At 35.1% G+C, this 72,089-nt stretch overlaps 3 protein-coding genes across 3 annotated transcripts; 1 reads left to right on the forward strand and 2 right to left on the reverse strand.

Annotated features, from left to right (window-relative positions):
• The first annotated feature begins 5,411 nt into the window (after window positions 1–5,411).
• Window positions 5,412–20,456, forward strand: LOC143262084 (uncharacterized). The gene is made up of 3 exons (XM_076528044.1): window positions 5,412–5,507; window positions 6,615–7,307; window positions 20,393–20,456. The coding sequence occupies exons 1-3, from the start codon at window positions 5,500–5,502 to the stop codon at window positions 20,454–20,456; spliced, it is 765 nt and encodes a 254-aa protein (XP_076384159.1). The 5' UTR covers window positions 5,412–5,499.
• Window positions 20,457–20,574: 118 nt separating this feature from the next.
• On the reverse strand, window positions 20,575–39,946 carry LOC143262085 (uncharacterized). The gene is made up of 3 exons (XM_076528045.1): window positions 39,851–39,946; window positions 38,051–38,743; window positions 20,575–20,710 (listed from the first exon to the last, which is right to left on the reverse strand). The coding sequence occupies exons 1-3, from the start codon at window positions 39,856–39,858 to the stop codon at window positions 20,575–20,577; spliced, it is 837 nt and encodes a 278-aa protein (XP_076384160.1). The 5' UTR covers window positions 39,859–39,946.
• Window positions 39,947–44,107: 4,161 nt separating this feature from the next.
• On the reverse strand, window positions 44,108–50,070 carry LOC143262086 (uncharacterized; the record flags this gene model as incomplete). The annotated part of the gene is made up of 2 exons (XM_076528046.1): window positions 44,108–44,118; window positions 49,544–50,070. Coding segments are annotated over 2 exons (538 nt in total), but the record flags the coding sequence as incomplete, so codon positions are not given.
• Between the last annotated feature and the right edge of the window lie 22,019 nt (window positions 50,071–72,089).

The raw sequence follows: 72,089 nt of genomic DNA on the forward strand, positions 1-72,089 counted from the left end.
GAGCACGCGTCGCGACGGATAATTTACGATTTTTCGATGATTTTTAGCGCTGGTTGACAAGAATCGCCGGTACGAATGTCGGACAATTTTATTTCATACTTTTAATTGCTCCTGAACAAAATTTTCATCTCCTTTTTATTTTCTGCACAGTGAAACTGCCACTTTAACAACGACATCCTGATGTTATTCTATTTTCTTGTATATTCATCAAATTTATCAGATATTGAAATAATGTGTATAATAAAACGTGAACTCTTTATCCACTTTTCCTATTTTCTTTTAGAGCGGAACAGCCCTTTTTTAATTGCGATATGTAGATGTTACCTTATTTTTTTATATGTTTAAAAAAAATGATATTAAATTATATGTTATTAAGGAATTTTCAATAAAAGCAAAATGTCGAAGAATTTTCAGAGTTGTTCAATACTGTTGATAATCAAATTTCATCAATTTATTTTGTCAATTGATTATACAAAAACTTGAAATATACAAGCGAATATTTACGCTAATTTTACGCACAAAATTCTCGACATATGTAAATAACAATCTCAATCGCCTCTCACTTCTCATTCATCATCCGATCATTGAATACATTGATCACGCATCATTCGTTTCCGCATTTATACTAATTATACAATTTTAATAAAAATAATCCCGAAAATATTAAATAAATAATTAAAAATTATTTCAATTATTTTTTTCATTCTTAACACACTCAATACATAGCTTTCTTATTATTAAATAAATGAATTTCCTTATATATCAGGTATGGAATTGTTATGTGTACAGTAAATTCTCCCTAATTGATGCTCAGCTTAGAAACAAAAATGGATAATTTGGGAAGAGAAGATACGATTAATCGAGCCTTGGAACTGGTTTTTATAGTTGCTGACAATCGGTATCTATAAAAAGGAGCTGCAAGGCTCGAATAACCGTATCTCCTATTTCCAAATTGCCCATTTTTCTTTAGAAGCCGAAAGAAAATTGGGAAGAATTTAATATACAATGTACTATGAATGTATATGGAAACGTGGAAATATCTAAAAAATATAGGTGATACGAACAATGTTTTAAAACGAATATTATAAGATATCGATGATCAGATTCGATGCTTTGTACATGCTATTCAACAAAACTATTTGTTTATACTATTCGTTATTTCTCGATATAATCATCGATTTTTCAAGTTCCATCGTATAGATATTAATCAGTGAGGTATGTAAACACTTTTACAATACAATTCGAAAAGTCGTCGACTAGAACAACCGTGCCTGGGTTAAAGATTCGTTCTCGATGATCGCAAAGGATCGCATCTTAATGTCGATATTTACATCGATTTTTAAGTGAAAAAGAAAGAACTTTTATCATTAAATATATATATAATAATATAATGCGTGCCATAAACTCGAGGACCGGTCGTAAAAGTATCAAAGTCGAGATCCTGGGTCTGGCCCCTTGAAAGTCCTTATAATTTTACAACCGGTCCTAAGAACCGACCGTTCATGTCACGTATTTGGGTATGCTAGAATTTCTGATTTTAATTTCTGCTTGCCCCCTCCCCCATCGGACAATGTTCTGCCCATCATCAGCACGGCATTCTAGTCTATTGATTACGGGTGAATAATGGTGGGGGAGATTAACCAAGAAATTCTTATTTGTATTCTCTTCGATCGTGAATGGCCGTAACGGTACCTTAAGGGGTGAACGTTTCCTCTGCCCAATCCGCTGGAAGGTCCGCGGACTGTACGCATTCTTGTAAATGAACAAGAAAACAATGTACGCAACAATCTACGTTTTCTTGGCTAATGACCGTGCCCGGCCGCTCGGTCTCCCGTGCAATTTACCGTACGGTGCAGTAAATCCACCCTAATTGACGCTCAGATTGTGCACGAATTCTGTTTACACAGCTATACATATATCGATTTACCAGTGAAATTCATGATGTTCGAAATAAAAATCGAGCCGTCGAAAAACTTTCGGTGTTGTTAATTATAATTGTTCAATATTGTTGATAATCATATTTTATCGATTTATAATAGTAAATACTATAAATTATAACAATAGTAAATTCTAGCCGGACTACATAGCTTATGTGTTAATTTTATAGTAATTAATACGAATGTTAATTTCAGCAATGCTAATGCGAAAATTGACAGCAATTTCAATTTCGATGATATTAAATAATATGTTATTAAGGAATTTTCAATAAAAACAAAATGTCGAAGAAATTTCAGAATTGTTGTATACTGTTGATAATCAAATTTCATAAATTTATATTGTCAATTGATTATACAAAAGATTAAAATATACACGCGAATATTTACGCTAATTTCACGCTCAAAATTCTATATATGTAAATAACAATTTCAATCGCCTCTCACTTCTCATTCATCATCCGATCATCGAATACATTGATTTTCACTGCTCACGCATCATTCGATTCCGCAGTTATACCAATTATACAATTTTAATAAAAATAACCCCGAAAATATTAAATAAATAATTAAAAATTATTTCAATTATTTTTTTCATTCTTGATACATTAAATACATATCTTTCTTATTATTAAATAAATGAATTTCCTTATATATCAAGTATGGAATTGTTATGTGTACAGTAAATTCTCCCTAATTGATGCTCAGCCTTAGAAACAAAAATGGACAATTTGGGAAGAGGAGATACAATTATTCGAGCTTTGCGGTTCGTTTTTATAGTTAACGATTGCCACCAACTATAAAAACGAGCCGCGAGGCAACGAAAGCATTCTTTTTGAAAGAAAATTGCTGCTATATTTTTAGACATAATCATTTCAAATTTATATTTATTTATATGTAAAATAAAATTTGTATTCTAAAGATTTCTATGGAATTTCCAATGAAATAATCATCAATTATTAATTAATAGATAATGAAACAAAAATTGAGACAATCTTCAACGAAAAATTTTAATTCTGACCAACGATGCCCTAAAATATTGGTAGCGAAATATATTTCTTGAAATGAGGGACTCGACGAAAACTCGCCTGCGACTCGACTTTTGGTGAACAGATGCGGACAATATATAGTACTGTAAAATACTAAAATGTATAAGGGAGAGTAACGTTTTCACGAAAATACTGCTTCGAACGGATAGATCGATATTGTCTACAATTCATCATCGGGAGGACAAGCGCAATACAAATTGAATCATTCGGAAATCTTAATCGTTTCTCATTGGTTTATTTTGAAAATGGTGTTTTTTTTATTTTAAAAAATTTAATTTATTATTTGTATAATATTAATAATTATAATTATACATTTATTATTTAGATAACGATAAGTTATGTACATTCTAAAAATTTCACTGAAATAGGTTGACCTTCGTACGAGCTGTAAATAATTAATGATCGCAAAAATCGCACGTTTTATCAAGAAGTGTGAGAAATTTGCAATTTTTACAATCTTTTAACGTTTGTAACTTACCATTGCGTTAAACGATTTCAATGAAATTTTCAGCATGCGTATAACTTACCGAGATCAACAAGACGCATTTTTTACATTTTCGTTAGATTTCATAATATAAACATCCTTTTTTATTTTTAAATAATTAACCTTCATATTTCAAAAGAAGTATTCGAAATTTATAGATTTTATCATTATTAATAAATATAATTAACTAATGATATATATTGAAATTATTTATAAATATTTTATTAAACATTCATTAGTTAAATATCTCGAAGTTCGAAAAATCGGCAAAATTAGCCCAAAAGTGATCAAAAATAGCTTCCTCAGATAAGAAAGTTAAACAACGAGAGTTTTTTACTTCGTTTTGTCATTCCAAGTATGTAATAGCAAAATTGTAACATTGTCTATTATACAGGTCCCTCTATGTTCTAAAAAAAAATTCAAATCGTCTACTCTAATTTTAAAAAAGTTAAAATTGCGCCTTGAGAAGTGTTCGAATGTCAGTGGGACTCACTGTATACATATAGCTGATGGCCGGTCTCGGCGACCAAGGGTTGTATTCGCGAGGCATTTTCACGCCCGGCATCTTTTTCGCCGGCATTGTTCGTCCTTGACGAATACGAGTTCTCTGTTCTTCAGCAAGGGCGAAATAAAGAGCCCTCCCAAGCATTGGCGGATTAATGCGTACTGGTGCCCGAGGCGCGATACAAAATTGAAATCCTTAATACGCTATGACACGCTATGACAAATAGAGCGATTATTAAAAAAAGTTTTATTTGAAAAAAAAACTTTATTTATGGCATTGAGAAATTAATTTCAATAACAGCTTTTCTGGACTTTTGCTAGTGCACAGTCGAATGCATGTGTAGATTTCAGCTAGCGACTTGCGTTCATTTGTCGCATATGCATTGCATTTATATCATTTTACTACATGAAATAATATCACGTTGTTCGTTTCAACAGACAGCTGTTATATTATGTATAAAAAAATAAAATACTACTAATTTATCAATATGTAATTTAACCAAAGTAATACATGTTTGCTGGCTTTAAATGGACTTACATCATTTTCATAATTAGTCAATTGTAATAATCATTTAATTTCAATTATGAAATTTTAAATATCATTCGAAATATATTTTCTATTAATCCATATAATTTTGTTTATTAATAATTACAATAAATAAAATAGGAGTCTCGTTTCTTATTTTGAACGTTAAATATATTTATATATTGTTAAACTTAAAATAAGATATTGTTATTATTTATTTACTCTCTTTATGTGGCGGTGTTTTGAAATAGTCATGATGCACAGGCGTTACATAATGTAATAACTGTTTCATATCCTTATATTTTTCGTATGTAACAGATCTCTCGGCATCGCTATACAAAGATGACATTTGAAAACATTAATTCCACTTGGATATCTCCCGCATCACTATACCTGCAGGAAAATTCTTCATACCATCGAATGCCCCCTTTCATGCTAAACAACTTTTGTAGGAACATGTTTTCGATAACTTCACCCTGTAAATATATCCAATAACAAAGGTACTGTAAATAACCAGGCCCTAATTAGTCCCCGTAGGTTCTGCTTTCCCTTGCAAATCATAATTTTCATCAAGGCTCGGTGCGAGCCTGTTTACAATGGTTCCTTCAATTGACTCATTTGCACTAGCTCGGCCTAATCCGCCGCTGTTCTTTTTCTTTTAATTTAACCGAACGAACCGATCCTTGTAAAATCCGTATGACACGACCGGTCATCGCAGGTACATGTGCTTACCTGATAGCCGGCCGCGGTGGCTAATGGTTTTCCACGGGAGACGTTTTCATACCTGGCGCATTTTTTTTCGGGTAGTATCCTTTTGTCATTGTTCGTCTTTGCTGATTAGGACGTTCTGTCCTTTAGCAAGGACAGTATAAATACCCTGCCGATGTCAACGGAAACACTCATTCTGTGATCAGTGCAGCAGTGATCAGTGCGAAGACCTCGGCGAATTTTCTCAGTTAATTTTCCCAGTGAAGTATAGTGAGAATTTCTTAGTGAACTAAAATGGAATGGTACGTACATTTTTGCTATATTCTTCCGCGAACATTCTTCAGTCACTTGTTTTGACTAATGTTTTCCGTGTGTCGGGTATAAGAAAGACAATTTATTTTTACGAATTTAAATATTTATAAATAAAATATATTTTTCATCGAGATATGAGTCAACCTCTATTTTGGCCGGATACGGAGAATTCTCCCTAATTGACGCTCGGATAGTGCACGAAGATGGACAAGTCGGGAAGAGGAGATACGATTATTCAAATTTGTAAATTGAAATCTTGAAAATTAGAAAATTTAAATACTAGATAATTTAAAAAATGTACATTTATATATATAGAAATCGGAGAACTTAAAAATCGTGAATTTGTAAATCAAAGAATTTAGAAATTAAAATGATAAGATTTAGAAAATTTGGGAAGCAGATGATTTAAAAATTTGTAAATTTAAGAGTCGGAAATCTTAAAAAGCGTAAATGCAGAAATCAAACAATTCAGAAATCGAAACGGTAAGAACTAGAACATTTAGAAACCAGTTGATAACAATTAAAATTTCAGAAAACTGAAAAATCGTGAATTTATAAATCAAAGAATTTAGAAATTGAAATCTTAAAAATTTGATCATATAGAAATCAGCTGACTTCGAAATTGTAAATTTATAAATCAGAGAATTTAAAAACCGTCAATTTGATTTGAATTGGAATTGGAATCTTAAAAATCAGAAACTACAGAAACCAGATAATTTCGAAATTATGAATTTAGAAGTATGCGCATTGAAACATCGTGCCATTCGAAACGGATGGATCGAGAAATTGCAAGTTTTTCGGAACGGAAAAATGTGTTTAATCCTGGCGTATAGATATTTCCAATCTATTCGCTTATAAAAACGAGTCGTCTACAAAGTTGTCGATTCACCGATAACTATAAAAACGAGCCGCGAGGCTCGAGTAATCGTGTCTCCTCTTCCCAGATTGTCCATTTCTGTGCGTAATCCGAGCGTCAGTTAGGGAGACATTACTGTATCTCCAAACGTTTCTGGAAACTTGATTCGATTAAAGCTTCCGTCGTTTAATATACCGTTTAATATTACGTGCATACTAATTAATTGTTTCTTTTCGTTCAGTTCCAGAACTAATACTGAATCCTGCATTGAGTGGGGCTCCATAGAAGGTGGAGAAATCGAGTTCGAGTCTCTGACGGAGGATACTTTGGAGGGAGCATTACAAGTAATAAGGAAAAGCTTTTTCCCCAACGAGAGCATCTGCAAAGCCGTAAATCTGATATCGGCGCCTTGTAGCGTCAGAGCGCTCGAGGAGCTCTGTGTGGAAATTGCTAAAGACGGTGTCAGCATTGTTGCAGTCGACGTCAAGACTGGGGAAGTTGTTGGTGTTGTTCTCAATAAAATTAAGATATTGAGAGATCATCCGATGCCGAGAGATCCTGTAACTAACCCGCGACGTCCGTGTGGGCGCCCACCGTTTCGTCGACATCGCCCGGTCCTCTGGCGACCTTGCCAAAAGAGTTGGCTTGAAAGATTCAAGGATAATTGCGTACATCACCGGGCCAGGGGCTACGTAGATTTTCTGATTGCTATACACAGCAAGATAAATTTATTCAAATATTATAATATTGATTGTATTATGGAGTTGATGTTCCTGGCTACGCTGCCGGAGATGCAGCAGCGAAAAATTGGCGAGGGCTTAGTGTCCGTGTCCGTGGAGGTTGCCAATGCGCTGAATAATGGACAGCAAGTGAAAGTACCGATATCTGACACTGGAATTAATAGCGTGATCCATAATTTTCTGAGCATACCGAAGTTAGTGACTGCAATCATGACTTCCAATTACGCGCAGATCATCGCGAGGAGGTGCCGCTTAAAGGTCTTGGAAAGGATTAATTACAGGGGCTTTCGTTATAGTGACGTATCGTTCCGCAAGAGAATAGGGAAGGAGCATCGTGACTTCACTGTTGTAGCCAAGAAAATAAAGAACTAATCGACGGTTCAGAAGATATCGCAATGTCAAGAAAATTATATTTTATTTAGTATTTGCTTGTATTTAACAGGATTTCTATAATTTCGACCGAAATTGTCAATTATTATCTTCGAAATTATCATCTTTGAAATTATTAATTCTGAAATTATCATTTTCGAAATTGTTATCTTCAAAATTGTTATCTTCGACATTGATATCTTCGAAATCATTATCTTCGAAATTACTATCTTCGAAATTATTACCTTCGAAATTATCCCAGAAATTATTCTAGAAATTATTATTTTTGAAATTGTTATCCTAGAAATTACTATCTTTGTAATTGTTATTCTAGAAAGTGTTGTCTCCGAAATTGTTGTCTTTGGAAATATAATTCTCGAAATTATTATCTTTGAAATTATTATCCTTGAAATTATTGTCATTAAAATTATCATCGAAATGATTGAAATAACACCAATTGGCTAAAATATATTCGCTATGCAATCTCGTCGATGTAACACTTATCAATGAAAAGTGTAGAAACAAAACAATGAAATTTATACTTTTCTGCCAGGTTTCTCGTCGTTTCAGCCACTTCATGAAGGAACGGAGATCAGGCACTCGCGATCGGGCACTAATACTAAATAATCCAAACGGCGCGAAAGCGAAGATTTCACCCTTTGAAATGTATCTAAGAACACCATTCTACAGTTTTTTTTGTTAACAAAGTTACGGTATTTTGAATTTCAGAATTTCATTCGGAAGAGAATCCAAGGTGCTATACGATGGCAAACAAAAATCATAGATCAATACTTTCGGGCTCATTCGAAAGGGGAGACTTCGTTCGTTAAAATAATTGTGATTGCGTTTGCCAAACAATTTTTTGAACCACTCAGATCTATGCGAATATGAGAAATCGACAGGACGGAACCATTTTTATTTACAGTGCAGGGTATTAACGAAATAAAATTTATAAAACAGGAGAATTAAGATGCTACGAAACTGGGAAATTGGACTTCTAAAATGAGTAGAAAAACACCACCCTACGATATTTTTTAACGAAGTTATGGTATTCTGAATTTCGAAAAATGTTCGCCTAGAATTCCACGACCTCAGAAATCACATTAATCTTGTATACTTTTTTTCAAAACTGCTATAAATTTGCAACAAAGTATCGCAGATCAACGTTCTTGGATTCGTTGGAAAGGGAATACTTCGTTCCACAGAATCACGGTGATTTCATACGCCGGAGAAACGTTTCGAACTTATCAGAAGCACGCGAATTTGAAAAATGACCAACAAAGTTTCATTTTCGCTTATCGCTCGAGTTCCATCGAACCATTTTTCGTTTCGTGCGATTTATGGTGTAGTGCCGGCCGTGCGTAGAGCCAAAAATATTCGCGCTGAGTCGGAAATGTGATTATCATGTTCGCGCGACCTTTACGAAGGCGGCTGGCCACCCCCGGCCGCCGAAATTCAATTGGTCCAGCAAGTTTCGGTTGATCCAGCGAATCAGAATTTGGTGAAATATCGTTGGCGCACTTGTAACAATGACACGGAGTCACTACAGCTTCAGATGATCGCGATTAGGGCAAATTTCGCAGGAGTTAAACGATTACGCTGATTCTGGCTCGTGAGCACGCGTCGCGACGGATAATTTACGATTTTTCGATGATTTTTATGTCGAAATTATGAATGTCGGACAATTTTATTTCATAATTTTAATTGCTCCTGAACAAAAAATTTTCATCCCCTTTTTATTTTCTGCACGGTGAAACTGCCCCTTTAACAACGACATCCTGATGTTATCCCATTTTCTTGTATATTTTGCAAATTTATCAGGTATTAAAATAATGCGTATAATAAAATTTGAACTTTTTATCCCCTTTACCTATTTTATTTTAGAGCGGAACAGCCCCTTTTTAATTGCGATATGTAGATGTTACCCTATTTTTGTATATGTTATCAAAATTCTCATGACATTAAAAAGCTGTTTATAACATAAATTAAATTTTTCATGCCTTCCTTACTTTCTTCAGGGTGAAACTACCGCCTTAATAACGATATCTAGATATTACCTATCTCCATGTTTATTTCTAAAATTTTACCGTATATTAATAAAATATTTGCAGTGAAAATTAAATGTTTCATCCCTTTTTATTTTTCGTAGTACGAAACTACCCCCTGAATGAATGTGGTATCTTGTAGATGTTTCCCTCTCTGCATAATTATTTCTACAATTTTATTGGATATTAAGAAATTACTTCCAGCGAAAATTAGATTTTGCACCCCTTTTTATTTTCTTTGAGATAGAACTTCCATATTTTTAAAATTGCACCAGATATTAAAAAAATTTAAGATAAAAACTTAAAGATATTAAAAAATTGAATTTCTTTCCTTCGTTTATATTTTTAAGGGTAAAACTATCCCCTCCTTGCTCGAATGATATATATTCGATATGTACTAAATATTCAAAAATATGTTACAATAAAAATTGAATATGTTGTCATTTAAAACAATGCAGTCATATAATGTAACAAATATAAATTTTCTGTCTCGTGTAGAATTTATTAACGACAGAGTATGCTAATCAACATGACAATGAAAGAAATCGTATTTCAAGGGGTTAATTACGTCGGAGAATCTGTAAAATTTTTTCTCCGAGGAATTTATAAATAGCCCGAGGCTATACGAATATTAAAAACTTTATAATGAAGGGATCGGAATAGTTGAATTTTGTGGAAGGGTAATTATTCCTCAGACGAAGTTTGGTTGTTGACAGGAACAGCGATTCTTCGAACGAAATTTAAAATAAAAATTGAAATATCATAAGAATTTTATATTGTTCAACATTGTTGATAATCATATTTTATCAATTTATAATGGTAAATAATATAAATTATAACAATAGTAAGTTCTAGCCAGACCACATAGCTTATGTTAATTTTATAGCAATTACAATTTGAACGACACCAGTTAATGTTAGATTAATACGAATTTTAATTTCAGCAATGCTAATGCGAAAATTTACAGCAATTTGAATTTCGATGATATTAAATGATATGTTATTAAGGAATTTCAATAAAAGCAAAATGTCGAAGAATTTTCAGAGTTGTTGTATACTGTTGATAATCAAATTTCATCAATTTATATTGTCAATTGATTGTACAAAAAATTAAAATATACACGCGAATATTTACGCTAATTTCACGCACTATATTCTCGACATATGTAAATAACAATCTCAATCGCCTCTCACTTCTCAATCATCAGCCGATCATTGAATACATTGATTTTCACTTCTCTCGCATCATTCGATTCCGCAGTTATATCAATTATACAATTTTAATAAAAATAATCCCGAAAATATTATATAACTAATTAAAAATTGTTTCAATTATTGTTTTCATTCGTGATACACTAAATACGTAGCTTTCTCGTTATTAAATAAATGAATTTCCTTGTATATCAATTATGGAATTTATATACATCCATATTTCGGTTTCGTGAAATACTAAATAGAATTGATTCTCATATTATACAATAATTGAATTTTCGAACGTGATAATTATGGCATGGAACTCTTCGGAATTATAGCTGTGTTTGATTATTGAAGCACATTAGCGAGCCGAGAGATGACCAAGCAATATTAATTATGATTTCGAAAGTTTTCTTTTCGAAAGAAAATTACTGCTATATTTTTAGACACAATTTTTTTAACTTTATATTTATGTATATATGTACAAGAAAACTTTAATTCTGAAGATTTCTACTTAATTACCAATGAAATAATTATCAATTATGAATGATTTGAAAATTAAATAAACATTGAGACAATCTTTAACAAAAATGTACGTGTACATATCCATTTATTACTAATGATTTTATTCTCCACGATCTTCATGAAACTTCTTTGAAAATAGGTTTTAATAATTATTTCATATAAGTTCGTAACTAAAATAAATATTATAATTAAAATAAATATATTTATTTATGGAAAATGTTTTCTGTTCTTGATTTTCACGTAACTTCAACCAATGTAATATTTAATTATCATTACACATAAATTCAATTTAAATGAATGTTGAAATAATCGTAAGAATAATACGCGGTTGTATTTGTTTATAGAAGGTGATTTTCTCTCGTTAATTTTCATCGAACTGCAGAGGAAATAATAATAATAATAATTATTATTATGAACAAATTTCATTAAAATAGTTCCCAATTATTAAAAGGAGAATACGTTCGATAATGAATTTCTCCTGACGAATTGCACAGAGATTATTACAACAACAAATGTATATTTTATATAGACATGTAAAATCAGTGGCCTAATCGAAGCTTATCAAACATTCACGAAACCAGTACGAAATAATCCTTGCGCTGATAGCTGGCTCATTATCAATCCATCAAATCCATAATCCCCTATGCAACAAATACGACGTGAACTCGAAAGTCGATCATTCTCTTTCTCGTCGATCAATACCGTTGAGAGTTTCGCAAAATTTTCCGCGAAAATCTCGCATCAAACATAATTCCGCTATTCGAGTTTAGTTAAATGTGAATTCGAGCCGAATGATTTCGCACGATCCATCAAATGATAAATGTCGTCGACTGTAGAAATACTATACATTAAAAAATCACAGCAGAAGCTCAATGATTGTAAGAATCGTTGTAATACATGGCAGAATTCCGATACATGCAAAATACAATTAAGAAGAAAATGATAGAAATATTAGAAACTTGACGAAATACAATAATCAAATATAAAGATAGTAAAATGTAGAAACTATATAAATTCAGTAATCAAATGTAGATATATTCAAATATGGATACTATTTATTATATATTACTATATATATTATATTTATTATATTATTATATTATAATATAGATTATTAATATACAACAAATATAAAATTTACTGAATTTTTGAATTCATGTAGCTTCTACATTTTAGTATTTTTATATTTGGCTATATGTATAAACAATATAAATAGAGTATACGTAATAAATAAAGAAATATTAAAAATATAAAAACTGCACGAATGTAATAATCAAATATAGAAATACTAAAGCCATAGAAACCACTAAAATGCAACTGGCGAATATAGAAACACTAAAATATAGAAACTACGTAAATGGAATAGTCAAATACACAAGAACTAAAAATTTAAAAATTATGAAAGATGCAAAATAGGGGAAAACTATAAAAAAAGACCGGTGTAAGTTGTGATTACGAAAAATATAGAGTCTACAGAAAATGCAATAGTCAAATATACAAGTACTAGAAATTTAAAAATTGTAAGATATGTAAACTGGGGGAAAACTATAAAAAATACCCGCTGTAAATCGTGGTAGTACTAATATAAATGACAAATAAAATTAATAACTAATTACCAATGATCAAATATAGAAATACCAAAAATTTTAGAAAGTGTAGAAGATATAAAATAGGCGGGGAATATAACAAACAATATTATAAATGATAAAATTTTCGTTATCATCATTTTACACTTTTAAACATTACACGAAGCAAAATTGTGTAACTTAACAAAAAAAAAATTATTGTGTGTGTATTATACTATTTTCTATATTTAATATACATATAATTGGGTTGATGGTTTTAATCAATCATCTTCTCCTAATAGCATGTAATTACAGTCGCATTACAATATTCATCATACTCCAATCACAATCACAAATGGCGAGTTCTAATTACATTACAGCCAATATCGTATAATATTATATGTACATAGTCACCTTGTCACCGTCCACTCACCACAAACCACATCCAGTCTCTCACGAAATCAATATTAGCTTATAAGAAATTTATATTTCGACAACAGGAAACAATAATACCTCTCATCATATTAGTTTATGTCAATTTAACAGCAATTTGAATTTTAACGACACTAATTAATGTTAGGATAATATGAATTTTAAGTTCGAGAATATAATATTTTAATATATATAATAACATATATAATAATAATTTAATAATATTTTTTGTAGAGAACTTCAACTCTCATGATATTAAATAATATTTTTTGTTCAGGTATTAAAGCTCCAATAATATTGAACGGAATTATAATAACATCGATACGAATTTTATATTAAATTTATGGGATATATGATGCTCAATGTTATATTTTCATATGATATTGTTTAAAATTGTCTCATATTGTTCTTTTTAACAATGTTTGTTATATGACGTACAATGATTATTTATTGATATCACATTTATGAGGAATTTAGATATCAATAATTACTATCGCATAAATAACGATAACTAGATTGTTGCATCATTAAAATATTTGAATAATACAACGAGGAACTCAAATTTCCATGATTTTAAATAATGTTTAATTTATTAGGAATTCCAGGATCAATAACATTATACACAATGTAATCGTACTAAACCATTCTTATTAGGTTAATGCATAATTTAATACGGTAATAATGTATTAAATGCTGCAGCAATAAAAAAATATAAAAAATGTAAATTTGATAATATTATTAATTATATATATTTTATATATAAATATATATATATATAATTAATAAAATATTATTAAATTAACATTTTTTATATTTTATAATATATAATTATAATTATGTATATATATATATATATATATATATATATATATATATATATATATATATATATATATATATAATTATACTATATAATATACAATATAATAATTTAGTATAATATACAGTATAATATATATATGGTATATAAATATATATATATATATATTATACTGTATATTATACTAAATTATTATATCGTGTATTATATAGTATAATTAAATACATTTATACTGTATATCATACTAAAAACTGTACATTATATATAATATAATGTAATACATTAAATACTATTTCTAGTATTTTACATAATTGCCAAAAGCTGAGTAATTAAATTATGTTACGTTCGCTATCAGCATAGTTATATTTATTGTATTTATTGCATTAAATACATTGTATCATCTTACGCGACATGATGAAAATGCCGCCAAAGTGAAGGCATCAATTCTCTAAATATCATGCTATGTGCTATAATTTTAAATAATTATATTCAGAACATTAATATGACGTTCTTTATGCTGCGGGCGAACGTGTTAAGCAATGATCCAAACGCCACGGGTTGAAATGACCTCGACGGTCCATAAACCAAAAATAATATTCTTCGTAATTGATCGCATTTTTTAATTCGAATCTTAACCGTTAGAAGCGATACGCAATTTCAATGCGTTCCTTTTAACGCTGCCAAAAACCTGTTCCCAGTCACGTCCCACCAAAATTGATATTCCCCGCCGTCGCCACAAATTTCCAATAAACTCGCCGCACCAACAGCGCCGCCGAAACCGAAGAAGGAAAACTCGATCGACACTCGCGTGTTTCCCGGTAACGAATCGTCGCTTTCGCCACTCCAACCACGAGTGCAAACACTACGTGGCTGCATCACCGACACCTTTAGGTGCTGGATCGGGGTGGGGTGGGGGGTCGTCGTTGGTGTTCGCTAAAGGTTGCCTCTGTGTTGTAAATAAACGGCGCGACCCGATCGTACTGAAGATAGAAGCCAATCATCCAGCAGGATTTCTGGTTTCCTTTAGTTCCGTCCCCCTCCACCGCTTTCTTCCGTACCTTATGGAGCATAGCAGTACTATCCCCCCCCCCAAAAAAAAATTTGCCGGAAAACGATATTCGGAGTACGTATAGACTAACGGTCGTAAGACGTTGCCCGCGACCATCGAAACCGTCTTCCGACGGTTAATCCGATACATGGAGTTGCGAAATTTCAGCGACACGGTTGTTTTTATGTTTCTGGTCTCCTGACTTCTGCGAACGGCGGATTACGATCGCCGGATATCCATCTCGGTGGACGTAGAATAAAGCAGACCCGATTTTCTGAAGCTTCGCAGATTATGGTATTCGGAAATAAAAGAATTTCGTAGCTTGCTTTCAAGAGCCTTTTAGAGTGTAACGTACGGAGAATCTTCCCACGAATTTTTTATATTCCCTCCTGAAGGCATACGCCAGGCTGGCGCCAGCCAGCCGGGGATTCATTTGTATATCGCGAGTCGAGTACCTCCGAGAGAGTACGACGACGAACATTTCTGGAGTCGGACCACATAGGATCATCCCCACTACCATTTTTCCACAGAAAAACTGACTATATAAAGGGCCCAAACGCGACCGGGAATTGGGCTAGTTTCGAGTCATTCGTCGACGCGGAAACATTAGTAACATCGAGTTTCAATTCTTCTTCCGCGAAAACTTACTTACAGTTGTAAAACCCAACGCGTAATAATTTAGTTTTTACCAGTTTTCTTTGGTTTCAAGTTTAATCATTTCCACCTCCTGTTTCAAACCAGTAGTTGGTATAACCCACCAAGATATATCTTAACCGCTCGAGGTATATCTTTATTTCTTTTCTAACCCTAATATCAATTTCTCCAAACACCTTATCCTAATTTTAAAGGTAGCTACCCGTGTCGAAATAAACATCGGCTGGTCTACGCACCTCATCCAAAAATTCCAATTACATGCAACCTCCGGCCACCCAAACTGCCTGGCCCTCGGCTCGTAACAAGAGCATGATAAGACGAGTAGTATTGTAGTCATTTAATCCTGAGATAGTAGCGTCTGAAAGCAGAGGAACTTAAATATTTTTGATAAATTATTTTCGTTTAATTTTAAATAGAATCGTACGTGTTTTGATGAAGGGCGAAGAAACGAATCCAACAAGTATAATGATTGAATACTTTCGATTGTTTAACCTCGATATGTTTGCGTTTGAAAGTTGATTACTTAATGTTTCGGACACGATATTGTTACAAGAATTATATCTCTTTTTTAATGTTTATGATAATATTGTTACGGCGACTTGTCCAAATCAAGTGGCTGTAATGTGAAACAGCCCTGTTGTGAACACCTCCTTAAAGAATAATAGAAGAGAGGGGTTGCCACGGAGGTGTGTTATCAACGGACAATCGAAGAGTCGGGATCGGACCGTCGAGCGGTCCAAAGATCTCAAACATAATTGAATTGAGTTGTATTATAGTTTATGTACTTTATTGTAAATAAAATGCCGCGACGCGAAAGAAATGCAGTAATTCGCAACAATATTATTGAATCAATTGTTTTCTCATATAATAAAGCACTCCTTAAAGTAAGTAGAAACATAAATTTTGTTTATTTATTGCACATGTCCTTTTGTATAATAAGCGATAAACAAGATAGTGACGAAATTTAACGTCACAAAAATAATCGGACAGTCCGTAGGTATAGGTGAACTAGTTTTTATCGATGGTATTATGGATAAAATGAAATATTTGGACATTTTTTAAAGAAAATTTAATTACAAGTGTTATAAATATGGGTGTACGTACAGTTTTAAGTTTTATTAGGACAGTGATCCTAAACACAAGGTCAGAATTGTACAGGAATATTTGTTAAACAATTGTCCAAAAGTACTGCATCCTTCTCCTCAATCGCCTGATTTAAATCCAATTAAAAATTTATGGGATCAACTGGACCACAAAATTCGTACAATACTTACAAAGACAACAACAAAGATAAAACAACGTTTGTTAGACGAATGGAAACGAATTTCGTCGGATTATTTAAATAAAGTCATCTGTAACATGCCCAAGCGATTACATGAAGTAATAAAACAAAAGGGTCAACCGACAAAATATTAATATTATGATAACGTGATTAAAAAGATTTTCATTTTATATAAAATTAATGTAATTCATTCACTGTCCGAATATTTTTGTGACGTTAAATTTCCTCACAATCTTGTTCATCGCTTATTATACAAAAGAACATGTGCAATAAATAAACAAAATTTATGTTTCTACTTACTTTGTATGAGAAAACAATTGATTCAATAATACTATCATAAACAATAAAAAGGAGCAATTGTTCTTGTATCAATATCGTGTCCGAATATTAATGCGAGTCACTGTATATATTCATTATACTCGTTGCATTTGTCTTTCGATGCTCTACAAGAATATCGGTAACAATATACAGAGTGTTGTATAAAAGTGTGCTGGAAACAGGAGTAGTCCTCAGGAGTAGTATCTTTTTTTCAGATACAAATATCAAGCGGATTACGAAAAAAAAACGAAAAAATGGACGTCGGATCTGTTGTACATACGAAAACCACACAATGGAGCGATAGAAAAAGACATATCCGTAGTTAACAATACATATGTAACAATAATTTAAACAATATTTATAATTGATTATGTTTTTCTTATTACATTGTCTATAATCATATTGTTCATAACTGATAATATTCTTTATTACTACTTTAGACAATATATTTGTACTACGTGACCTATAATATTATTTAAAAAAAATTGGTTAAGTAAACATTTTTATCACAATTAAATACAAAAATTACTTAACACGAAGATCGTCGTATGAAATTTTATATTCCAATCATATAATTGTAGTCAAAAATCGTAGGCAAATATTGTAGCTAAAATAGAAAAATATTGACATCCACAAAAAATAAGTACTTGGTCAATGAAAATATATAAAGTAAAATGTACAACTAAAATGTTTAGAATAAAATGTTCAAACAAACTGTTCGATAAACATGCTTAAAATAAAATGTTCAACTAAAATGTGTAAAATAAAGTATTCACAACCAATATGTTTAAAATGAAGTGTTCAAAATAAAATGTTCAACTAAAATTAACATCTACGAAAAATAAGTTCGAAACAATGCTTGTGTACGTCGATAGCGTCTGGTGTCGCATTTCGTATCGACAGCGCATTCAAATTCAGGAAACCTCGAAAACATGAAAACACCGATTTTCATAAAAGTCGCACGAAGTTGTGGATTGTGGCCAACTCTTTGAGCGAAAAGTGCGACGTGTGGCGTCGGGTGTCATCTGTCGAAGGAACGTGCAAACGTCGGAATACAAAAATTCTCCCCTCCACACTCTCGCCGATCCCATCGCACACTCTAACCGCCATTTCTGGCGCGGCTCCTATCGGGTCCCTTATTTCGTCGACGAAAAAATGGGGAGGTGGGTGAACTGGAAGAATGCAGTCTCAAGCCTCCGCGACCTAACCCAGTGAAATGAATTGGAGGATCGTGCCCCGACCGTGAAAATCGACGCCAGAAAAATATTTTCCTGGCCTTCGTGCTCCGGGCAACGAACGATGCCGATCTTTTGCGTAAGCCGCTTTCAGATATCTCGCAGAGTCGCTGAGATCGCTCGGTCCCCGAAAAATTCCGTTGGAAAAGTCGTTCGCCCATCGATAGCAAAGATTTCTCGCAGACGGAAGTGGTCACGATTTTTTTTCTTGCGGATTTTAGGGTCGAAGGTTTAGGTTAGGTGGACGGGTTTTTATGGAGCTTGGTGGATGGCGTATGAAATGGAGGGTTCGGGGTGTAGTGAAAAAAAAAGATTGCAAATTGAATTGATATTTTATATTGCTAGTAATAATAAAATTTTTTATTTCATTAAAAAATCATTCAAATAATTCAACAAATTATTTATTTATTATTGCAAATGATAAAAAAATATTTATTATGCAAATAAAATGTTATTTTTCATTTGGGTTTTAGAGAGGGACGAAAAGATTTAGAATACTATTTGCGCTGATATACATATGTATACTTAGTGAATAAATTTAGGATAATGTAAATTAAAGGGTTGGAACTTGAGTTCCAATATATCAATTACTAAAGAATTGAATTTGTATTACAAAGTTTCAATTATTTAAATCTCAAAATTTTAATTTTTTTAATTTTAATTTAAATATTAAGTTACACTTCTGCTTATGTCTACATGCTCCTATGTATTCAATAAATAGATTTTGGCTAGATTTTCTTTCTAATGTAAATTAAGGGTTGTTGACCAAGGTGATAATTACTGAAGGGGTGAATTCGGAGTGCATAGTTAATATTTAAAATAATTTCGAAATATTGATGAGTATTGATTTATTTTTGTCAATAGATTTAAGCTAGAACTCCATTTCCTTATAAATTTAAAGGTCCAGGGTTAATGACTGACGTGTATTAGTTACTGCTGAAGTAAATTTGGGGTGTAAGGTGAGTATTTTAAATTACTGTGAAATATTCACGAATGCTGATTTCAGTCAATAAAGGTCCGGCTTCCCTTTTCGATGTGAATGGAATGGTCGAGGGTTAATGACCGATTGATCGTGGGCAAAGTGAACATTTACAATCATTCCGGAATATTTCTGCATGCCGACGTATTTTTATAAAATCGACTTAGACCAGGTTTGCTAATACATTTCTATTAAATACGTTAAATAAATTTAAGTTAGCTTTCCTTTATTTTCTGAATCAGGGCGCCGAGGCTTGATGATAAAGATATCAACTATTGAAAGGGTGATTTTGAGGTGCAAAATTGACAGTTAAGATTATTCTAAGACACTCCCTGCGCTCTGATAATATTTTCTTGTCTACACGTATTCTGTAAGCAAGGGTTCGAGGTTCCCCTCTTGTACACAAGTTACCCAAAGGGGTGAGTTTGGGGTGCAAAGTTGGCAGTTTGTATTATTTTGGAAAGTTTGTTGATACTAATATTATTTATGTCATGTAAATTTCGGCTGGGTTCTCCTCTTTTTAATGTAAATCAGCTGGTTGCGGGGCGGTGTTGTACATCTAATTTACAGTAGGGACGAATTTTGGGGTGGAAAATTCACATAATTTTCGGAAGCTCGCAGATACTTACATATCTTTATTATGTAAGTTCATGTTGTACTTCCCTTTTAATATAAATCGGGGGATTGAGGGTTGAAGCTTCAAATGTTGATTGCCGAAAGGGTGAATTAGGGGTAGAAAGACTACGGTCTAAACTATTCCAAGATATTTCTTCGTTCTTAGAAAAATTAATTGACTAAATGTGTCGTAAATTAGCTTCCCAATATGCGTGCAAGGGTTGAGTGCGGTATGTTTAAGGCATCAGTTACTAGAAGGGTGAATTTAGGGTGCGAGGGTTTACGTAGTTTCCGAGGAGGTTGTAGACTCTATTTTTATGCGGGTACGTTTATGTGGTAGCCAGTAATTTTCATGACGTTGTAATGACCAGAACTATAATTCTAGGCAATCATAGGTCTGTTGAAGCTGGTGATACTTCTGATTCTAACCGCATTCCTGTTCTCTCTCGCTGCCGTAACACGGTTGATGGAGCTGACTGTCATCGTAATGTATCCGGAGCCCATTTTCGTTCTCAGACTATTTTCGAGAGTAGTCGTGAGTACATGTATAAAGGCAAATCTTACTTTCTGAAACATTCGCTCTTCCCATAAATCATCTTAATATTATGCTAATTTCTTAACATAACATTGGCTATTAACTTTTTAGTTTATCTAACAAGTAACTTACGTGGTCAGCATTAGTAAAATTAAGAAATTATTAATCACTGTCTCGAAACCATTTTTATGCAAAATAATCGAATATTCTTGGTAGTTGATTGTGATAATTTTTCAGCATTTTGCTAGTGGTTTTTCGGTTGATTTAGTAACTTCTGCGGTCGTCGTTAAAAAATTTAATATAAATTATATTATTCATAATCACTAAACCATTTTTATGCAAACTTCTGGTCAAAATATTTTAAAAGTTGATGGACAATTTTGTCGTGCCTCGCTAGTGACTTTTCAGTTTACCTAGTAACTTCTGTGATCGACGTTAATAAAGTAAATAATAAAATGAATTGCACACTACGAACGTGGTCCAAAAGTATCAATAACGTCGGGGTAATTATACATACTCGATCAGCAACAAGCGGTCCGAAAGCGTTCGTTGCTCGCTTTTTATTTAAACATTCGCGCTGGTGTCGACCCCGTGTATTTTCTCGCGGCATAAGCGCCCAGGAAAATGGAAAACTGTCATCGTGACTGAGGGAAGTCTGGTGAAATATTAGGTTATTACGCGATTTGGTAATCCCATATCGTCCCAGAATCCGTCGCGCGAGTAATTCGGTGAAATTAGATCAGCCATTATGCCGATCCGCAAAATTCCATCTTAAGAGAGATATTTCGGGCATTCGAAGGGATCATTAAACTCTCTAATTGTAAGTCGGCTTCATCAAAAACATCACTGACTTCTAATTTTTCTGAAATTTTAATTTCTATAATATTTTCAGACGCGTTTATAAATTCATTTCAAAAGGACATTCTATTTAAGCGTTTCAAATAAAATGTTTCACTAAAATGTTTAACTAAAATGATCATCTAAAATAATCACACACACACACACACACACACACACACACACACACACACACACACAACTAAAATGTTTACAATTAAATGTTTGAAATGAATCATTCGTCTAAAATGTTTGAAATGTCTTTCTACCCCTAATTCACCCTTTCGGCAATCAACATTTGAAGCTTCAACCCTCAATCCCCCGATTTATATTAAAAGGGAAGTACAACATGAACTTACATAATAAAGATATGTAAGTATCTGCGAGCTTCCGAAAATTATGTGAATTTTCCACCCCAAAATTCGTCCCTACTGTAAATTAGATGTACAACACCGCCCCGCAACCAGCTGATTTACATTAAAAAGAGGAGAACCCAGCCGAAATTTACATGACATAAATAATATTAGTATCAACAAACTTTCCAAAATAATACAAACTGCCAACTTTGCACCCCAAACTCACCCCTTTGGGTAACTTGTGTACAAGAGGGGAACCTCGAACCCTTGCTTACAGAATACGTGTAGACAAGAAAATATTATCAGAGCGCAGGGAGTGTCTTAGAATAATCTTAACTGTCAATTTTGCACCTCAAAATCACCCTTTCAATAGTTGATATCTTTATCATCAAGCCTCGGCGCCCTGATTCAGAAAATAAAGGAAAGCTAACTTAAATTTATTTAACGTATTTAATAGAAATGTATTAGCAAACCTGGTCTAAGTCGATTTTATAAAAATACGTCGGCATGCAGAAATATTCCGGAATGATTGTAAATGTTCACTTTGCCCACGATCAATCGGTCATTAACCCTCGACCATTCCATTCACATCGAAAAGGGAAGCCGGACCTTTATTGACTGAAATCAGCATTCGTGAATATTTCACAGTAATTTAAAATACTCACCTTACACCCCAAATTTACTTCAGCAGTAACTAATACACGTCAGTCATTAACCCTGGACCTTTAAATTTATAAGGAAATGGAGTTCTAGCTTAAATCTATTGACAAAAATAAATCAATACTCATCAATATTTCGAAATTATTTTAAATATTAACTATGCACTCCGAATTCACCCCTTCAGTAATTATCACCTTGGTCAACAACCCTTAATTTACATTAGAAAGAAAATCTAGCCAAAATCTATTTATTGAATACATAGGAGCATGTAGACATAAGCAGAAGTGTAACTTAATATTTAAATTAAAATTAAAAAAATTAAAATTTTGAGATTTAAATAATTGAAACTTTGTAATACAAATTCAATTCTTTAGTAATTGATATATTGGAACTCAAGTTCCAACCCTTTAATTTACATTATCCTAAATTTATTCACTAAGTATACATATGTATATCAGCGCAAATAGTATTCTAAATCTTTTCGTCCCTCTCTAAAACCCAAATGAAAAATAACATTTTATTTGCATAATAAATATTTTTTTATCATTTGCAATAATAAATAAATAATTTGTTGAATTATTTGAATGATTTTTTAATGAAATAAAAAATTTTATTATTACTAGCAATATAAAATATCAATTCAATTTGCAATCTTTTTTTTTCACTACACCCCGAACCCTCCATTTCATACGCCATCCACCAAGCTCCATAAAAACCCGTCCACCTAACCTAAACCTTCGACCCTAAAATCCGCAAGAAAAAAAATCGTGACCACTTCCGTCTGCGAGAAATCTTTGCTATCGATGGGCGAACGACTTTTCCAACGGAATTTTTCGGGGACCGAGCGATCTCAGCGACTCTGCGAGATATCTGAAAGCGGCTTACGCAAAAGATCGGCATCGTTCGTTGCCCGGAGCACGAAGGCCAGGAAAATATTTTTCTGGCGTCGATTTTCACGGTCGGGGCACGATCCTCCAATTCATTTCACTGGGTTAGGTCGCGGAGGCTTGAGACTGCATTCTTCCAGTTCACCCACCTCCCCATTTTTTCGTCGACGAAATAAGGGACCCGATAGGAGCCGCGCCAGAAATGGCGGTTAGAGTGTGCGATGGGATCGGCGAGAGTGTGGAGGGGAGAATTTTTGTATTCCGACGTTTGCACGTTCCTTCGACAGATGACACCCGACGCCACACGTCGCACTTTTCGCTCAAAGAGTTGGCCACAATCCACAACTTCGTGCGACTTTTATGAAAATCGGTGTTTTCATGTTTTCGAGGTTTCCTGAATTTGAATGCGCTGTCGATACGAAATGCGACACCAGACGCTATCGACGTACACAAGCATTGTTTCGAACTTATTTTTCGTAGATGTTAATTTTAGTTGAACATTTTATTTTGAACACTTCATTTTAAACATATTGGTTGTGAATACTTTATTTTACACATTTTAGTTGAACATTTTATTTTAAGCATGTTTATCGAACAGTTTGTTTGAACATTTTATTCTAAACATTTTAGTTGTACATTTTACTTTATATATTTTCATTGACCAAGTACTTATTTTTTGTGGATGTCAATATTTTTCTATTTTAGCTACAATATTTGCCTACGATTTTTGACTACAATTATATGATTGGAATATAAAATTTCATACGACGATCTTCGTGTTAAGTAATTTTTGTATTTAATTGTGATAAAAATGTTTACTTAACCAATTTTTTTTAAATAATATTATAGGTCACGTAGTACAAATATATTGTCTAAAGTAGTAATAAAGAATATTATCAGTTATGAACAATATGATTATAGACAATGTAATAAGAAAAACATAATCAATTATAAATATTGTTTAAATTATTGTTACATATGTATTGTTAACTACGGATATGTCTTTTTCTATCGCTCCATTGTGTGGTTTTCGTATGTACAACAGATCCGACGTCCATTTTTTCGTTTTTTTTTCGTAATCCGCTTGATATTTGTATCTGAAAAAAAGATACTACTCCTGAGGACTACTCCTGTTTCCAGCACACTTTTATACAACACTCTGTATATTGTTACCGATATTCTTGTAGAGCATCGAAAGACAAATGCAACGAGTATAATGAATATATACAGTGACTCGCATTAATATTCGGACACGATATTGATACAAGAACAATTGCTCCTTTTTATTGTTTATGATAGTATTATTGAATCAATTGTTTTCTCATACAAAGTAAGTAGAAACATAAATTTTGTTTATTTATTGCACATGTTCTTTTGTATAATAAGCGATGAACAAGATTGTGAGGAAATTTAACGTCACAAAAATATTCGGACAGTGAATGAATTACATTAATTTTATATAAAATGAAAATCTTTTTAATCACGTTATCATAATATTAATATTTTGTCGGTTGACCCTTTTGTTTTATTACTTCATGTAATCGCTTGGGCATGTTACAGATGACTTTATTTAAATAATCCGACGAAATTCGTTTCCATTCGTCTAACAAACGTTGTTTTATCTTTGTTGTTGTCTTTGTAAGTATTGTACGAATTTTGTGGTCCAGTTGATCCCATAAATTTTTAATTGGATTTAAATCAGGCGATTGAGGAGAAGGATGCAGTACTTTTGGACAATTGTTTAACAAATATTCCTGTACAATTCTGACCTTGTGTTTAGGATCACTGTCCTAATAAAACTTAAAACTGTACGTACACCCATATTTATAACACTTGTAATTAAATTTTCTTTAAAAAATGTCCAAATATTTCATTTTATCCATAATACCATCGATAAAAACTAGTTCACCTATACCTACGGACTGTCCGATTATTTTTGTGACGTTAAATTTCGTCACTATCTTGTTTATCGCTTATTATACAAAAGGACATGTGCAATAAATAAACAAAATTTATGTTTCTACTTACTTTAAGGAGTGCTTTATTATATGAGAAAACAATTGATTCAATAATATTGTTGCGAATTACTGCATTTCTTTCGCGTCGCGGCATTTTATTTACAATAAAGTACATAAACTATAATACAACTCAATTCAATTATGTTTGAGATCTTTGGACCGCTCGACGGTCCGATCCCGACTCTTCGATTGTCCGTTGATAACACACCTCCGTGGCAACCCCTCTCTTCTATTATTCTTTAAGGAGGTGTTCACAACAGGGCTGTTTCACATTACAGCCACTTGATTTGGACAAGTCGCCGTAACAATATTATCATAAACATTAAAAAAGAGATATAATTCTTGTAACAATATCGTGTCCGAAACATTAAGTAATCAACTTTCAAACGCAAACATATCGAGGTTAAACAATCGAAAGTATTCAATCATTATACTTGTTGGATTCGTTTCTTCGCCCTTCATCAAAACACGTACGATTCTATTTAAAATTAAACGAAAATAATTTATCAAAAATATTTAAGTTCCTCTGCTTTCAGACGCTACTATCTCAGGATTAAATGACTACAATACTACTCGTCTTATCATGCTCTTGTTACGAGCCGAGGGCCAGGCAGTTTGGGTGGCCGGAGGTTGCATGTAATTGGAATTTTTGGATGAGGTGCGTAGACCAGCCGATGTTTATTTCGACACGGGTAGCTACCTTTAAAATTAGGATAAGGTGTTTGGAGAAATTGATATTAGGGTTAGAAAAGAAATAAAGATATACCTCGAGCGGTTAAGATATATCTTGGTGGGTTATACCAACTACTGGTTTGAAACAGGAGGTGGAAATGATTAAACTTGAAACCAAAGAAAACTGGTAAAAACTAAATTATTACGCGTTGGGTTTTACAACTGTAAGTAAGTTTTCGCGGAAGAAGAATTGAAACTCGATGTTACTAATGTTTCCGCGTCGACGAATGACTCGAAACTAGCCCAATTCCCGGTCGCGTTTGGGCCCTTTATATAGTCAGTTTTTCTGTGGAAAAATGGTAGTGGGGATGATCCTATGTGGTCCGACTCCAGAAATGTTCGTCGTCGTACTCTCTCGGAGGTACTCGACTCGCGATATACAAATGAATCCCCGGCTGGCTGGCGCCAGCCTGGCGTATGCCTTCAGGAGGGAATATAAAAAATTCGTGGGAAGATTCTCCGTACGTTACACTCTAAAAGGCTCTTGAAAGCAAGCTACGAAATTCTTTTATTTCCGAATACCATAATCTGCGAAGCTTCAGAAAATCGGGTCTGCTTTATTCTACGTCCACCGAGATGGATATCCGGCGATCGTAATCCGCCGTTCGCAGAAGTCAGGAGACCAGAAACATAAAAACAACCGTGTCGCTGAAATTTCGCAACTCCATGTATCGGATTAACCGTCGGAAGACGGTTTCGATGGTCGCGGGCAACGTCTTACGACCGTTAGTCTATACGTACTCCGAATATCGTTTTCCGGCAAATTTTTTTTTGGGGGGGGGGATAGTACTGCTATGCTCCATAAGGTACGGAAGAAAGCGGTGGAGGGGGACGGAACTAAAGGAAACCAGAAATCCTGCTGGATGATTGGCTTCTATCTTCAGTACGATCGGGTCGCGCCGTTTATTTACAACACAGAGGCAACCTTTAGCGAACACCAACGACGACCCCCCACCCCACCCCGATCCAGCACCTAAAGGTGTCGGTGATGCAGCCACGTAGTGTTTGCACTCGTGGTTGGAGTGGCGAAAGCGACGATTCGTTACCGGGAAACACGCGAGTGTCGATCGAGTTTTCCTTCTTCGGTTTCGGCGGCGCTGTTGGTGCGGCGAGTTTATTGGAAATTTGTGGCGACGGCGGGGAATATCAATTTTGGTGGGACGTGACTGGGAACAGGTTTTTGGCAGCGTTAAAAGGAACGCATTGAAATTGCGTATCGCTTCTAACGGTTAAGATTCGAATTAAAAAATGCGATCAATTACGAAGAATATTATTTTTGGTTTATGGACCGTCGAGGTCATTTCAACCCGTGGCGTTTGGATCATTGCTTAACACGTTCGCCCGCAGCATAAAGAACGTCATATTAATGTTCTGAATATAATTATTTAAAATTATAGCACATAGCATGATATTTAGAGAATTGATGCCTTCACTTTGGCGGCATTTTCATCATGTCGCGTAAGATGATACAATGTATTTAATGCAATAAATACAATAAATATAACTATGCTGATAGCGAACGTAACATAATTTAATTACTCAGCTTTTGGCAATTATGTAAAATACTAGAAATAGTATTTAATGTATTACATTATATTATATATAATGTACAGTTTTTAGTATGATATACAGTATAAATGTATTTAATTATACTATATAATACACGATATAATAATTTAGTATAATATACAGTATAATATATATATATATATTTATATACCATATATATATTATACTTTTTTTTTTTTTTTTTTTTTTTTTTATCGTGGGGGAAATCTGCAGGTCAGACACCCCCGCTCCGCCCGAAGGGCGGAGGGGGGGTAGTGCGGGGTTCGACCCGCTAAAACCCCCACGGCGGCCTAGGGCGCTGGCGATTAACGGGGGAGCCACGGGAACTCTTCAAGAACACGACCGCAGCTCCCCCTCGCCTGGCCGGCCACCAGGATGGAGCGGTGGCCGGCCGCGTCCCGGGGGGAGATTAATCCTCCCCCCCATGAATCATCTTGATTCGGCGGTGCGGGGGACCGCACCCCACACCGCCTCTTCACGACGGCCGCACCAGCGGCCGTCGGGGGCGACGGTTTTGTCGCCCCCACTTTAAAATAGGGCATCCTCGGTTGGCGGGCGGCGGGCAATTAAACCGGCATGGTCCGGTACACCCGCCGCCCGCCTAGTATCAGCTACTCGGGGGGGGGGGGGGCTCTAGGCGTGGGCGCACACGCCGCACCCCCCGCTCACGGCGACCCCGCTCGGCAGCCTCCTTCTGCAACATTACCTGTTCGCAGAAGGCTATGGCTGCCGCCCATTTTGTCGGGCTCTCCAGCATGGCCCCAACTAAGCTGGAGAGAGCGAGGTCGCCACCAACTTCCCTAGTTAGGACTCGGCGCAGCACTGAAAAGGCGGGGCACACCTCCAGTGTATGCTGCGCCGAGTCCTCCTCCGCGCCACAGTGGTGGCACACCGTCGTCGCTTCCCGACCGATGCGACACAGGTAGACACCGAAGCAGCCATGCCCGGTGAATACCTGCGTCGCACGGTAGGAGAGCCTGCCAAACCGCCTCTCCCGCCACGTGGTGAAGTGCGGCAGGAGAGCCCCGGGGACGCGCTCGGCGGCATGGGAACAAAGCTCCGCATGCCACCTGGCGAGCGCTAGTCCCCGGGCCTGGAGCTCGAAGCCCTCGACCGCCTCTTGCTCCGGCGGGTCCCCCCGAGCCCGGCCAGCGATGCATATGCGCCTATAGACATAGGCGCGCATCGCCGCCTGCAGCTCGAAGGGAATTTCTCCCGCCAGAGCAAGCGCCGCCACGGTAGACGTGGTGCGGTACCCCCGTATGAGGCGAAGGGCCATTTGCCTCTGAAGCCGGCGCAACAACAATGTGCTGCGCCGGCTTGCCCTCACGGACGGCGCCCAAATCGGGGCGCCGTATAATACCATTGACCGCACCACGCCTAGGTATAGGCGGCGCACCATATCGCCCGGTCCCCCGATATTGGGCAACAGGCGGCCTAACGCGGCCGCCGCCCTCTCAACTCGGGGGACGAGGCGGCCGAAATGTGCTCCGAACCTCCAGTGGCTGTCGAGGATCAGTCCGAGATACTTGATCTCGGACTTCACCTCGACGCAGGCTCCTCCAACCCAGATCCACGATCTGGCCCGTGGCCGAGACCAAGGCCGTCCAAACCAGACGGCCTCGGCCTTCTCCGGGGCCACCTTCAGCCCCAGACCGTGGATCCTCGCGACGACGGCTGCCACCGCAACTTCCGCTCGTCGGATGGTCCTCTCGAAGGTGTCCCCGACGGCGACCACCAATGTGTCATCTGCATAGCAGATGAGGGTGGCACCGTCGGGTAGGGAGGCCTTCAGGACTGCGTTATATCCCAGGTCCCACAGGAGTGGTCCTAACACGGACCCCTGTGGGACCCCGCAGTCCACTTCCCTCCGTATCGTCCCGTACCGGCCCGGGTATTCCACCCACCTGCCCCGCAGGTAGGCCCCGATTACCCGCCTCAGATAGGGAGGCACCTGGTGTTCAACCAGGGCCTCCCTAATGGCGGACCAGGGCAGGGTGTTAAACGCATTGACGATGTCTATCGACACCGCCAAGCACACCCCGCCCCGTGCCACGGCATTGTCCGAGAGGGACTTTAGACGGTCGATTGCATCGACCGTCGATCGCCCCTCCCGGAAGCCGAACTGGCAGTCCGCCAGATCGGGGCCAACGCGGGACAGGTGCCTGGCGAGGCGGGCAGCAATGATCTTTTCAAAGATCTTGCCCACCTCGTCCAGGAGGCAAATGGGCCGGTACGCGGAGGGAGAATCCGCAGGCCTCCCATCCTTCCTTAAGAGGACCATCCGACTTCTCCTCCAGAGGTCCGGGAACACCCCGGACCTCAGGAGCCCGGAGTAGAGGCCTCTAAGCCTCTCGCCCAGGACGCCCATGGCAAGCAGCCAGACCCGGCCGGGGATACCGTCCGGCCCCGGGGCAGTATTCTTGCCCCGGAGCCATTTGACTACCCCGGCCATTTCCTCCGGCACGACCTCCAGATCCGGGGACCACTCGTGTCCCTCTAGCTGAGGGACGGGCCGGGACGCCTCCCCGCTGACGGGGAATAGCGCGTCCACGACCCGTCCGAGCATCCCCGGATCCAGGCTCTCCGTCAGAGGGGGCGCCCAGGGACGTAATCGTCCCATCGCCATTTTATATGGGCGCCCCCATGGATCTCGGTTGATAGTGCCGAGGAGGTCGCGCCAGGCCTGGCTCTTTGCTTGCCTGATGGCCAGCTGCAGGGCGACCACCTTCTCCCTGTATCGCCCATACAGCTGGATAGCCAGCTCCACGTCGGAACGCCGTCGTCGACGGGCGCGGGCGTACTGGCGTCGCGCGCGAACGCACTCTGTGCGCAAATCCGCTATCGCGCGCGACCACCAGTACACCGCCTTCCTCGGGAAAACCCTGGCCCGGGGCATGGCGACGTCGCAAATGGACGTCATTGCGCCCCGGAACCATTGGGCCTCCCTTGTCCCGTCGACTGGCCCGGCCGGTGTTGCTGGCCAGGCCACGACGTGGGCTGCCGCCATCAGGGCGTCCCGGTCGAGGCGCTTTAGCGCCCACCGCGGCTGAGGCGATCCCTCATCAGCGGGGCGACGTCGGGGCGTCGATGGGGCGGCGGAGAGGCCGAGAACAATGTACCTGTGGTCAGACAGCGTCTCGACCTCCTCCGCCACCCTCCACCCCGTAATACGGCGCGCGGCGTGGGGCGTTGCCCATGAAAGGTCAACGATGGACCCCCCATTATGCCGCACGCACGTATGGACCGAGCCCGTGTTTAAAAGACGGAGCTCGAGTCCCGCCGCCCAGTCAAGCACCTCCCGGCCCCTCGGGTTCATCCTGGGGGAACCCCAAGCCGGCGACTTGGCGTTGAAGTCCCATATATATATTATACTGTATATTATACTAAATTATTATATTGTATATTATATAGTATAATTATATAGTATAATTATATATATATATATATATATATATATATATATATATATATATATATATATATATATATACATAATTATAATTATATATTATAAAATATAAAAAATGTTAATTTAATAATATTTTATTAATTATATATATATATTTATATATAAAATATATATAATTAATAATATTATCAAATTTACATTTTTTATATTTTTTTATTGCTGCAGCATTTAATACATTATTACCGTATTAAATTATGCATTAACCTAATAAGAATGGTTTAGTACGATTACATTGTGTATAATGTTATTGATCCTGGAATTCCTAATAAATTAAACATTATTTAAAATCATGGAAATTTGAGTTCCTCGTTGTATTATTCAAATATTTTAATGATGCAACAATCTAGTTATCGTTATTTATGCGATAGTAATTATTGATATCTAAATTCCTCATAAATGTGATATCAATAAATAATCATTGTACGTCATATAACAAACATTGTTAAAAAGAACAATATGAGACAATTTTAAACAATATCATATGAAAATATAACATTGAGCATCATATATCCCATAAATTTAATATAAAATTCGTATCGATGTTATTATAATTCCGTTCAATATTATTGGAGCTTTAATACCTGAACAAAAAATATTATTTAATATCATGAGAGTTGAAGTTCTCTACAAAAAATATTATTAAATTATTATTATATATGTTATTATATATATTAAAATATTATATTCTCGAACTTAAAATTCATATTATCCTAACATTAATTAGTGTCGTTAAAATTCAAATTGCTGTTAAATTGACATAAACTAATATGATGAGAGGTATTATTGTTTCCTGTTGTCGAAATATAAATTTCTTATAAGCTAATATTGATTTCGTGAGAGACTGGATGTGGTTTGTGGTGAGTGGACGGTGACAAGGTGACTATGTACATATAATATTATACGATATTGGCTGTAATGTAATTAGAACTCGCCATTTGTGATTGTGATTGGAGTATGATGAATATTGTAATGCGACTGTAATTACATGCTATTAGGAGAAGATGATTGATTAAAACCATCAACCCAATTATATGTATATTAAATATAGAAAATAGTATAATACACACACAATAATTTTTTTTTTGTTAAGTTACACAATTTTGCTTCGTGTAATGTTTAAAAGTGTAAAATGATGATAACGAAAATTTTATCATTTATAATATTGTTTGTTATATTCCCCGCCTATTTTATATCTTCTACACTTTCTAAAATTTTTGGTATTTCTATATTTGATCATTGGTAATTAGTTATTAATTTTATTTGTCATTTATATTAGTACTACCACGATTTACAGCGGGTATTTTTTATAGTTTTCCCCCAGTTTACATATCTTACAATTTTTAAATTTCTAGTACTTGTATATTTGACTATTGCATTTTCTGTAGACTCTATATTTTTCGTAATCACAACTTACACCGGTCTTTTTTTATAGTTTTCCCCTATTTTGCATCTTTCATAATTTTTAAATTTTTAGTTCTTGTGTATTTGACTATTCCATTTACGTAGTTTCTATATTTTAGTGTTTCTATATTCGCCAGTTGCATTTTAGTGGTTTCTATGGCTTTAGTATTTCTATATTTGATTATTACATTCGTGCAGTTTTTATATTTTTAATATTTCTTTATTTATTACGTATACTCTATTTATATTGTTTATACATATAGCCAAATATAAAAATACTAAAATGTAGAAGCTACATGAATTCAAAAATTCAGTAAATTTTATATTTGTTGTATATTAATAATCTATATTATAATATAATAATATAATAAATATAATATATATAGTAATATATAATAAATAGTATCCATATTTGAATATATCTACATTTGATTACTGAATTTATATAGTTTCTACATTTTACTATCTTTATATTTGATTATTGTATTTCGTCAAGTTTCTAATATTTCTATCATTTTCTTCTTAATTGTATTTTGCATGTATCGGAATTCTGCCATGTATTACAACGATTCTTACAATCATTGAGCTTCTGCTGTGATTTTTTAATGTATAGTATTTCTACAGTCGACGACATTTATCATTTGATGGATCGTGCGAAATCATTCGGCTCGAATTCACATTTAACTAAACTCGAATAGCGGAATTATGTTTGATGCGAGATTTTCGCGGAAAATTTTGCGAAACTCTCAACGGTATTGATCGACGAGAAAGAGAATGATCGACTTTCGAGTTCACGTCGTATTTGTTGCATAGGGGATTATGGATTTGATGGATTGATAATGAGCCAGCTATCAGCGCAAGGATTATTTCGTACTGGTTTCGTGAATGTTTGATAAGCTTCGATTAGGCCACTGATTTTACATGTCTATATAAAATATACATTTGTTGTTGTAATAATCTCTGTGCAATTCGTCAGGAGAAATTCATTATCGAACGTATTCTCCTTTTAATAATTGGGAACTATTTTAATGAAATTTGTTCATAATAATAATTATTATTATTATTATTTCCTCTGCAGTTCGATGAAAATTAACGAGAGAAAATCACCTTCTATAAACAAATACAACCGCGTATTATTCTTACGATTATTTCAACATTCATTTAAATTGAATTTATGTGTAATGATAATTAAATATTACATTGGTTGAAGTTACGTGAAAATCAAGAACAGAAAACATTTTCCATAAATAAATATATTTATTTTAATTATAATATTTATTTTAGTTACGAACTTATATGAAATAATTATTAAAACCTATTTTCAAAGAAGTTTCATGAAGATCGTGGAGAATAAAATCATTAGTAATAAATGGATATGTACACGTACATTTTTGTTAAAGATTGTCTCAATGTTTATTTAATTTTCAAATCATTCATAATTGATAATTATTTCATTGGTAATTAAGTAGAAATCTTCAGAATTAAAGTTTTCTTGTACATATATACATAAATATAAAGTTAAAAAAATTGTGTCTAAAAATATAGCAGTAATTTTCTTTCGAAAAGAAAACTTTCGAAATCATAATTAATATTGCTTGGTCATCTCTCGGCTCGCTAATGTGCTTCAATAATCAAACACAGCTATAATTCCGAAGAGTTCCATGCCATAATTATCACGTTCGAAAATTCAATTATTGTATAATATGAGAATCAATTCTATTTAGTATTTCACGAAACCGAAATATGGATGTATATAAATTCCATAATTGATATACAAGGAAATTCATTTATTTAATAACGAGAAAGCTACGTATTTAGTGTATCACGAATGAAAACAATAATTGAAACAATTTTTAATTAGTTATATAATATTTTCGGGATTATTTTTATTAAAATTGTATAATTGGTATAACTGCGGAATCGAATGATGCGTGAGCAGTGAAAATCAATGTATTCGATGATCGGATGATGAATGAGAAGTGAGAGGCGATTGAAATTGTTATTTACATATTTAGAATTTTGAGCGTGAAATTAGCGTAAATATTCGCGTGTATATTTTAATCTTTTTTATAATCAATTGACAATATAAATTTATGAAATTTGATTATCAACAGTATACAACAATTCTGAAATTTCTTCGACATTTTGCTTTTATTGAAATTCCTTAATAACATATCATTTAATATCATCGAAATTCAAATTGCTGTAAATTTTCGCATTAGCATTGCTGAAATTAAAATTCGTATTAATCTAACATTAACTGGTGTCGTTCAAATTGTAATTGCTATAAAATTAACATAAGCTATGTGGTCTGGCTAGAACTTACTATTGTTATAATTTATATTATTTACCATTATAAATTGATAAAATATGATTATCAACAATGTTGAACAATATAAAATTCTTATGATATTTCAATTTTTATTTTAAATTTCGTTCGAAGAATCGCTGTTCCTGTCAACAACCAAACTTCGTCTGAGGAATAATTACCCTTCCACAAAATTCAACTATTCCGATCCCTTCATTATAAAGTTTTTAATATTCGTATAGCCTCGGGCTATTTATAAATTCCTCGGAGAAAAAATTTTACAGATTCTCCGACGTAATTAACCCCTTGAAATACGATTTCTTTCATTGTCATGTTGATTAGCATACTCTGTCGTTAATAAATTCTACACGAGACAGAAAATTTATATTTGTTACATTATATGACTGCATTGTTTTAAATGACAACATATTCAATTTTTATTGTAACATATTTTTGAATATTTAGTACATATCGAATATATATCATTCGAGCAAGGAGGGGATAGTTTTACCCTTAAAAATATAAACGAAGGAAAGAAATTCAATTTTTTAATATCTTTAAGTTTTTATCTTAAATTTTTTTAATATCTGGTGCAATTTTAAAAATATGGAAGTTCTATCTCAAAGAAAATAAAAAGGGGTGCAAAATCTAATTTTCGCTGGAAGTAATTTCTTAATATCCAATAAAATTGTAGAAATAATTATGCAGAGAGGGAAACATCTACAAGATACCACATTCATTCAGGGGGTAGTTTCGTACTACGAAAAATAAAAAGGGATGAAACATTTAATTTTCACTGCAAATATTTTATTAATATACGGTAAAATTTTAGAAATAAACATGGAGATAGGTAATATCTAGATATCGTTATTAAGGCGGTAGTTTCACCCTGAAGAAAGTAAGGAAGGCATGAAAAATTTAATTTATGTTATAAACAGCTTTTTAATGTCATGAGAATTTTGATAACATATACAAAAATAGGGTAACATCTACATATCGCAATTAAAAAGGGGCTGTTCCGCTCTAAAATAAAATAGGTAAAGGGGATAAAAAGTTCAAATTTTATTATACGCATTATTTTAATACCTGATAAATTTGCAAAATATACAAGAAAATGGGATAACATCAGGATGTCGTTGTTAAAGGGGCAGTTTCACCGTGCAGAAAATAAAAAGGGGATGAAAATTTTTTGTTCAGGAGCAATTAAAATTATGAAATAAAATTGTCCGACATTCATAATTTCGACATAAAAATCATCGAAAAATCGTAAATTATCCGTCGCGACGCGTGCTCACGAGCCAGAATCAGCGTAATCGTTTAACTCCTGCGAAATTTGCCCTAATCGCGATCATCTGAAGCTGTAGTGACTCCGTGTCATTGTTACAAGTGCGCCAACGATATTTCACCAAATTCTGATTCGCTGGATCAACCGAAACTTGCTGGACCAATTGAATTTCGGCGGCCGGGGGTGGCCAGCCGCCTTCGTAAAGGTCGCGCGAACATGATAATCACATTTCCGACTCAGCGCGAATATTTTTGGCTCTACGCACGGCCGGCACTACACCATAAATCGCACGAAACGAAAAATGGTTCGATGGAACTCGAGCGATAAGCGAAAATGAAACTTTGTTGGTCATTTTTCAAATTCGCGTGCTTCTGATAAGTTCGAAACGTTTCTCCGGCGTATGAAATCACCGTGATTCTGTGGAACGAAGTATTCCCTTTCCAACGAATCCAAGAACGTTGATCTGCGATACTTTGTTGCAAATTTATAGCAGTTTTGAAAAAAAGTATACAAGATTAATGTGATTTCTGAGGTCGTGGAATTCTAGGCGAACATTTTTCGAAATTCAGAATACCATAACTTCGTTAAAAAATATCGTAGGGTGGTGTTTTTCTACTCATTTTAGAAGTCCAATTTCCCAGTTTCGTAGCATCTTAATTCTCCTGTTTTATAAATTTTATTTCGTTAATACCCTGCACTGTAAATAAAAATGGTTCCGTCCTGTCGATTTCTCATATTCGCATAGATCTGAGTGGTTCAAAAAATTGTTTGGCAAACGCAATCACAATTATTTTAACGAACGAAGTCTCCCCTTTCGAATGAGCCCGAAAGTATTGATCTATGATTTTTGTTTGCCATCGTATAGCACCTTGGATTCTCTTCCGAATGAAATTCTGAAATTCAAAATACCGTAACTTTGTTAACAAAAAAAACTGTAGAATGGTGTTCTTAGATACATTTCAAAGGGTGAAATCTTCGCTTTCGCGCCGTTTGGATTATTTAGTATTAGTGCCCGATCGCGAGTGCCTGATCTCCGTTCCTTCATGAAGTGGCTGAAACGACGAGAAACCTGGCAGAAAAGTATAAATTTCATTGTTTTGTTTCTACACTTTTCATTGATAAGTGTTACATCGACGAGATTGCATAGCGAATATATTTTAGCCAATTGGTGTTATTTCAATCATTTCGATGATAATTTTAATGACAATAATTTCAAGGATAATAATTTCAAAGATAATAATTTCGAGAATTATATTTCCAAAGACAACAATTTCGGAGACAACACTTTCTAGAATAACAATTACAAAGATAGTAATTTCTAGGATAACAATTTCAAAAATAATAATTTCTAGAATAATTTCTGGGATAATTTCGAAGGTAATAATTTCGAAGATAGTAATTTCGAAGATAATGATTTCGAAGATATCAATGTCGAAGATAACAATTTTGAAGATAACAATTTCGAAAATGATAATTTCAGAATTAATAATTTCAAAGATGATAATTTCGAAGATAATAATTGACAATTTCGGTCGAAATTATAGAAATCCTGTTAAATACAAGCAAATACTAAATAAAATATAATTTTCTTGACATTGCGATATCTTCTGAACCGTCGATTAGTTCTTTATTTTCTTGGCTACAACAGTGAAGTCACGATGCTCCTTCCCTATTCTCTTGCGGAACGATACGTCACTATAACGAAAGCCCCTGTAATTAATCCTTTCCAAGACCTTTAAGCGGCACCTCCTCGCGATGATCTGCGCGTAATTGGAAGTCATGATTGCAGTCACTAACTTCGGTATGCTCAGAAAATTATGGATCACGCTATTAATTCCAGTGTCAGATATCGGTACTTTCACTTGCTGTCCATTATTCAGCGCATTGGCAACCTCCACGGACACGGACACTAAGCCCTCGCCAATTTTTCGCTGCTGCATCTCCGGCAGCGTAGCCAGGAACATCAACTCCATAATACAATCAATATTATAATATTTGAATAAATTTATCTTGCTGTGTATAGCAATCAGAAAATCTACGTAGCCCCTGGCCCGGTGATGTACGCAATTATCCTTGAATCTTTCAAGCCAACTCTTTTGGCAAGGTCGCCAGAGGACCGGGCGATGTCGACGAAACGGTGGGCGCCCACACGGACGTCGCGGGTTAGTTACAGGATCTCTCGGCATCGGATGATCTCTCAATATCTTAATTTTATTGAGAACAACACCAACAACTTCCCCAGTCTTGACGTCGACTGCAACAATGCTGACACCGTCTTTAGCAATTTCCACACAGAGCTCCTCGAGCGCTCTGACGCTACAAGGCGCCGATATCAGATTTACGGCTTTGCAGATGCTCTCGTTGGGGAAAAAGCTTTTCCTTATTACTTGTAATGCTCCCTCCAAAGTATCCTCCGTCAGAGACTCGAACTCGATTTCTCCACCTTCTATGGAGCCCCACTCAATGCAGGATTCAGTATTAGTTCTGGAACTGAACGAAAAGAAACAATTAATTAGTATGCACGTAATATTAAACGGTATATTAAACGACGGAAGCTTTAATCGAATCAAGTTTCCAGAAACGTTTGGAGATACAGTAATGTCTCCCTAACTGACGCTCGGATTACGCACAGAAATGGACAATCTGGGAAGAGGAGACACGATTACTCGAGCCTCGCGGCTCGTTTTTATAGTTATCGGTGAATCGACAACTTTGTAGACGACTCGTTTTTATAAGCGAATAGATTGGAAATATCTATACGCCAGGATTAAACACATTTTTCCGTTCCGAAAAACTTGCAATTTCTCGATCCATCCGTTTCGAATGGCACGATGTTTCAATGCGCATACTTCTAAATTCATAATTTCGAAATTATCTGGTTTCTGTAGTTTCTGATTTTTAAGATTCCAATTCCAATTCAAATCAAATTGACGGTTTTTAAATTCTCTGATTTATAAATTTACAATTTCGAAGTCAGCTGATTTCTATATGATCAAATTTTTAAGATTTCAATTTCTAAATTCTTTGATTTATAAATTCACGATTTTTCAGTTTTCTGAAATTTTAATTGTTATCAACTGGTTTCTAAATGTTCTAGTTCTTACCGTTTCAATTTCTGAATTGTTTGATTTCTGCATTTACGCTTTTTAAGATTTCCGACTCTTAAATTTACAAATTTTTAAATCATCTGCTTCCCAAATTTTCTAAATCTTATCATTTTAATTTCTAAATTCTTTGATTTACAAATTCACGATTTTTAAGTTCTCCAATTTCTATATATATAAATGTACATTTTTTAAATTATCTAGTATTTAAATTTTCTAATTTTCAAGATTTCAATTTACAAATTTGAATAATCGTATCTCCTCTTCCCGACTTGTCCATCTTCGTGCACTATCCGAGCGTCAATTAGGGAGAATTCTCCGTATCCGGCCAAAATAGAGGTTGACTCATATCTCGATGAAAAATATATTTTATTTATAAATATTTAAATTCGTAAAAATAAATTGTCTTTCTTATACCCGACACACGGAAAACATTAGTCAAAACAAGTGACTGAAGAATGTTCGCGGAAGAATATAGCAAAAATGTACGTACCATTCCATTTTAGTTCACTAAGAAATTCTCACTATACTTCACTGGGAAAATTAACTGAGAAAATTCGCCGAGGTCTTCGCACTGATCACTGCTGCACTGATCACAGAATGAGTGTTTCCGTTGACATCGGCAGGGTATTTATACTGTCCTTGCTAAAGGACAGAACGTCCTAATCAGCAAAGACGAACAATGACAAAAGGATACTACCCGAAAAAAAATGCGCCAGGTATGAAAACGTCTCCCGTGGAAAACCATTAGCCACCGCGGCCGGCTATCAGGTAAGCACATGTACCTGCGATGACCGGTCGTGTCATACGGATTTTACAAGGATCGGTTCGATCGGTTAAATTAAAAGAAAAAGAACAGCGGCGGATTAGGCCGAGCTAGTGGAAATGAGTCAATTGAAGGAACCATCGTAAACGGGCTCGCACCGAGCCTTGATGAAAATTATGATTTGCAAGGGAAAGCAGAACCTACGGGGACTAATTAGGGCCTGGTTATTTACAGTACCTTTGTTATTGGATATATTTACAGGGTGAAGTTATCGAAAACATGTTCCTACAAAAGTTGTTTAGCATGAAAGGGGGCATTCGATGGTATGAAGAATTTTCCTGCAGGTATAGTGATGCGGGAGATATCCAAGTGGAATTAATGTTTTCAAATGTCATCTTTGTATAGCGATGCCGAGAGATCTGTTACATACGAAAAATATAAGGATATGAAACAGTTATTACATTATGTAACGCCTGTGCATCATGACTATTTCAAAACACCGCCACATAAAGAGAGTAAATAAATAATAACAATATCTTATTTTAAGTTTAACAATATATAAATATATTTAACGTTCAAAATAAGAAACGAGACTCCTATTTTATTTATTGTAATTATTAATAAACAAAATTATATGGATTAATAGAAAATATATTTCGAATGATATTTAAAATTTCATAATTGAAATTAAATGATTATTACAATTGATTAATTATGAAAATGATGTAAGTCCATTTAAAGCCAGCAAACATGTATTACTTTGGTTAAATTACATATTGATAAATTAGTAGTATTTTATTTTTTTATACATAATATAACAGCTGTCTGTTGAAACGAACAACGTGATATTATTTCATGTAGTAAAATGATATAAATGCAATGCATATGCGACAAATGAACGCAAGTCGCTAGCTGAAATCTACACATGCATTCGACTGTGCACTAGCAAAAGTCCAGAAAAGCTGTTATTGAAATTAATTTCTCAATGCCATAAATAAAGTTTTTATTTTCAAATAAAACTTTTTTTAATAATCGCTCTATTTGTCATAGCGTGTCATAGCGTATTAGGGATTTCAATTTTGTATCGCGCCTCGGGCACCAGTACGCATTAATCCGCCAATGCTTGGGAGGGCTCTTTATTTCGCCCTTGCTGAAGAACAGAGAACTCGTATTCGTCAAGGACGAACAATGCCGGCGAAAAAGATGCCGGGCGTGAAAATGCCTCGCGAATACAACCCTTGGTCGCCGAGACCGGCCATCAGCTATATGTATACAGTGAGTCCCACTGACATTCGAACACTTCTCAAGGCGCAATTTTAACTTTTTTAAAATTAGAGTAGACGATTTGAATTTTTTTTTAGATCATAGAGGGACCTGTATAATACACAATGTTACAATTTTGCTATTACATGCTTGGAATGACAAAACAAAGTAAAAGTCTCTCGTTGTTTAACTTTCTTATCTGAGGAAGCTATTTTTGATCACTTTTAGGCTAATTTTGCCGATTTTGCCGATTTTTCGAACTTCGAGATATTTAACTAATGAATGTTTAATAAAATATTTATAAATAATTTCAATATATATCATTAGTTAATTATATTTATTAATAATGATAAAATCTATAAATTTCGAATACTTCTTTTGAAATATGAAGGTTAATTATTTAAAAATAAAAAAGGATGTTTATATTATGAAATCTAACGAAAATGTAAAAAATGCGTCTTGTTGATCTCGGTAAGTTATACGCATGCTGAAAATTTCATTGAAATCGTTTAACGCAATGGTAAGTTACAAACGTTAAAAGATTGTAAAAATTGCAAATTTCTCACACTTCTTGATAAAAAGTGCGATTTTTGCGATCATTAATTATTTACAACTCGTACGAAGGTCAACCGATTTCAGTGAAATTTTTAGCATGTACATAACTTATCGTTATCTAAATAATAAATGTATAATTATAATTATTAATATTATACAAATAATAAATTAAATTTTTTAAAATAAAAAAAACACCATTTTCAAAATAAACCAATGAGAAACGATTAAGATTTCCGAATGATTCAATTTGTATTGCGCTTGTCCTCCCGATGATGAATTGTAGACAATATCGATCTATCCGTGCGAAGCAGTATTTTCGTGAAAACGTTACTCTCCCTTATACATTTTAGTATTTTACAGTATTATATATCGTCCGCATCTGTTCACCAAAAGTCGAGTCGCAGGCGACTTTTCGTCGAGTCCCTCATTTCAAGAAATATATTTCGCTACCAATATTTTAGGGCATCGTTGGTCAGAATTAAAATTTTTCGTTGAAGATTGTCTCAATTTTTGTTTCATTATCTATTAATTAATAATTGATGATTATTTCATTGGAAATTCCATAGAAATCTTTAGAATACAAATTTTATTTTACATTTAAATAAATATAAATTTGAAATGATTATGTCTAAAAATATAGCAGCAATTTTCTTTCAAACAGAATGCTTTCGTTGCCTCGCGGCTCGTTTTTATAGTTGGTGGCAATCGTTAACTATAAAAACGAACCGCAAAGCTCGAATAATTGTATCTCCTCTTCCCAAATTGTCCATTTTTGTTTCTAAGGCTGAGCATCAATTAGGGAGAATTTACTGTACACATAACAATTCCATACTTGATATATAAGGAAATTCATTTATTTAATAATAAGAAAGTTATGTATTTAATGTATCAAGAATGAAAAAAGTAATTGAAATAATTTTTAATTAGTTATTTAATATTTTCGGGGTTATTTTTATTAAAATTGTATAATTGGTATAACTGCGGAATCGAATGATGCGTGAGCAGTGAAAATCAATGTATTCGATGATCGGATGATGAATGAGAAGTGAGAGGCGATTGAAATTGTTATTTACATATTTAGAATTTTGAGCGTGAAATTAGCGTAAATATTCGCGTGTATATTTTAATCTTTTTTATAATCAATTGACAATATAAATTTATGAAATTTGATTATCAACAGTATACAACAATTCTGAAATTTCTTCGACATTTTGTTTTTATTGAAAATTCCTTAATAACATATTATTTAATATCATCGAAATTGAAATTGCTGTCAATTTTCGCATTAGCATTGCTGAAATTAACATTCGTATTAATTACTATAAAATTAACACATAAGCTATGTAGTCCGGCTAGAATTTACTATTGTTATAATTTATAGTATTTACTATTATAAATCGATAAAATATGATTATCAACAATATTGAACAATTATAATTAACAACACCGAAAGTTTTTCGACGGTTCGATTTTTATTTCGAACATCATGAATTTCACTGGTAAATCGATATATGTATAGCTGTGTAAACAGAATTCGTGCACAATCTGAGCGTCAATTAGGGTGGATTTACTGCACCGTACGGCAAATTGCACGGGAGACCGAGCGGCCGGGCACGGTCATTAGCCAAGAAAACGTAGATTGTTGCGTACATTGTTTTCTTGTTCATTTACAAGAATGCGTACAGTCCGCGGACCTTCCAGCGGATTGGGCAGAGGAAACGTTCACCCCTTAAGGTACCGTTACGGCCATTCACGATCGAAGAGAATACAAATAAGAATTTCTTGGTTAATCTCCCCCACCATTATTCACCCGTAATCAATAGACTAGAATGCCGTGCTGATGATGGGCAGAACATTGTCCGATGGGGGAGGGGGCAAGCAGAAATTAAAATCAGAAATTCTAGCATACCCAAATACGTGACATGAACGGTCGGTTCTTAGGACCGGTTGTAAAATTATAAGGACTTTCAAGGGGCCAGACCCAGGATCTCGACTTTGATACTTTTACGACCGGTCCTCGAGTTTATGGCACGCATTATATTATTATATATATATTTAATGATAAAAGTTCTTTCTTTTTCACTTAAAAATCGATGTAAATATCGACATTAAGATGCGATCCTTTGCGATCATCGAGAACGAATCTTTAACCCAGGCACGGTTGTTCTAGTCGACGACTTTTCGAATTGTATTGTAAAAGTGTTTACATACCTCACTGATTAATATCTATACGATGGAACTTGAAAAATCGATGATTATATCGAGAAATAACGAATAGTATAAACAAATAGTTTTGTTGAATAGCATGTACAAAGCATCGAATCTGATCATCGATATCTTATAATATTCGTTTTAAAACATTGTTCGTATCACCCATATTTTTTAGATATTTCCACGTTTCCATATACATTCATAGTACATTGTATATTAAATTCTTCCCAATTTTCTTTCGGCTTCTAAAGAAAAATGGGCAATTTGGAAAAAGGAGATACGGTTATTCGAGCCTTGCAGCTCCTTTTTATAGATACCGATTGTCAGCAACTATAAAAACCAGTTCCAAGGCTCGATTAATCGTATCTTCTCTTCCCAAATTATCCATTTTTGTTTCTAAGCTGAGCATCAATTAGGGAGAATTTACTGTACACATAACAATTCCATACCTGATATATAAGGAAATTCATTTATTTAATAATAAGAAAGCTATGTATTGAGTGTGTTAAGAATGAAAAAAATAATTGAAATAATTTTTAATTATTTATTTAATATTTTCGGGATTATTTTTATTAAAATTGTATAATTAGTATAAATGCGGAAACGAATGATGCGTGATCAATGTATTCAATGATCGGATGATGAATGAGAAGTGAGAGGCGATTGAGATTGTTATTTACATATGTCGAGAATTTTGTGCGTAAAATTAGCGTAAATATTCGCTTGTATATTTCAAGTTTTTGTATAATCAATTGACAAAATAAATTGATGAAATTTGATTATCAACAGTATTGAACAACTCTGAAAATTCTTCGACATTTTGCTTTTATTGAAAATTCCTTAATAACATATAATTTAATATCATTTTTTTTAAACATATAAAAAAATAAGGTAACATCTACATATCGCAATTAAAAAAGGGCTGTTCCGCTCTAAAAGAAAATAGGAAAAGGGGATAAAGAGTTCACGTTTTATTATACACATTATTTCAATATCTGATAAATTTGATGAATATACAAGAAAATAGAATAACATCAGGATGTCGTTGTTAAAGTGGCAGTTTCACAGTGCAGAAAATAAAAAGGAGAATATTTTGTCCAGGAGCAATTAAAATTATGAAATAAAATTGTCCGACATTCGTACCGGCGATTCTTGTCAACCAGCGCTAAAAATCATCGAAAAATCGTAAATTATCCGTCGCGACGCGTGCTCTTATTATCCGTTTTATTATCCGTCGACGACAAGCCAGAACTAGCGTAATCGTCTAACTCCTGCGAAATTTGCCCTAATCGCTATCATCTGAAGCTCTAGTGACTCCGTGTCATTGTTACAAGTGCGCCAACGATATTTCACCAAGTTCTGATTTGCTGGATCAACCGAAACTTGCTGGACCAATTGAATTTCGGCGGCTGGGGGTCGCGCGAACATGATAATCACATTTCCGATTCGGCGCGAATATTTTTGGCTCTGTGCACTGCCGGCACTACACCATAAATCGCACGAAACGAAAAATGGTTCGATGGAACTCGAGCGATAAGCGAAAATGGAACATTGTTGGTCGTTTTTCAAATTCGCGTGCTTCTAATATGTTCGAAACGTTTCTCCGGCGTACGAAATCACCGTGATTCTGTGGAACGAAGTATTCCCTTTCCAACGAGTCCAAGAACATTGATCTGCGATATTTTGTTGCCAATTCATGGCAGTTTTGAAAAAAAGTGTCCAAGGTTAGTGTGATTTCTGTGGTCGTGGAATTCTAGGCGAACATTTTTTAGGGTGGTGTTCTTCGACTCATTTTAAAAGTCCAAGTTTCCAGTTTCGTAGCATCTTAATTCTTCTGTTTAATAAATTTTATTTCGTTAATACCCTGCACTGTAAATACAAATGTTTCCGTCTTGTCGATTTCTCATATTCGCATACGTCTGAGTGGTTCAAAAAATTGTTTAGTTCACAATTATTTTAACGAACGAAGTCTCCCCTTTCGAATGAGCCCGAAAATATTGATCTATGATTTTTGTTTGCCATCGTATAGCACCTTGGATTCTCTTCCGAATGAAATCCTGAAATTCAAAATATCGTAACTTTGTTAACAAAAAAAACTATAAAATGGTGTCCTTAGATACATTTCAAAGGGTGAAATCTTAGCTTCCGCGCCGTTTGGATTATTCAGTATTAGTGCCTTTGTATCTTTAAGACCCCCCATTCTAAGTAGAGATGGTAATTTTTTGGTTATTTTCAAATTCACATTTCTCTCATAATTTAAACTTTTCATAGCGATTGAAATGACTATGATCTGATAGAATGAAGTCTCCTCTTTCCATTGGGACCAAAAACAGTGATCTACTAGCTTTCCTTGCCATTTTCTGCCATTTTACACCATTTTATGCTACTTTATCCCATTTTATGCAATTTTAGGCAATTTTATGCTATTTTATACCATTTGATGCCATTTTCTGTGTACGGAAATTATTCAAAATTCAAGCAATGGATTTTCAAAAACATGTAATTCGCTATCCTCTCTACAATGATTGCAACTCTGTTACATAACGAATGTATTAGAGGCTGAGCAAAGCCGCTAATAGGATTCACGTCTGCATGCAATTCTGTTAAAGGGGTTTAATTGATTATTTTAGTTGCAGTCTGTTAATATCCGTTTTAACACGAGACCGCAAGCTTCTGTTAATCCACTAGATCGCGACGCGGATCGGAAATTACAGTGAGAACGCAGCAGTCAATCGGATGTGTGCACCACTTTGATTATTCCTCTATTGTAACTACATATCCGTATTTACAAACTTCCCTTTTTATTTATCATCGTATTATATTCATAAAATTCTGAACATTTCTTTATCGTTGCGTCAATATTTATTTTTAAAGAAATTGAAAACATACTGCAAAATTTGTTATCAATGAAGCAGACTGAGAATTTATTAATTGCTCAAGAATTTGTATACATTTGTCTACGACAAATGATACAAATTATTAACATTATATTTACAATGAATTATGAACAATTTTATTACAGCAACAATTGTTGACAATATATTTACAATGAATTACGAACAATTTTATCACAACAACAATTGTTAACAAGCCACAATTATTAATAGCGAGAACTTTGTATAATTATGATATTTGCATATTTTGAAAGCGTACGTTGCTAAAAAGTAATTGTCGATTTTGGGTTAGCTTTCGTCATAGAGCATTTATTAGGCGATAAAGTCGTTCCAAATCTTGTTCTTTTAATAATAATCTACGAAAAGTAAGATCAATTGTTAATAATGGCAATAGAATTTTATAAATTTATGACGAAACATCATTATTCAAATGCAAAATGGTGGAATCATCGGAAGCCAAATTCGGTCATATTATAGAGTTTGTATTTGTATGTCGCGATCGACGTAGACAATTTGTATTTAACACAACCAAGCTGTGGATAATAACACAAGATAATCACAATAGCTAATAACGAAAAGAAAAGTGCTAATCGTGCGAACCGTTCGGTTTCCCTTTGGAGCGGCTTCGCGGATTGAATCCATTGAATCTAAATCGTCTAAACAAACTGCAGTCAACCGAATTGTTACTGCTAATCAAATCGGACGCACCAAAACCGCCGTCGCGCCGGTGTAAATGAAATTCAACGTGGCAGGCGAATTGGATTGGAATTATACGTTTCTAATTCCGCGTGTACGCGGGACATTACCAAGGTTCGATTAACCGCTGGCTAGTTCGAACGTGAAAACGACAAACCTCCGGACAGTGTTAATAACGGCGTCGTTTAAACCACTCTACAATAATCCATAGATCGCCGATTGGAATACAAACTGTTCCGAAATAACAATCAAGATATCGCATTTCAAAAATCGAAACATTTAGGTACCATAATCTGAAAAATTAAAAATTACAAATTCGAAAATCGAAGAATTTAGAAATCGGAATCTCAAAAATTAAAACATTTAGGAATCAGATGACTTCAAAATTCTAAATTTAAAAATCAAATGACATAAAAATCGTGAATTTAAAAATCAAAGAATTTATAAATTGCAATCTTAAAAATCAAATAACATAAAAATCGAAGAATTTATAAATTGAAATCTTAAAAATCAGGAAATTTAGAAACCAAATGATTTCAAAGTTGTTAATTTAGATATCAGAAGACTTAAAAATCGTGAATTTATAAATCGGACAATTCAGAAATTGAAATCTTAAAAATCGGAAACTACAGAAACCAGATAATTTCGAAATTGTGAATTTAGAAGTATGCGCATTGAAACATCGTACCTTACAAAACGGCTGGATCGAGAAACTGCAAGTTTCTCGGAAAGGAAGAATGTGTTTAATCCCGGCGTATAAATATTTCCAATTTGTTTCTACGGCGGCATCGTTCCGCTGATATTTCACAGAAAAAGATGTTGGTTCCGAAGGAACGGACGCGACTTATTCATCACGACCATGAATAATAATCAGAAAAGAATAACTGCGATTCCGTGCGAACTTTATGAATTCCGGAATTCTCGGCGATTTGCTTTATTTATTTTACGTCGGCGTTGCGCCGCAACAATGCAAATGTTGATGCAAATGCGCGAGTGCCTGATCTCCGTTCCTTCATGAAGTGGCTTAAACGACGAGTAACCAGGCAGAAAAGTATAAATTTCATTGTTTTATTTCTACACTTTTCATTGATAAGTCGATTGCTAAATCGACGAGATTCCAATAGCAATGCATAGCGAATATATTTTGGTCAATTGGTGTTATTTTAATCATTTCGATGATAATTCTAAAGATAATAATTTGAAGGATAATAATTTCAAGGATAATAATTTCAAGGATAATAATTTCAAGGATAATAATTTCGAGATCTATATTTCCAAAGATAACAATTTCGGAGATAACACTTTATAGAATAACAATTTCAAAGATAATAATTTCTAGGATAACAATTTCAAAGATAATTATTTCTAGGATCACTTCGAAGATAATAATTTCGAAGATGATCACAATGTCGAAGATAACAATTTCGAAGATGATAAGTTCAAAATTAATAATTCCAAAGATAATTTCGAGGATAATAATTGACAACTTCGGTCAAAATTATATTATCGTAATCGTGCTAAACACACGTAAATACTAAATAAAATATAATTTTCTTGATATCGCGATATCTTCTTTAAGAATCGTACAAGTTCTTTATTTTCTTGACTACTACAGTGAAGTCACGATGCTCATCCCCGATTCTCTCGCGGAACGGTACGTTATCCCAGCCAAAGTTCCTGTAATTGATCCTTTTAAAGACCTTAAAGCGGCACCTCCTCGCGATGATCTGCGCGTAATTGCAAGTCATGACGGCAGTCACTAACTTCGGTACGCCCAGGTAATGACGGATTATACTATCACCTCCAGTATCGGCTAATGGTACTTTCACATCTTCTCCACTACCCAGCGCATTGGCAACATCCACGGACAAGCACACTAAGCTCTCGCCAATATTTTGCTGCTGCATCTCCGGCAGCGTAGCCAGGAACATACACTCCATAATACAATCAACATCATAATATTCGAATAAATTTATCTGGTCGTTTATAGCAATCATCAAATCTAGGTAGGCATTGGCCGTGTGATGTTCACAATCTTCTCTGAAGCTCTCAAGCCAAGTCATTTCAGGAGGATGCCTGATGATCGGGGGAAGTCGATCGTACGGTGGTTGCCCCCACAACCACCGCGGGTCAATTTCATCTCTTTTTATTTTCTTAATTTTATTGAGAACGACACCAACAACTTTCTGAGTCTTGACTTCGATTGCGACAAGGCTGACACCGTCTCTAGTAACTGCCAAACACACCTCCTCGAGCGCTTTGACGCTACAAGGATCCGATAACAGATTTATGCCTTTGCAGGTGCTCTCGTTGGGGAAAAAGCTTTTCCTTATTAAATCGAACTCGATTTCTCCACCATTTATGGAGCCCCACTGAATGCAGGATTCAGTTGTAGTTCTGGAACTGAACGAAAAGAAACAATTAATTAGTATGCACGTATCTTGCAGCTTCTGATGGCGTGTGGTATAGTAATATTAAACGGTATATTAAACGACGGAAGCTTTAATCGAATCAAGTTTGCAGAAACGTTTGGAGATACAGTAATGTCTCCCTAACTGACGCTCGGATTACGCACAGAAATGGACAATCTGGGAAGAGGAGACACGATTACTCGAGCCTCGCGGCTCGTTTTTATAGTTATCGGTGAATCGACAACTTTGTAGACGACTCGTTTTTATAAGCGAATAAATTGGAAATATTTATACGCCAGGATTAAACACATTTTTCCGTTCCGAGAAACTTGCAATTTCTCGATCCAACCGTTTCGAATGGCACGGTGTTTCAATGCGCATACTTCTAAATTCATAATTTCGAAATTATCTGGTTTCTGTAGTTTCTGATTTTTAAGATTCCAATGTCTGAATCGTACGATTTTCAAATTGACGGTTTTTAAATTCTCTGATTTATAAATTTACAATTTCGAAGTTAGCTGATTTCTATATGATCTAATTTTTAAGATTTCAATCTCTAAATTCTTTGATTTACAAATTCACGATTTTTAAGTTCTCCGATTTCTAAATGTACATTTTTTAAATTATCTAGTATTTAAATGTTATAATTTTCAAGATTTCAATTTACAAAAATTTGAATAATCGTATCTCCTCTTCCCGACTCGTCCATCTTCGTGCACTATCCGAGCATCAATTAGGGAGAATTCTCCGTATCCGGCCAAACTAGAGGTTGATTCGTGTCTCGATGAAAAATATATTTTATTTATAAATATTTAAATTCGTAAAAATAAATTGTTCTTTCTTATACCCGACACACGGAAAACATTAGTCAAAACAAGTGACTGAAGAATGTTCCCGGAAAAATATAGCAAAAATGTACGTACCATGCCATTTTAGTTCACTAAGAAATTGTCACTATACTTTACTGGGAAAATTAACTGAGAAAATTCGCCGAAGTCTTCGCACTGATCACTGCTGTTTGCTGATTGCTGGTTGTTGCTGCACTGATCGCAGAATAAGTGTTTCCGTTGACATCGGCAGGCTATTTATACTGTCTTTGCTAAAGGACAGAACGTCCTAATCAGCAAGGACGAACAATGACAAAAGGATACTACCGGAAAAGATGCGCCAGGTATAAAAACGTCTCCCGTGGAAAACCATTAGCCACCGCTGCCGGCTATCAGGTAAGCACATGTACCTGCGATGACCGGTCGTGTCATACGGATTTTGCAAGGATTGGCTCGTTCGGTTAAATTAAAAAAAAAAAAGAGAAGCGGCGGATTAGGCCGAGCCAGTGCAAATGAGTCAATTGAAGGAACCATTGTAAACAGGCTCGCACCGAGCCTTGATGAAAATTATGATTTGCAAGGGAAAGCAGAACCTACCGGGAGTAAACAGGGTCTGGTTATTTACGGTAAATAAATAATAACAATATCTTATTTTAAGTTTAACAATATATAAATATATTTGACGTTCAAAATAAGAAACGAGACTCCTATTTTATTTATTGTTATTATTAATAAACAAAATTATATGGATTAATAGAAAATATATTTCAAATGATATTTAAAATTTCATAACTGAAATTAAATGATTATTACAATTGACTAATTATGAAAATGATGTAAGTCCATTTAAAGCCAGCAAATATGTATTATTTTGATTAAATTACATATTGATAAATTAGTAGTATTTTATTTTTTTTGTACATAATATAACAGCTGTCTGTTGAAACGAACGACGTGATATTATTTCATGTAGTAAAATGATATAAATGCAATGCATATGCGACTAATGAACGCAAGTCGCTAGCTGAAATCTACACATGCATTCGACTGTGCACTAGCAAAAGTCCCGAAAAGCTGTTATTGAAATTAATTTCTCAATGCCATAAATAAAGTTTTTATTTTCAAATAAAACTTTTTTTAATAATCGCTTTATTTGTCATAGCGTGTCATAGCGTATTGGGGATCTCAATTTTGTATCGCGCCTCGGGCACCAGTACGCATTAATCCGCCAATGCTTCGGAGGACTGTTCATTTCGCCCTTGCTGAAGAACAGAGAACCTCGTATTCGTCAAGGACGAACAATGCCGGCGAAAAAGATGCCGGGCATGAAAATGCCTCGCGAATACAACCCTTGGTCGCCGAGGCCGGCCATCAGCTATATGTATACAGTGACTCCCACTGACATTCGAACACTTCTCAAGGCGCAATTTTAACTTTTTTAAAATTAGAGTAGACGATTTGAATTTTTTTTAGATCATAGAGGGACCTGTATAATAGATAATGTTACAATTTTGCTATTACATACTTGGAATGACAAAACGAAGTAAAAAACTCTCGTTGTTTAACTTTCTTATCTGAGGAAGCTACTTTTGATCACTTTTGGGCTAATTTTGCCGATTTTTCGAACTTCGAGATATTTAACTAATAAATGTTCAATAAAATATATATAAATGATTTATATATACAGGGTGTTCCACAAATTATTCTAACAGCCGAAAATGAGGGGTAGCTGAGGTCATTTGAAGTAACTTTTTCCTTTGCGAAAATGCAATCTGCGTCTTTGTTTACGAGTTATTAACGGAAATCACTGACCAATGGGAGGTGACGGCGCGAAGTTCGAGAGCCCGCAGAAAGAGACTTTGACAGATGGTCGGGACGGACTCGAGCCGCGTTCGAAGTATTGAACAAATCACGAAGCGAGAACTTTCCGGATTTTTTTTACAGTGATATTTTTAAGAAAAACGCTGTTCACCTTTACTTTAGAACGTCTGAAGAATATTTACTAATTTTTCGGACCCGAAATAGTAAGTAATTTAACCGTGACGGCCGTTTTAATTTTCTAGTGTGCATGACACCTTGTGTGTAACGTATGAAATTTTTAAACATGCGGTGTACAGTGAAGATTAACAAAGTACGTAAATGTGGTCAATGCACTATCCCCCACACATTTCCGTGCATAAAGTGGATTTTACAACTAAATGGGTGAGTATCTTATTGATAATATTCTTCATATTTCTCTAACAAACATATCCCTCACGTCCTTTAACACGATTATTATTTATTAAATTAGCTTTGAGAATCATTCGAGCCATTGCTGCATCAAATAACCGTACTAAAAACCATACAACATAAAAACAACGTTAAATACATAAATAACAATCGACGAATAAAACCTGGGAAATAGAAAAGAACGGACTAAAAATTCTACGAAAACGTTAAAATTTTCCAAAAGAAAGATACGTGGCGATCATATTTCACGGCATATTCTGGCCGCATGACGTACCGCCAAATTTCCAGAAGAATTCATGTTCGTCCCGATGTGCGCATCAACCAAAAAACTAATCTCGTTTCGAATGGAATCGAGCGAATTGTTTCACGTCGGGGAGAATGATTCTCGGCTGGCAGGGCGCGATGAATTTAAAGTTGATTTGTCTATTGTCTATACTGTCCCATTATTTCACGGCAGCCATATTGGTTTCATGGGGGTCCACGGGGGTCCACGGGAGCTAGCGGGAAATCGAAAAATCGGTGACGATCGGCCGGCCGCGGCCGGTTCGGTATCGGTGTTTCTATTACGCTCCTGTCCCGGTGCCGTTCGCGGAATCACGTTATTTTAATAGCGACAGTGGAACAAAAGACTGTATCGAACGGTCCTCTCGATTTGTACACGCGTGCGTGCTGCGCATCGTGGGAAATCTGGTCGTTAAGCAGATAGGTTCGCGTCGATGACGGAAATATAGTCGCGATCCGCGTCGTAACCTACCGTTACCTACCGTGGACCCTTAAATTATTCGGTTGATTGCTGTTGCCGCACCGCGGACGCGCTGGAACCCCGTTCGAATTTCCCGCCAATCGGCCGTGATCGCCGCGATGGGCGCGCAGAGCTCCAAAAGGTGAGCGAAACCACCCGCTCGAGGACACTTATTAGGCCGCGGTCACGCTTCCGGCCGTGATGATAACCGACGATGAATTTTATCTCGTAAATTCCGATCTCATTTACACATCGCGAGACGATCTTTTCTCGATCTCTTTGTCGGTTCTTCGAAGATTTCAGTTTGAAACTCGAATTGCTGGGAGATGAGTTTCTTTTTCAGCAGACAAATTATCGCGTTTGAGAATTTTTCCCGGTGTAACTTGTGACGCTAGAGGCACGAATTTTTCGTAGAACGATTCTGTAGACTCTCGCGATCGTAACCGTATATTTTTTTACTATATCATGGAGCAATAAACATTTTTAAATGACGCTCGAAGAATGCCAGACACCGCTGACGTACGATTGATTTTAAAACCTAACCCTTTGCACTCGAATGGCGACTCCGAGGCGCCAACAAAATTTACCGTACCGCTACCAATATTTTAGGGCATCGTTGGTCACAATTAAAATTTTTCGTTGAAGATGGTCTCAATTTTTATTTCATTTTCAATTCATTAATAATTGATGATTATTTCATTGAAAATTCAATAGAAATCTTTAGAATACAAATTTCTTTTTACATATAAATAAATATAAATTTGAAATGATTATGTCTAAAAATATAGCAGCAATTTTCTTCCAAAAAGAATGCTTTCGTGGCCTTGAGGCTCGCTTTTATAGTTGGTGACGATCGTTAACTATAAAAACGAGCCGCAAAGCTCGAATAATTGTATCTCTTCTTCCCAAATTGGCTATTTTTGTTTCTAAGCTGAGCATCAATTAGGGAGAATTTACTGTACCTATTACGGAACGCTTTTCAGAGGGTATAATATTATCATCGATTTTACGACGATTAAAAATGTTATTGTTGAATATTTATACTACTGTTCGATGAATTGATGTTTGTAGATAAGATTATACATTTTGGAATATTTATTTAATACTAGATTTCTAGACAAAAAACAGCTGTTTTAAATGAGTTTATAAAAGTAACAATAAGACGTTTATTCTGATTCTCAACAAGTGTTGTTGTAACATTTGCCGTAATTGTAAATTAAAAAATTGGTGACACGCCATTTTAACGGGTTCCGTAAATCTAATGTTAATATGAATAAAAAATAGTCGGAATAATGCGGTATAAAAAGTTTCAGAAATAAGTGTTTTATTCCAAAAAATTAAGGTCATCTTCATTTTCTTAAATTGCATCTTATATTTTTTACTTCATATCATTGTAGCTTGTGCCTAGACGAATCCAACGATATGTTACACCATATCCTACGGACAACCTTGACGCACAAAAAATGCGATCAACGAAGTGATATGTTGTCATTGAAAACTGTGTTACGTCAAGGTCATCCGAAGGTCGTGGTATAACAGGTCATCGAATTCGTCTTGTGCAACTTAAAAAAAAATGAAAGTGACCTTGATTTCTTCACGTAAATTATTTCTTTCTGAAGCTTTTTATATCGCAATCCGTAGCCGGCTAAAAACCGAGTAACATTTGTTCGAAACGTTTATTTGTTAGACCGCCGGAGATGCTGGAAAAAATCGTGGCAACGGTTACGTGGAACACCCTGTACACGCTGAAAATTTCATTGAAATCGGTCGATTGAAATTGGTTATAAAACTGTTCCAAGTGGGAAGACAGCCTAAGTCCTCCCCCAGCATCGCCGCGAATCCCGTGGACGACGCGTCATAAAATAATTAACGGGCGCGCCCGGTTCGGATGGCTCATCAACTTGCAAAAAGTCCTCTATTAGTGCCCGGTACGCGGCTGAATTTTTCAAAGCAGCGCGCCGCTCGGAAACGGTTCCTCACAGGAGAATCCATCCGATAAAGCCGCGCCGGTGTGCATAAGCGATCAATGATTCAGCGACGCTTTAACCCTGATAGATTTTTCATACGGCCCCCGTAAAAAGCTAAGCTGACCGATCATCAGGAGATTCGAACCTCGAGAATCCTCTTCCTATAACCCCCGGGATTCTTCTCGTCTCTTATGGAGAGGGGCGGGGAGGAACGGCTGCCGAGTCAAACGGGGGGTTGAACGTAGCCAGATACTAATTCTAGGTGGAAAAACCGATATCGCGCTCGCGCGTGGATGGGCCATCGATCGCAAATGGCCGGCCGCCATTCGAAACTCTTTAACAATCGTTCCCGGGAGAGGATCGCGGATGATAGATCGCCGGGTGCTCGGTCTTTGCCGGCTGACAGCGGTCCTACGGTGCTATCTGCTCGATTCCGAAGAGCCTCTCCGTCGCTTTCCGAGGCCAGACAGCCGTGACGCATTATGAGCCAGACTGGTGGCACCGCGGTTTTATGGATTGAGATCGAACGTCTCGATCTAGGGACCGCGCTCTTATTGAGAGATTGTGTCGCGTGGGCGTTACGTCCTTAGACCGTATATACATGTATAGTAGTGTCTCTCTTCCTGGCGCGACTTAAGTATGCCACTTCTGACACCGAGATATTGCGCGACCCTGTAATTTATCGATTTTCTCGCTATGCGAGTCGGTGAACACGTGTGCTGCGGCACGCGCCCCGGCTCCTTTGACTCGAATTCCCGGAAGACAACTCATAATACAATGACATAGATTTTTTTTAATTTTAACATTTTAATACTGATTTTTTTTTAACATATTGCTGATGGATTTCTGATTCAAATGAGACCAAACGTGATATAGTTTGGACAGATATTTGTGTTGCCAATAGAATCAAAGACGATAGACGTTGTGCGTAATGCGCTGCCAAGATGCACGTGGTGTGCGATGGTGAAAAGTTTAGGCAATGATGTTTATTTGATTCTCCCAAAAGATTCAAATTTGTAGCCTTAAATGCTATTTTCCGATGGTTTGGTACAATCGATCAGATGCAAATTAGTGCGCTGCTGTCACAGTTTTCGCAGGTACGAAGGGTGGTCAGAGAGTTCGCGATCGCTGGTACCACCCTGGCTATGGCAATCGGGATGCGTCGCATAGTCACCGGGTACACCTTAAATACTAAAACTTTCACCTTTTCACAATAAAATAATTTCGTTCTTTCGGATCTTCTTCCTGGATACGGAAAGAAACCGAAACAGATTTCCAGCCTTGCAATGAGACTGAACAACATTTATTTACTTGATAATTAATCTGTAATTCATTTTATTTTAGCAAATTACGTAATAAATAAAATACGTCGTTATAACAAGGTGGTGTTTTTCCTCTATTTTCTCATAACAAATAATGTAAAAAAAAACATTAATTTGTAAATAATTCATATTCAAATTGGCTGCAAATTTTTACCATTGTATATGAATACGTATGATGTTTACTGTAAGATGTCAATAACTTAAGGGCCGCATGTAATTTATTGTGGTTGTTTGGTTCATTTTGCAGTTCTGTATTTTCGTTTTCGTTCCTTCTTTCTTCCTCCTCACAGTCTAATAAAAATTGTGTGGCATGTATCAGGGTGCATTGCTCTCCTGTAATTGCACTCATTATCTCTGGCCAATCAGGTTCAAACTCTCCCATGTGTGATTGAATTGGAGGGCCAGCAGGATTACTATTATGTAGCAGTTTATTCCATGCATTTTTTATGTTCTTTGTTGTAACTTTGAACCACGAATCCGATAAAATGTCAATACAGGTTTTTAATGTGTAATCGTCATAAAATTCATTTATTCCTTGATCATATGTTAAAACAATTTGCAAAAGCTTGTGCCGGAAAATTCTTTTTGTTTTTCCTATGATCCCTTGATCCATTGGTTCCAGAACAAATGCTGTATTAGGTGGTAAATATATAATTTTAAAATGTTCCTCTTCTTGTAGCGAAATTTTGTAGGCTTCGCAATCATTTAACATCATTTTACTTTCTCCGATATTTGTTTTCCTCCTGATATTGTTTTACTGATGGTTCGAAATGGTTTTCAAATCAATCTGAAAATAACGTTCTACTCATCCGTGCATTTGACTGCGATTTAAAAATTACAGGTAATGAAAGTACATGTTTCAAAGCTCTTAGGTTTTTATATTTATAAATTACAATAGGCATAATCCTATGTGTGCCTAACGCATTTGCACATAAGCCAATTGTAATTCTATCTTTCTTCGCCCCATGTCCACTAAGACTTTTTGTTCAATGACACAATGACACAAGAAACGAAGAATAGAAATTGATTGACCAGTGACGCGATGAAAGGGGATGTAAAAGTGACGTAGCACGCAGTGCCGCAGGTAGCAAGAAACCCTGGACGGGCGACCGAAGCGGTGCGTGCTAATGACCCTATTATAAAAAATGCTGCCGATGAGGCGTGCATTACTCGAAAATGCAGAAATGACTTTATTGCCGGAAAGAAGACGGCTCGAAAAAACCATCAACTTAGAAACTGCAATTGTTCCGCGTTAAAAGTATTATAGAAGCTATCTATTATTTAATAAAGCATACGCGGCTCGACCGCTCGACCCAACACCGTCGGGGCATAAGCATACAATAGATTCCGAAAATTACCAATAGTAAAATTAACAATAGTATCTAATTATCCGAAAAGCCGTTATTTCCTGCCTGTAAGGTAATGAAAGTACATGTTTCAAAGCTCTTAGGTTTTTATATTTATAAATTACAATAGGCATAATCTTATGTGTGCCTAACGCATTTGCACATAATCCAATTGTAATTCTATCTTTTTTCGCCTCATGCCCACTAAGACTTGTTGTTCCGCGTTAAAAGTATATAGAAGCTATCTAAAGTAATAAAGCATACGTGGCTCGACCGCTCGATCCAACACCGTCCCTACCATACAATAGATTCCGAAAATTACCAAACGACTCTATCTGTACTGCAAGCGTCTTTCCACAAACAAATAAGCGACCGTAATAATAGTATCTAATTATACCGAAAAGCCGTTATTTCCTGCCTGTAATATTTCCTTCAACGCTGCCTACATCTGGTCGCCAAAATTCTCTCACCGTCACGTATTCCCCTTACCTTCTGCACAACACCAATTACCCAATTACCCACTTTTTCCCCAGTCTTATTACCTGCGCCACGGTTAACGGTTTGACTACAAAATGTGTAAAATCGTTTAAAATTGAAGACTGATTTAAAATTGTCTAAAATCGCAGACTGACTTAAAATTGTTTATGATCAAAGGCTAATTTAAAATTCCTTAAAATGGAAAACTGATTTAATATTGTTTGTGATCAAAGGCTAATTTAAAATTGTTTAAAATGGAAGACTGATCTAAAATTGTTTAAAATCTATTGAATAAATTAGTTTGTTTGCTAACATAATCTTCTTACTACATATTACGTACTATCATTTATTTTATTAAAATTTTTGCTCGATACGATCCACGAATTCTCATAAATTAATTCTCAAGAACCTCATAAATGAAGAAATAATTCTGTAACATTTCATAAATGTATTCCGGTTTTATCAGCGGATAAAAATGGCTCGCGACTAGCTCGTCGATCTGCGCGGATTTAATTACAAAATCAACGCGCTGCGAAAGGTTATAGGTGCAATTAGGATCATTAAGATCGGCGATCACACGCCCGGCAACACAGTAAAGTAAGAATTATAATTGCCTGCCGAACAATAATTATCTCGGGACTAACAAGTCGGCCGACGCGGCCGAGCTTGCGTTTAATTATCGCTAGCATGAATCAGTTAAAGCGAACGTGACACGAACACGCTCTTGATTGTTTTTTCTTAGCCCGAACGCTTTGATTTCTTTCCGTTGTTTTATGCGTTTCATTTTTTCTTTTTAATAAACTACCTGACGGAATTCGGAATGGAAACGAGTCGGTCGGTCCTATCGCGTTTTTAAAAATGGCGGAGGATAATGGAGATCCGCGCCGCGCACCGCGTCCACAATGAAATATTATTTTTAATTAACCCGGCTGAATATTATTTTGCGTTATTTATGGCCACGGATCTACCCGGTTCTCAGCTTCCGCCGGGTTCCTCATTTGATCGCGGACACGCGGACTTTAATGAAATTTATTGTATTAGTTTCATTGGAATTTTATAATTATGTGCTCCCCGATGAAATTTATTGTGATCGGTTGAATGAAATTATTGACTGTTCTGAAGTACTACATTCGATTTTACTGGATTTCTTGTTATTTTATAAAATTCTAACAAATATCACTTGTATTTATGTCCAAATAGACTAATTAATAAAACTCAAAGAAATCGTCAAATGTATTTAGGTTTATTGTTGTACGATTTATTTGGTTAAAATCAGTGAGAAATTAAATATTTCGTTATTTTAGTTAGTTTATTTTATTTTACCCTGTATAATAAAATATTTTCGTATTTTTGCTGATATCAAAAATATGTGCCAACTTTCTTTAGTTCAGAGCTAAGAATATTACGATTGATGTTCTTCTTTTCTTTCGAGATCATTTTCTTCCAAGTATTGAAGATCATCGCTATTTTGTGCATATTTACACATATTTTTTCAAAGGTCATTGTAATGTTTGGCTATCAAAAATCAAAAAATTTTGTAATTTTGTGAAATTCAGTTTCTGATATGTTTCTTGGCAGACAGGACGCAGACGACGATATAATATCGAAGAAATCGCTGCAGTCGGTCAGGGAGACCATAATCTTCCTCAAGGAGCGTACGTAACGATTTTTACGATTTTACCACAAATTTAGAAATCATTATAATCTAAAATTTGTTTTAGATTATAAAAATTCATTTTAAAACGAAACGTCAAACTGTCGACTACAACTTCTTTTAGCTTCTTAATTGAAAATTTTTCATTTTTCTTTAACCGTGAATGCCACACGCATGATATTTGCGTAGAATAATTCTACAGATTCTCCTGATTACGACGATACACTGTTTTACAATATTACGAACATTTAAACATGTTTAAATAATTCTTAAAGAGAGGGAGGCATTTTCCACAGTCCTTTTGTAATTTATTTTCAAAATTAAGTATCCGAAGGAAGATCCGACTAGAAAATATAAATGGCGTTTTCTAGGGTTTAAGCTAGATTTGGTAAATTCTAAAGTAACCGGAAGTTAGGTCTCCATCTTAAACCACAATTAGAAAACTATTCAAACTCCAATTTTTTAAAATACAAGTTTAGATTTCGCTATCCAATGTTAATGAAATAGCAAAAAAGTTGTGGGTCAGAACAGACAGATTATTATTTTATGCTAAGTCCACCATTTTTATTTCCTACCTTCTCTACTTTCAATTTTCCTCCCTAATTGGCAATTGTTATTTCGTTTCATATCTTGAGTCATATTCTCTGTTCACCTTTGGTGCTCTCATTTATATTTTTTAGTTGACAATTCTCAGAATCAGTTCTCTACTTTGTGCAAATACTAACGAAAGTTTTTATTTCTATTTTCCATTCGGCATTTTTTCATTTCAGTTCGTGTTACTGTAATTTATCAGTTTCCATTTTTATATTTTATTTGGCAATATTTAATTTCCGTTTCTACACACACACGCACCAGTACTTCCATTTTTATTTTTTAATTGGCAATTTTTACTTTTATTTCTTATTTGATATTTTAATTTGTAGTATCTATTTGGCAATTTTTCATGTTAGATTCCACTAGATGTTTTAATGTCTGTATTCTATTTGACAATTTTTAATTTCAGTTTCCAAATCAGTACTTTCATTTTTATATTTTCTAATTGACAATTTTTACTTTCATTTTCTATAATATTTGGCATTTCAATTTCTGCTATCTGTTTGGCAATTTTTTATGTAAGCTTCCACTCGGAGTTTTAATTTCTATAATCTATTTGGCAATTTTTAATTTCAGTTTTTACTCAGAACTTTCATTTCTATTTTCTGGTAGACAGTTTTGTATATTATGTTGTATTTGTTATTCCAATTTTTATTTTTTCATTTGGTAATTTTTCAATTTGGTATTTACTATTAGTTTCGATTTTTATACTCTGTTCAGCAATTTTTCATTTCAGCTTCTAGTTATTACTTTCATTTTTATTTTCTAATTAGTCACTTTTTATTTTGTTCTTATTTTATTTACTGCTTCATACTTTTATTTTTACTTTCAAATTAACAATCTTTTGTTTTAATTATCATTTGATATTTTTCATTTCTATTTTCTAGGTAGCAATTTATATTTTTGTTTACCACTTGCTACGTTCATTTTTATTTTTTAATAGGCAATATTTATGTCTAGTTTCCATTTGGTATTTTCATTTTCTAATATTATTAATTTTAATGGCACGTATAAGTTATTTTTCATAATATTATGCTAATTACGGTATTTTTTGTCCTATTTGTTACTTTCAATTTCATTTTCTAATTAGCAATTTTTAGTATTTGTTTCTATTTCTTTATTTCTATATTCCAATATTGCTAATACTAACAATATTATTCTTAATAATTTCACATATATTTCTCAGAAGAATGTAGTTCATTATTCACAAGAATAATATTATTATTGTCGCACCTAAAACAGACCATTCTATTAACCTTCCTAGCTGCCATGTAAGAAATATTTCTGGAACATTAAATTTTATCCAATATACGCTTCATGCTAATGAAAAACAATATAACTAAAGATGCTTTAATGGTCATACTATTATGGTAAAAAAATAGAATGAAGGAGATAAGTTTAAGGTTTCTTTTATATGGAGCACCCTGTATGTACACGCGTACACATTATTTCACTTGCACTGGTTGCAAATACATGTTTAAGGAAAAATATTAATTTTATTGCATTTGTTAAATCGTATATGTACATATATTTTTGAGAAAAATGTTTCGAGAATTCTTATCGATAATATTATTATAAAGTATAATAAAATACAGTCAATACACACACAGTCAATATGCATAATTTAAATAATATATGCACCCCTCCCCTAATTTTCTTCTGCAACATTTCACTTTGTCGAAATGAATTTTTCACCTTTTGATAGAAATTCGATTCGATAGAAAATGGCCTGCGTTTATTATCAAAGCGTATAATATAAAAAAGTATAAAATATGAAATGTATAATATAAAAACGTATAAAATATAAAATATATAATATAAAAAAGTATAAAATATAAAATATATAATATAAAAAAGTATAAAATATAAAATATATAATATAAAAAAGTATAAAATATAAAATATATAATATAAATATATAAAGACATATACAAATCTTCGTTTTTATATTTTGTTTAACAAGATTTGAATCGAATGAATTCGCAACGACTAAAGAAATTCATTGCTGCAAGTCTGCGCATTTAACTGAATGGCGAATCAAAGTTGACGGGAACGCGGAACAACGCGAGGTTGCCGGAAAAGTGTTAACGTGTTTTTAATTCGGTCGTTCGCGAGGATAACAACGCATTCTTTTCGATTGCACGCGCACGCTGATGAAATGAACAAGTAAACGACGAACGCTGAGTTAAGCAATAATTCCGCCATGTTGCTCAATCGTTGATTCGAAACGGTGCCCGATAATTAAAAGGGGTCACGCTGTGTCAGACAGTTTGTAAAATTTCATTTTCGTACTTCGACGTGTTCTTTGATGCGCACCGCTTTTGGAAAAAATCCTTGCAAGCTCCATGCTAACGAAGAGTAATTAAAATAGGGTCCGACGCTGCATTGGTACTTTTGAATCAAATTCACGCACCCGAGATCGATTTTGCGACATTTTTCAAACGCCATTCTCAATGTTGCTTCAGAAAGTATTATAGTAATTTCAGTTAATTTCCGTATTCCTTAATTTGTTTGTTTCTTCGTTGCTTCATTTATCACGTCGTTTCTCCAGTTTTTCATTTCTTAATAGGTTAATTTTTGTTTTCGTCAGTTTGTGAATCATTTAATTTTTTTTGCCATTATTTCTTAATTTATTTAATTCATCATTTCATCAATTTCTGAATTGTTTTGTATCCTCATTCCAGACTTTGTTTATTCAATGCTTGTAATTTGTTAATTTATGTGTTTCTTCAATTGTTCATTCTGGTTTCCACCAATTTCTTGTTTCTCTTCATTTATTTATTTATTTTGCCATCTCTTATTTCGTTTATTCTGTCATGTCCTATCTCCCTTATTTCACATATCTTTGACTTCCTAATTTATTTATTTCATCATTCCTGATTTTGTTCATTCAACTTCTTAATTTACTAATTTGTCAATTTACTTATTTCTGGCACTCCATATTCATCACGAAAGCATCCAGTCCTCGAACTGGACAGGATTGGGAATTTGGTTTTTTAATTTGTTGATAGCACTGGTCGAGGAAAGTAAACGAACAGCAGTCGTTCACAGAAACTTTCGCACATTTGTACCGTTATTTGTTAACGTAAGTCATCAATTTCCGTCGCAGCTAATTAATCGTTTTACGCTGCCTGTCCCTATCTGCAATATAAATATCGACTTCCATAAATAAAGTAGCATTTCCTCGTTTTTGTCATTTATAAACTCGAATCAATGAACGCTGAGACCCAATAATTTCCAATTCGACGCATGGTGTACCTTCCTTTCGATTGTTTTTTTGCAAATTCTCCTACATTATATCTGCTCAGAAAAAATTGCACCCTTTAAATCGAACAAAAACCAAGTTTTTCAGATTTTACATTTCATTTCTGCCTACAAAACAATTTTATTTGAAAAATCGCTTTAAGCAATAATATTTCAGCATTTCTTATTTTCATGTAGAAAGTTCTCCACTTTAACCATTGTTTAAATAATCCTACAGCAACAACAAAGTTAAAAAATAATTCCATATTGAAACACTACTAATTAAATCTCCAAAAAATAACTAGACATTGGCACCATAACCTAACTGTCCGCCATGTTGCACAAACGGTCCCAATTGAGTCAGCAGTCGTCAGAAAACTGAATATCGAATAGTTCCAAAGTCAAATTTCCCTTATTGACTTACAAAATCATCAAGAACGGACAAGTGTCACACACCTAACCTCCAAAGCGTTCTTTAACAGCTTTTCAAACAATTCTATAGCAATAACAATTTCAAAGAACAATGTTACATCGAAACAATTGCATAAATACAATTTTCTACAGGCATTTACAAAAACGTTCTAAACAGAACAATCAAAAACTAACGCTACTAGTTAAATCACCAAAAAATAACTAGACATTGGCACCATAACCCAACCATCCGCCATGTTGCACTAACGGTCGCAATTGTATATCGAGTCGTTCCAAAGTCAAAGTTCCCCTTATTAGCTCGGAACATCATCACCATCGACAACGGATAAGTTCCACTAACCTAACCTCAATAGCGTTTAGCACGATCAACTAGGAAAGTAGCGCCAAGTAGCAGGCCAATGGTTACCATAAATCCGACGCCATCCGTCCCCGCACGACTATAACTACCGGCGGGGGGCCAAGAATCGTAAGAGCGGTGATTAAATGGTAATTTCGCATCGACCAGCTGACAATCCGGGGGTGACCGCCGATGTGATTGTGAGGGACGCCCTGGGCTTAATACGGCAGGACGTCGGCGGCCGTCACGGAGAGCTGCTGGGCAAGCTTCTTGATTTACCAAGACATCCCCGACCGAGAGATCGGAACTACGCGGTTCGCTGCTTCCGATAGCGCTGCTCTGTCTTTTTCACTTTAACGGTAAGCCCCGGGACTTAACCTCACCCATTCCTGTTCTATGACCGCGAAGCTTAAACGTTCCCCTATCCGACTATCTGCCTTTGACACAACCCGAAATTCCCCCCGACTGTCTCACTCTTCAATCCTGGACTAATCCTGTGCGCGAATAGATCGTTTTCGCGCCACGTTGTTTAAGAATGATGGATTTTGGTACCTCAGACTTCACAATCGCAGGTTTTGATGTTGCAGATCACGGTGTGATAGATTCTGGGACACTAGACCACAGTAACGTTGATTTAGGGAGCCTAAATCATGGTAACATAGATTTTGGAACACTGGATCATAGTAACATGGATTACAGAATACTAGATCATAATAACATAGATTTAGGAGCACTAGATCATGGTAACATAGATTTCGGAACACTAGATCATAGCAACATAGATTTTGGAACACTAGATCATAATAACATAGATTACGGAACACTAGATCATAGCAACATTTTTGGAACACTTGATTATAGTAACATAGATTTTGGAACACTGAATCATACTAACATAGATTTTGGAATACTTGATCATAGTAACATGGATTACAGAACACTAGACTATAGTTACATATATTTTGGAACACTGGATCATAGTAACATAGATTTTGGAATACTAGATCATAGTAACATGGATTACAGAACACTAGATTATAGCAACATAGATTTTGGAGCACTAGATCATAGTAACATAGATTATGGAACAGTAGATCATAGCAACATAGATTTTGGAACACTAGATTATAGTAACATAGATTGTTGAACATTGCATCATAGTAACATAGATTTAGGGGCCGTAGATGGTGGTAGCTCAGTTTTAAAGACCCTAGACGATATCATCCCAGTTTTTAAGCATCCTAGACGGTAACATCTCATTTTTAGGGATCCTGGATAGTGACATTCCAGTTTTAGGGACCCTAGATGGTAGCATCCCAGATTTAGGGGCCTTAGATGAGGTGACATCCCACATTTTGGGTCTCTCTTTTGTGAATCCCCAGGAAAACATATACTTCCAAAGAATACTCTAGAATACTAGCTTAAGCTTTAACACCCCTAGATCTTAGTTTCAATGCGTCGGTACACTAGCTTTAAGGGGCATAGACTTTGTCATCCTAAATTTTATTACTCTAGGTTTTAACATCCTAGAATTTGGCAGTGCGTATATTGGTACCATTGATACTGCATTACCACATTAGAGTTTTGTTCCCTATATTTATGAATCCAGATTAGATTGCTTTAAATCATTTTCTCCCGATTTGAGCTATAAATAATTCTATGATATAATATCGTCCCTGGGAATTTAATATTTCAGGTTTAATAGCCCTCTCTAGCACAAACGATCTAGAATCCCAGAAATATAACCGTAAAGGTTAAAGGTTGCTTTAAATTATCTTCCTTTTAGTATAAATTCTGCACTTGTGGAATACTCTACTTCTATGATATAATGGTCTCCCCAAGGGCTTAACATTTGGGGTATGGTACCTGACCAGCGAACGAGGTAGAATCCCAGAAATATAACCATAAAGGTTAAAGATTGCTTTATATCATCTTCCTTTTCATGTAAATTCTGCACTTGCGGAATCCTCTAATTCTGCGATACAATAGTCCCACTAAGGATTTAATATTTGGATCGCGATACCACCGACTCTGTTCGGGCTATTTCCTAATTCTAGCACATTATAATAGCCCCCTACGGCTTTAATATTTGAGTTTTGACTCACTTAACTAGCAGATGACGTAGAATCCCAGAAATACGGCCACGGAGGTTACACGTTGCTTCGAAATTATCTTACCCCCAGATGGGGTTGAGCTAAATTTTCAGATTGTGTTATTCTTTAATTTTACACTGCTTCTCCTAGGGCTTCAATAGTTTAATTTTGGCATGCCTGTAGGGTTCCAAATATTTACTATGATATGACTTTCTGCTAAGTTTCTAATGGCCTTTATCTTCTAGTAAGATATACAAACCTTAATTTGTATCTAGTTCTTTAGTATATAACTCTCTTCTATAAATAATTTCTTCGTTATTTCTAAATTTTTATTGAATGAGTTTAGGTTAGAATTAGGATTATTCTACTCACATTCTAGTGACCTTTTCCTTCTAGTGAGATGTACAAATCTTAGTTTGTATATAGCCTTCTTCTATAAATAATGTCTTTGTTATTTCTAAATTTCTAGTGAATGAGTTTAGGTTATGTATAACATCATTAATCACTCCAGTCTTGGTACTGCAGAAGATTCTTCTATTATTATCAGTATGACTTTCTAGAGGCCATTTTAAATTAAGCCAGTAAGAAACCCTTTTACTGGATCCTCTTTTTTATAAGAATCTGTTCTTTTAACCCAGGAGCCCTGCTTGGTCGATTCAGGTTAAGTGTTAATGGAATTTCTTATTTTCGTCGTCCGCTAGCGAGGTAACCAACCTGAATCCATTAATCACTCCAGACTAGGTGCTACACGAGGTTCCAAAAACATCGCTATATCTTTTCGATCGGTACCTTTTAGTGAATTGTCCAGTTAGTGAATTAGTCCAGTTGGTCTAATAACATGTGTAAGCATTCAGCTGAAATTTGCATAAAACATACACAAATGTTCTCTTGCATACAATTACTAATATTCAAGATATTACTATTATATAAAAACATTTATCGCGTCAGTATTATTACGATTTTAAAATTTATCGACATTAATGGACATTTAAATATAAAAATTACATATAAAAATCTGTATAAAAATGTAATTTTTCTTAGCGAATTTACTAGCGAGTTTTCTAGTGACTTTCCCAGTGAAGTTTCTAGAAAAATCATCCGTCAAAGATTTTCAACTGATTAAACATTGATGGAAATTTATACATAAAATACATAAATCTTAATAGACCTAGTAATCATATGTAGTAAATTTCTTAGTATATCTCCTAGTTAGTTTCTCATGATTTTTCTACAGAACTTTATATCGAAAATTTAAAAAATACGGAAACATCGATGGAAAATTATACATAAAATACATAAATCTGAACATAACAAATAATTTTTTCTAGTGATATTCCTAGTCAATTTTCTGGTGTACTTAATACCGAAGATTCTAAAACATATTAAAATTGTTAGATATTTGTACGTAAAATACAACCAAGTTATTTTTTCTAGTAAAATTCCTAACGAATTTCCTACTGAATTTCCTCTTGTCGTTAAAGAGCCAAAGACAAAAATTGCCCAACGGTGAAATCCGAATGGAAATCTCGGGATTTCATACCAAAACTGTTCGAAACAGATCTATTTCTTTCGCTGATGTCATCTGGCCCAGAGCGTTGCTCTCCGGGGCAAGTTAATGAACGGATGTAGGTCGGGCAGATTCTATTTTTATTTATCGCTGCCGAATTCGATCAGTCCGGGCTCTTGTTAATTAATATTCGAGACCGGGAGGATTATACTTTGTCGGGTTGTAGAAACGCTCACGATTTAACGGGCTCGCAAGACTGATTCCTCGAATCGAAGGAGAACAAATCGTGGTCTAAATTACATAGATTTTCCCGGGGATTGATCGATCGTCTACCATTGCAGCCAGCTGACCTGCTGAAATGGAAGCAAGTAGCGACCAGATTCAGCGAATTAATTACCGAAGCCCCTGACCAACTGCAGCTGAATGAAGATCGATCGCACGACATGGTAACCGTGGACGACAACGCCGGAAATGCGACCACCGGCTTAAGAAGCCGGAACCGCGTGTTGGCGGCGTAAAGAAGGACAAATGGGAGCGTCAAAGTTCAGATAAATCAGGATCAAGATCGAAAGAAAGCACGGCGTTAAGTCTCCCCCCCCCTCGCTCTCGCTGGAAGAACAACGAGATTACAAAAACTTTGTGCGCGCTTCGGCGACCGGTTTGCTTTTTAACTTAAAAATACGACTTCACCTGCTTCCGTAATCCGACATTTTTGCCCATTAAATGGAAGATCGTTCTATTAACGAACGTGCTTATATAGAAGAGCAAAAACAATGACAGCGTTGTTCGCCATGGCACCGCTCGCTGTCTACGACAAGGATTCTGAAAGGACAACTCAACATCCTACTTCTAAAAGACCTGAATTGTTATTGTATCGAATTGTGTTATAGTTAATATCCTTTATTGTAAATAAAATGCCGCGACGCGAGAGAAATTGTGTACTTCGCAACAATATTATAATCGTATAATAATAAGTTGAACATGACAAAATTATCATATTTGAAGCATGACATTTTTGGTTCGGATTTTATATTATAATTAAATACCATACATAAATATGTAATGTAGAGCTTATAGTAACTATGTATTACTTACTCGGTCTTTTGTTTTTTACACAATAAAAAAAAATGTTTTTCTTTCTTTGTATTCATGCAACCTGTCGCAATCCCCTTTTCGGACTTTTTAAAAAATATAAAATATTTTAACAACGAAACATAATTTGTATATAATCATATTGTTACACAATTTTTTGTGTATATACATAACTTTTGCCGTCAAAAATTTCAAAAAAAAATTTTGCAGTTGGTCGAAAAAATGCAACGGAGACCGCAGCTCGCGAGTTCATTTCTCGCGCAGCTGAAATATCATCCTTTGAACCTTCCCGGTCATGGCGGAGCGAGAACGTAAAACCGAAACGGCGGCCCGGAGTATTTTCATTTTAATAACGAATTTATACAAATGCTCGTCGGCGATCTCGGATATCAGGAATTTCGCCGTTTTCAATTCCAATCGATAGAGATATTAACCGCCATTACGTTGTACGAGAGTTCCGACGCAGTGCCAAGCAACGCTGTTCGCCTAATCAGCCGCCATCCCACGGGAACCGTCGAGTTTCCGGAAGCTTTACGCATTTATTTTCACTGTGCGCGGTTTCTTTAATCACACGCCATTAAATATGTAAACTGCTCTCTGCCAGTGGTTTGAATTCGATTCTCATCGCCGGCAGCTTTTGAATTTCCCGCGCTCGATCGCGGCATCCATCGGACATTTTCGTTTGAAACTTAATTTTCTTGGAATCGTTGATCCGGGAACGATCTTCTGACGCGTTTCCTACGAATTGGTTCATTTAGCTCGTCAGCTGAATAGCAAATTAATTTGCAACGTTGTAGACACTTGATTTAATTGTTTAATAAAGAATTGTCTAGTTTTCATTTTTACTTATTTATATTTGTAACAATGTCGTAGCTGATTCGGCAGTACGTGTGCTAAAAATATGTATAATAATGTGATGTTATTTATAATATTTATTAACTTGCGACATTTTAGCGATATGATTAAATTATTTAATAAAGAAGTTTGGCGACGGTCGTTGTGTGTGTTTGGTCGAGAAAAGGAGAGGGGAGACGTTTCGTCCGGGGCCCGCTAGAGGACTCATCAGTAAGGCTATCCTAGCGTGCCCTTGCCTTAGACGTGGGGGTAGGACGAAGTCTCTGTATATATAGGGATCGAGGCGGCTTGGTTACTAGCGGGAAGAAGAGCCCTCTGCTGGCGGGTCTGGAGGTAGCCGCCACAGAAGTTTCTATTTTCAATCGATATTTGTCCATATCTGCAATAGTGTTAATATTGTCCTCAGTAATAAAAGATCTCGTAGCTTGAATTTGTATTTATTCATGTTTATAATACTGTTAATATTGTTTCTAATATTGTTAATCTGCAACATTCTATATATCTAATTAAATTATCAAATAAATAATTTCTTAGTTTTGGTTATTACTTATTTATATCGATAATAATGTTAATATTGCATTTAAATGTTGTGATCAATTTTTCCATATTTACATACTTAGAATTTTGATTAAAATTATTATTAATTTAATAACATCAGTAGAAAAATTTATTTCTAAAATTCTTAAATTATCGAAAATCGATGAAATTTATATTTAAAGTAGCTTCACCTATTTGTTCAACATTAATTACCAGTATATCAATCGAATTCAGTCAAATTCCATTTTATTTAATTGCAGAAGTATCAGAAATAGTTTCTGGACGTATTAGAAGATTATTTGGATGAATTTTTCTAGGTGCATATTTAACAATTATTTCTGTCTTCGATAGTTATTATATTTTTTTAAAATCCTATTACTAAATAAGTTTGAAAACCGAGATTTCTAATACATTAAAAAAAAGATGTCGTCTGTTAAGTGCTGTTTCTAAAGGAATTCTTTCAATTTTATCGAAATAATTTTTATCGAAATAATTTTCTTCGTTTTTGAGACTCGAATTAAATCACAGAGAGCACGCGGCATTCCAGTGGATGGTAATTAATTAGGCTTTTATTCTGCAGCAAGTACACAGCATTTAAAAGCCTCGAGAAAATTTCGTTATTGCGGACACACGGACGGAGGAGGGTAGTAACAGAGGCGCCGGTGCGCTCGAAACGTGTTTG

This window comes from Megalopta genalis, unplaced genomic scaffold, assembly GCF_051020955.1.
Source record: "Megalopta genalis isolate 19385.01 unplaced genomic scaffold, iyMegGena1_principal scaffold0086, whole genome shotgun sequence".
In the NCBI taxonomy this organism is placed as follows: domain Eukaryota; kingdom Metazoa; phylum Arthropoda; class Insecta; order Hymenoptera; family Halictidae; genus Megalopta; species Megalopta genalis.

Coding starts and splice junctions, on each gene's coding strand:
- LOC143262085 (XM_076528045.1), bottom strand. Junction 20,711..38,050: donor AATTTTCTGAGCATACCGAA/GTTAGTGACTGC, acceptor TCTCGAAAATAG/TCTGAGAACGAAAATGGGCT.
- LOC143262084 (XM_076528044.1), top strand. Junction 7,308..20,392: donor AATTTTCTGAGCATACCGAA/GTTAGTGACTGC, acceptor GTCGTAAATTAG/CTTCCCAATATGCGTGCAAG.